The following is a 72089-nucleotide window of genomic DNA, read 5'->3' on the forward strand; positions in this document are numbered from 1 at the left end:
GATGCCTATGTTATGTATTTTTACAGAGTATCAAGTTGTTTATTTGATGTATATTTATGATTTGAGCATATATACCCTAAATATATATAGTGTATTTTTTATAACCTAGTATCTAGGATCTGGTATTTTTACCTTATATAATACTCCTATGTGTTTTAAATGATATTTATTTCAATTTAAATATGTACAAATGTATACACATGGTATAATCAAGACTTATAAAATTATATACTCAAAGCAATTTCCACTGTAAAACATACAAAAAAGTAACAAAATTATTCCAGTATTATTACATGTATCATACTTGCAAATTATGTGTAAGATATATATGTTAAATTCCAATAATTTTAAATTATGTTAACTAGTATACAATAATTAGTATATTCATGCTCTGTGTAAGATATAAAATATTTATACTAGAATATACCATAAATATTTTTTCTAATAAAAAACTTGTACACATATCCATTATATATATTTAATATATTTGTAAAATATCTACAGTATAAAAATTAGTATATACTATCAATAAAGATTTAAATATTCAAACATGAAAAAAAAAACATAAACCAAAAAAATATAAACTACGGAATCAGTTGGGTTGGGATTAAAGAACACATGTTTAGAAGATAAATAAGGAACAAATCCTTAAGTTAATAAGCTGCATGATTTTAGGCATATGATTAGGGTTTAGGTTTTGATTGGATCTGCTATCTAAGGAAATATTTTATGGCTAATATTGATATACTAAGTTTGCTGCTAGAAATATGTATTATGTTTTTAAAAATTAGACAGATATGTAAAGCTCTACATTGACAAAATATTAAAGAATTTTCATCTATTGTTGCATCTTTGTTCCTAGGGTCTCTTTGTCGCTCTTAATTCTAAGGAGTTGACATATAGTTATTTTCATGTTCCCAAGGGAGTGTTTATTATCTACATTCGTTGGACTTAGACCATCAAGAGAATTATTGCGGCAGACTAATGCATAAGGTAACACAGGCGGATCTAGGATTTTAATTCTAAGGGTTTAATATTTAAAGTTATGGGTTCATACTCATATCATATTATTTAATACAATTTTAGTAATTTTTTATACATAAATTTATGTTTCGTGTCGAAAGTACTGGGTTCAGTTGAACCCGATAGTTTTATGCTGCATCCGCCCCTGGGTATCGAGACATTAAAGAGCAACTACATAAATTTATGTTCCGCGTCGAAAGTACTGATTTCAATTAAATCCTATAGTTCTATGCTGCATATGCCCCAGGGTATCGAGGCATTAAAGAGCAACCATGAAAAAGAGCGATAGTAATAAACTTGAGGGACAAAAGGAAGCGCTGGAAGAATAAGGAGTGCTATCACCTAAGCAACTAATACCGTGAAAGAGTTTATATTCCTTAATAATATGCGAACACTTACATGAGGCATATGCAAGATATACTTGTATACAAAGAGTAAGCTACCTTCACATTAAAGATATACAAAATAAATTTCAACATTTTCAATTCCAAGCAATAAGACACTCCATTGTAGGTAACAATTCTTGTACCTCACCTTTCTTGATTCTTTGAAGCTCTTTAGCAACATTAATCATATTTGGCCTATCTTCACCAACTTTTTGAGCACATTTCAAAGCCAAATTCAAAAATGCCTTCAGTTTCTTTTATTCGACTTGCAAAATCTTGGAATCAATAAGATTATCGTCTAACTTATTGTTCTCGACACATTTTGATGCATAATTCTCCAAAGAAACCAAACCATAATCTTCAGTATAATATTTTCCCTCATGATTAACCCTAATTTCTTTCCCACTTAACAACATAAGCAAAAATAACCCAAAACTAAATACATCTGATTTTAATGTAACATTACTAGACCATACATATTCAGGATCTAAATACCCAATTATCCCTATTAAATCATCTTGTACTTTTACTTTACCAATTGGAAGTGGTATACAACATTCAAAATTATACAATTTTACAACACCATTTTGGTCCAAAATTACATTGCTAGAAGTTAAATTCCTATGAATAACTGGTGTTGGAAATTCAGTATGAAGATAAAGAATTACAGTTGCAACATCTATAGCAATTTTCACTCTTTTTTCCCATGTCAAAAAATTTTCACAAGAAGGTGAGAAAAGTTTAAAAAAATAATTAAATTGTGAATATTCATAAACTAAATCTACCCTTTCAAATTCTAAACAATAGCCTATTATTTTTGTGATGACGCCATCACTTGTGTTAGAAACAAATTCTGTATTTCGAGGCCTTAAAACCTCTTTTTTACCTCACCTCGATTTGCGTGCGTGGTCCGGACGTATATCCGAAAAAGCTTTTATGTGAAAATATGAGAAATAGAAATTTCTAAAGTTAAAATTTTATTATGGTTGACTTTGGTCAACATTTTGAGCAAACGGACCCGGATCTGTGTTCCGACGATCCCGGGAGGTCTGCAGTAAAATATGAGACTTGGGCGTATGCCCGAAAATGAATTCCGTGGTCCCAAGCCTTAGAAATTAATTTTTAAAAGAAATTATTTTGCTGAATTATTTATGAAATAAAGAAAAGAATTAATGTTTGAAACCGTTGGTATCGGGCCCGTATTTTGGTTCCGGAGCCGGTACAAACTTGTTAAAGTATTTAAATGATAACTGTGAAATTTGGTGAAACATGGAGTTTATTTGACATGATTTGGACCTCCTGTTGAAGAGTTATGAACTTTAAGTGTTCTTGATGAAAATGATATGTTTTGAGGTTTAATTCATAGTTTTACATATTTTTTCATGATTTGATTGCACGAGCAAGTCCGTATAATTTTTTTAGGTTGGTGTGCATGTTTGGTTTGGAGCCCCGAGGGCTCGAGTGAGTTTTGGATAGGCCACAGAGTGGAATTGAACTTAGGAAGCTGCAGGTTTTCAGCTGGTATGTTGCAGGTCTGTAGGCTTCGCAAATGCGAAGCCTAGCTCGCAAATGCGAGAAATCATCGCAAATGCGATATCTGACCTGGGCTGCCTTGGTCGCAAATGCGACTTCTTTATCGCAAATGAGGCATTGCATTTGCGAATGGTCCCTCGCAAATGCGAAGGTGATCGGAAATAAGTTGGGTCGCAAATGCGATAAAAGCTTCGCATTTGCAAAGTTAGCAGTCTGAGGTATTGTGACGAGTATCTATACGTAGCTATGTGTTATTTGTTGAGTACGACATATAGGTATGGTGACGAGTATCTATACGTTGGTGTCAAGCGTGCCCGCGAGTCTTGTACCATGATTAATGTGTCTCCGTTTGTATAGTTCATGCCTCATGTGATGATTTCTATTGTTGAGTAAAGCTTGTGGAAGTAATAGTGGTATTTGAATATTGAAAAGCGTTGGCTCAAGTTGTATAATGAATTGTGGAAGTATAATTGGCAATTGAACCCTATAGACCATTGACTCAAGTTGTGAGGTGAGTTGTGAAGTAAATGTGAACAAGAGAAGAGGATTAATGTATTGTCTCCCTTGCCGGGAAGTTGTTGTTTTTAATGTTATCTCCCTTGTCGGGATGTTGATGCTTTTGATATTGTTTTCTTGCCGGTATTTGATTGTTGAACCATTGTTCCCTTGCCGGGATTTTATTATAATTTTATTTACTTCCTTACCCTTATTGTTTGTGATTATTTTTTGGGTGAGGAAGAGCGTTAAAGCACGAAGGTTGATGTCATGTATTATTTTGGTGAGAGAGTGTTAAAGCACGAAGGGTGGTAACGTGTATGAGTTTGTGAGGAAGAGTGTAAAGCACGAAGGGTGATTTCGTGCCGCACGATGTACAATTCCGTGCTGATTATATTGATTTTTAAGGTGAGGACGAGAGTAAAAACACGAAGGGTAATGCCGTGTAGATTATATTGATTCTTATAGAAAGGACGAGAGTAAAAGCACGAAGGGTGATGTCGTGCATTTATTTGATTTCTAATTCTTCTTGATAATTGAGTTATGGTGTTCCTTATATTTACCTGTTGTCCTCCTGTTATCATTTGATGTTTCCCCGCATCATGTTTTCTCCTCCCATTCTTAACTATACACTCCTGCTTTATTTTTTGTTGTATATGATTTAACTGCACATGTTTATTTTGTAGTCTGGTCCGAGCCTCGTCACTACTTCGCCAAGGTTAGGCTAGGCACTTACCAGCACATGCGGTCGGTTGTGCTGATACTACACTCTGCACTGTGTTCAAACGGGTGACTTGCCTAGCTTTCACTAGTAGGCGCCATCACGACTCCTGAGGGTGGGAAATTCGAGTCGTGACAAGTTGTTATCAGAGCTCTAGGTTACATAGGTCTCACAATTCACGGACAAGCTTAGTAGAGTCTGAAGGATCGGTACGGAGACGTTTGTATTTAACCCCTAGAGGCTACAGAGTTAGGAAAAACTTCACATCTATTCTTTCCTATCGTGCGGCTTGGTTTCTCAATGCTAATTGAATTTCTATTCTGTTCTTTAGCAGATGGCGAGAACACGTACTTCCTCATCCACTGATCAGCAGCTCGAGCCTCCAGCAGCAGCTCTCTCGAGGGGAAAAGGCCGAGGCCGTGCTAGAGGCCGAGGGAGAGGCAGAGCTCAGCACAGAGCAGCAGCACCAGCGGCGGAGCCTCAGGTTGAGTTTGATGATGAGGTTTTGGCCCAGGCAGCTCAGGGGCCCAGCTCAGGTCCCATAGGGGTTCATTGCTACCCCAGTACTCTAGGATGCTCTGGTCTATCTAGTGGGCGTTATGGAGAGTGTCACCCGGGCAGGCTTGCTTCCTGTAGCACCAACCGTCTCTCAGGCTGGAGGAGGAAACCAGACTCCTGCTACTCGCACTCTGACGCAGATGGCTCCCCAGTTTCAGATTCCAGCAGCTCAGCCAGTTGGAGCAGTTCAGCCGGTTGTGGTAGCTCAAACCGGTGATGGAGCAACTATGTATGCTGATGCCTTGTGTAGATTGTACAGGTTTACCAAGCTCTTCACTACCACTTTCAACGGTGCGTCTTCTGAGGATCCCCAGGATTATTTGGACAGCTGTCATGAGGTTCTCAGGAACATGGGGATACTGGAGACCAATGGGGTCGACTTTGCTACTTTTTGCTTGTTTGGATCCGCCAAGACTTGGTGGAGAGATTATTGTTTGGCTAGACCAGCCGGGTCACCAGCTTTGACTTGGGAGCAGTTTTCTTAGCTATTTATGAAGAAATTTCTCCCTATCACTCAGAGAGAGATCTATTGGAGGCAGTTTAAGCGTCTCCGACAGGGTTCCATGACTATTACTCAGTACGAGACTAGGTTTATTGATTTGGCATGTCATGTTCTTATTATACTTCCCACAGAGATAGAGAGAGAGAGAGAGAGAGAGAGGAGGAGGTTCATTAAGAGACTCATCCAGCCTATTCGACTTCATATGGCTAAGGAGACGGGGAGTGAGATTTCTTTTTAGGAGGCGGCCAATGTGGCCAGGAGAGTTGAGATGGTTCTATCACAGAGAGGTGGTCAGGGGTCTAACAAGAGGCCTCGTCATTCAGGTAGATTCAGTGGCACCTCGTCTGGAGGCAGGGATTCGTATGGTAAAGGCCATCCTCTTAGGCCTTTTCAGTTAGCACTTCAGGTTCATATGTAGTATTCTAATTAGCAGTCCAACAGTGCACCACCAGCTCCTATCATTGCACCGCCGCTCAAGAGATTTTGGGGTGGTCATTCACGTCGGCAGGGTTAGTAGTCTCCGCAGCCGAAGGCTTGTTATACTTGTGGTGATATGTGCCACATTGCTAGATTTAGCCCTCGAGCATCGAGCAGCTCTCAGCATTAGGGTTAACATTCCATGGTTCAGGCACCGAGTGTTCCACAGCCCGCTCAGCCAGCTAGAGGTGGAGGTAGAGGTGCTAGAGGTGGAGGTAGAGGTATTAGAGGTGGAGGTCAGGACGCTGGAGATGGAGGCCAGCCAGCAGCAGGCCATCCCAGAGATGTAGTTCAGAGTGGTAGGGCCTAGCCCCGATGTTATGCTCTTCTAGCTAGGCCTGAGGCTAAGGCTTCTGATGCAGTTATTACATGTATTGTTCTGGTTTATAGTAGAGATACTTCAGTTCTATTTGATCCGGGATCTACATACTCCTATGTGTCATCTTATTTTGCACAGTATCTGGTCATGCCTAATGATTCTTTGAGTGCTCCTGTATATGTGTCTACGCCGGTGGGTGATTCTATTGTGGTAGATCGTGTCCATCGTTCATGTATAGTTGTGATCGGGGGTCTTGAGACTCGTGTAGATTTGTTACTTTTGGACATGGTTGATTTTGATGTCATATTGGGGATGGAGTGGTTATCACCTTACCACGCTATCTTGGATTGTCATGCCAAGACTGTGACCTTAGCCTTACCGGGCTTACCTCGTTTAGAGTGGAGAGGGACTCCTGGTCATTCTACCCATAGTGTTATCTCATATATGAAGGCTTGGCGTATGGTCGAGAAGGGGTGTTTGGCTTATTTGGCATATGTTCGTGATTCTAGTGCCGAGGTTCCTTCTATTGATTCTAGTGCATGTTGTTCGTGAGTTTCCTGAGGTATTTCCTTCAGACCTGCCGGGTATGCCACCCGACAAGAATATTGACTTCTGCATTGATTTGGCTCGGGGCTGCACCCAATCCATTTCTATCTTGTCGTATCATATGGCCCCGCCTGAGTTGAAAGAGTTGAAGGAGCAGTTGCAAGACTTGCTTGAAAAAAGGCTTTATTAGACCTAGTGTCTCACCTTGGGGTGCGCCGGTGTTGTTTGTCAAGAAGAAGGACGGATTGATGAGAATGTGTATAGATTACCGGCAGTTGAACAAGGTTACAATCAAGAATAAGTATACATTGCCGAGGATTGATGATTTGTTTGATCAGCTTTAGGGTGCCAAGGTATTTTTAAAGATTGACTTGAGATCTGGCTACCATCAGTTGAGAATTAGGGCATCCAATGTCCCTAAGACAGCTTTCCGCACTCGGTACGGGCATTATGAGTTCTTGGTGATGTCATTCGGGTTAACAAATGCCCCAACAACTTTTATGGATTTGATGAACCGAGTGTTCAGGCCTTACTTGGCTTCGTTCGTGATAGTCTTCATTGATGATATTTTGATCTATTCCTGCAGCTGGGAGGAGCATGAGCAGCATCTGAGAGTGGTCCTCTAGACTTTGAGAGATAGTTAGTTGTATGCAAAGTTTTCGAAGTGTGAATTCTGGTTGAGTTCAGTTGCATTTTTGGGTCATGTTGTATCAGTAGAGGGTATTCAGGCAGATCCGAAGAAGATAGAGGCAGTCAAAAACTGGCCTAGACCAGCATCAGCTACAGAGATCTGGAGTTTCTTGGGTTTGGCAGGTTATTATCATCGGTTTGTGGAGGGGTTTTCATCTATTGCAGCCCCGATGACCAGGTTGACCCAGAAGGGTGCCCAGTTCAGGTGGTCGGACGAGTATGAGGCAAGCTTTCAGAAGCTCAAGACAGCTTTGACTACGGCGTCAGTGTTGGTTTTGCCCACAGGTTCAAGGCCATATACAGTTTATTGTGATGCATCTCATATTGGACTTGGTGCGATGTTGATGCAGGATGGCAAGGTCATTGCCTACGCTTCGCGGCAATTGAAGATTCATGAGAAGAACTATTCAGTCCATGATTTGGAGTTAGCAGCCATTGTTCACGTGTTGAAGATTTGGAGGCATTATCTATATAGTATGTCATGTGAGGTGTTCACGGATCACAAGAGTCTACAATACTTGTTCAAGCAGAAGGAGCTAAATTTAAGGTAGAGAAGGTGGTTGGAGCTGTTGAAAGACTATGATATCACCATCTCATATCATCCGTGAAAGGCCAATGTGGTGGACGATGCTTTGAGTAAGAAGTCAGCAAGTATGGGCAGTCTTGCGTATATTTCGGTCGGTGAGAGACCGCTTGCTTTGGATGTTCAGGCTTTGGCCAATTAGTTCGTGAGGTTAGATGTTTCTGAGCCCAGTTATGTATTAGCTTGCCTTCTTTATTGGAGTGTGTCCGAGATCGGTAGTATGATGATCCTCATTTGTATGTCCTTAGAGACACGGTACAACACGGAGTTTTAAAGCAGGTTACATTAGGAGATGATGGAGTTTTGAGGCTACAGGGTCGAATTTGTGTGCCTAATGTGGATAGGTTCTGGGAGTTGATTTTAGAGGAGGCCCATAGTTCCCAGTACTCTATTCACCCAGGCACCACTAAGATGTATCAGGATTTGCGGCGTCATTATTTGTGGAAGAGAATGAAGAAGGACATTGTTGCATATATGGCTAGGTGTTTGAATTGTCAGCAGGTTAAGTACGAGCATCAGAGGCCTGGTGGTTTGTTCCTGAAGATTGAGATTCCTGAGTGGAAGTGGGAGCGCATCACTATGGACTTTGTTGTTGGACTCCCACGGACTCAGAGGAAGTTCGATACAGTATGAGTTATTGTTGATAGGCTGACCAAGTCAGCACATTTCATTCCTGTGGCAGTCTCCTATTCTTCCAAGAGATTAGCTGAGATCTATATCCGGGAGATTGTTCGTCTTTATGGTGTGCTCGTGTCTATTATTTCGGACCGAGGTACACAGTTTACCTCACATTTGTGGAGAGCAGTTCAGCGGGAGTTGGGCACATGGCTTGAGTTGAGCACATCATTTCATCCTCAGGCGGACGGGCAATCCGAGCGCACTATTCAGATTTTGGAGGATATGCTCTGAGCTTATGTCATTGACTTTGGAGGCTCGTGGGATCAGTTTTTGCCTCTAGCAGAGTTTGCCTACAACAATAACTACCAGTCGAGTATCCAGATGGCTCCTTATGAGGCTTGATATGGTAGGCAGTGTCGGCAACCGGTTGGATGGTTCGAGTCAGAAGAGGCTCGGTTGTTGGTTACGGATCTAGTACAGGATGCATTGGACAAGGTCAGGATTATTCAGGATAGGCTTCGTACAGTTCAGTCCAGGCAAAAGGGTTATGCTGACCATAAGGTTCGTGATTTGGAATTCATGGTAGGTGAGCAGGTGTTGCTTCGGGTGTCGCCTATGAACGACATGATGAGATTTAGGAAGAGGGGAAAGCTTAGCCCTAGGTTTATTAGCCCGTTTGAGATTCTTGATCGAGTGTGAGAGGTGGCTTACAGACTTGCGTTGCCACTGAGCTTATCAGCCGTGAATCCAGTGTTTCACGTATCCATGCTTTGGATGTATCACAACGATCCATCCCACGTGTTAGATTTCAACACTGTCCAGTTGGACAAGGACTTGTCCTATGAGGAGGAGCCTGTAGCTATTCTAGACCGGCAGGTTCGTCAGTTGAGATCGAAGCGTTTCCCTTCTGATCATGTTTAGTGGAGAGATCAGCTTGCTGAGGCATCGACCTGGGAGTGCGAGTCCGATATGGGGAGCCGTTATCCCCATCTTTTCCCCGACTCAGGTACTTCCTTCTTATGTCTGTTCGAGGACGAACGATTGTTTTAGAGATGGAGGATGTGATGGCCTTTTGTCATCACTTGTGTTAGAAACAAATTCTGTGTTCCAAGGCTTTCAAACCTCCTTTTTACCTCACCTCGATTTGTGTGCATGGTCCGGACGTATATCTGGAAAAGCTTTTATGTGAAAATATGAGAAATAAAAATTTCTAAAGTTAAAATTTAATTATGGTTGACTTTGGTCAACATTTTGAGCAAACGGACCCGAATCTGTGTTCCGACGATCTAGGGAGGTCCGCCGTAAAATATGAGACTTGGGCGTATGCCCGGAAATAAATTCCAAGGTCCCAAGCCTTAGAAATCAATTTTTGAAAGAAATTATTTTGCTGAATTATTTATGAAATAAAGAAAAGAATTAATGTTTGAAACCATTGGTATCGGGCCCGTATTTTGGTTCCGCAGCCGGTACAAACTTGTTAAAGTATTTAAATGATAATTGTGAAATTTGGTGAAAATGGAGTTTATTTGACATGATTTGGACCTCCGGTTAAAGAGTTATGTACTTTAAGTATTCTTGATGAAAATGATATGTTTTGAGGTTTAATTCATAGTTTTACATATTATTTTCATGATTTTATTGCACGAGCAAGTCCATATGATGTTTTTAGGTTGGTGTGCATGTTTGGTTTAGAGCCTCGAGGGCTCGAGTGAGTTTTAGATAGGCCACGGAGTGGAATTGAACTTAGGAAGTTGCAGGTTTTCAGCTAGTATGTTGCAGGTCTGCTGGTTTCGCAAATGCGAAGCCTGGCTCGCAAATACGAGAAATTATCACAAATGCAATATCTCACCTGGGCTGCCTTGGTCGCAAATGCGACTTCTTTATCGTAAATGCGGTATCGCATTTGCGAATGGTCCCTCGCATATGCGAAGTGACCAGAAATAAGCTGGGTCGCAAATGCGACAAAAGCTTCGCATATGCAAAGTTAGCAGTCTGAGGGGTTCGCAATTGCGAACCCTGGTCGCAATTGCGACACATGTAACCTGCAAAATCATAACTTAGACGCATTTCAACCATTTTTCAAACCCTTTCAATAACAAAACACTCTTAGGCGATTTTTCAAAGACAAGTACTCTTCCAAATCGATTGTAAGTCATTTCTAACTTGTTTTTATTAATCTTTAACATCTTTTCTCATAATTTCAACTCAAATCAAAGGTTTTCATGGGGAAAATTTGGTGTTTTGGGTAGAACCTAGGGTTTTTAAATTTTGGGGATTTGGACCTCGATTTGAGGTCCGATTTCAAAATAAATTATATATTTGGGTTCGTGGGGGAATGGGTAATCGGGTTTTGGTTCAAACCTCGGGTTTTGACCATGTGGGTCCGGGGGCGATTTTTGACTTTTTGAGAAAAACTTTAGAAAACCTATTTTCATACATTGGAATTGATTCATTTAGCATTTATTGATATAGTTAAGTAACTTATGGCTAGATACGAGCGAATTGGTGGTGAAATTAAAAGGTAAAGCGATAGTTGAGACTTGAATTATGTTCGTGACATCGAGGTAAGTGTTTGGTCTAACCTTAGCTTGAGGGATTAGGAGTCGTGTCCTATTTTCTATGTGTTAATTGTGGAGTACGACGTATAGTCATGGTGAGGAGTATCTATACGTTGGTGTCAAGCATGTATGTGAGTCTTATACCAAGATTAATGTGTCTCCGTTTGTATAGTTCATGCCTCATGTGATGATTTCTATTGTTGAGTAAATCTTGTGAAAGTAATAGTGGTATTTGAATATTGAAGAGTGTTGGCTCAAGTTGTATACTGAATTGTGGAGGTATAATTGGCAATTGAACCCTATAGAACATTGACTCAAGTTGTAAAGTGAGTTGTGAAGTAAATGTAAACAAGAGAAGAGGATTAATGTATTGTCTCCCTTGCCCGGATGTTATTGCTTTTAATGCTATCTCCCTTGCCGGGATATTGATGCTTTTGATATTGTTCCCTTGCCGGGATTTGATTGTTGAACTATTGTTCCCTTGCCAGGATTTTATTATAATTTTATTTACTTCCTTACCCTTATTGCTTGTGATTGTTGTTTGGGTGAGGAAGAGCGTTAAAGCACAAATGGTGATGACGTGTATTATTTTGGTGAGAGAGTATTAAAATACGAAGGGTGATGCCGTGTATGATTTTGTGAGGAAGAGTGTAAAGCGCGAAGGGTGATGCCGTGCTGCACGATGTACAATTTTGTGCCGCTTATATAGATTTTTAGGGTGACGAGATTAAAAGCACGAAGGGTGATGCCGTGCAGATTATACTGATTCTTATGGCGAGGACGAGAGTAAAAGCACGAATGGTGATGTCGTGCACTTGTTTGATTTCTGATTCTTGTTGATAATTGAGTTATGGTGTTTCTTATATTTAGCTGTTGTCCTCCTATTATCATTTGATGTTTCCCCACAACATGTTTCCCCCCTCCTATTCTTACCTGTCCACTCCTGCTTTTATTTTCCCCTATATATGATTTAACTGCACAAGTTTATTTGGTACTTTGGTCCTAGCCTCGTCACTACTTCGCCAAGGTTAGGCTAGGCACTTACCAGCACATGGGGTCGGTTGTGCTGATACTACACTCTACAATGTGTGCATATCCTGGTGCAACAGCTTTTGGACCTTACCTTGGGGTTGCTGCCTTCAGTCCATTCGGAGATCCAAGGTAGTCCTGTAGGCGTCCGCATGCCCTGACATCTCCCTCTATCCTTCATCCTGTTTCATTTACGTATTTCAGAAACAGTGTTGTACTTATTTTTCGGACCTTGTTTGTAGTATTCCTAGACCGTCTGTGAAGTTGTGACACCAGTTCTGAGTAGTATTTGTTTAAGAAATTGTATTGGAAATATTTAAATGGTTTTAGTTGTTTCTTCCGCTTGTTTAAATTCCGATGTTATAAATTGTTGGTTCCTAATTGATTAAGGATTAAAAATGGAAAAAAGTAAATTGTTCAAACAGTTGGCTTGTCTAGCTTTCACTAGTAGGCGCCATCATGACTTCCGAGGGTGGGAAATCCAGGTCGTGAAAATTTTAAGGAAATTTTTGTGGTAACTCATTTCAGAGGAAATTACTATGTCACGTATTACATGGTCGTGACGATCCATTTTCTTTTTTCTCTCGTATTTTTTTACTAATAATTTTTTCTCATTAAAATTACCTTTGTATAAATAGGGGCCTAACACTTTCTTGAAATCCATTTGTTGAAGTAATGATTTCTTCTGCAGTGAAGCTTCTAAGAGGGATTTTTTGTTGGCCATAATTGCAAAAAGAAAGCTGCTCTTTTAGTAATGCACTTTCATTTATGAAGTAATGTAGAGATTTTTCATTGTTTTCTTTTTTGTTTTCCTTTTTTGAAAGTAAAAAGGGAAGTTTTTTGCCTAGATTGTTCATGGAAATTGAGAGATTGAAGAAGTTTTGTGCGATGACCCAAAAGGTCATCACCTTTTTTAGAAATAAATTCTGTATTCCGAGGCCTTAAAAACCTGTCTCTGCATCACCTCGATTTGTGTGCACAGTCCAGGCACGTAACCAGAAAGCAATTATGTGAAGATCTGTGAAAAATGATAAAATTTGCCTTTAAAATAAGTTTAAGTTGACTTCGGTCAATATTTTGGATAAACAGACCCAGACCCGTAATTTGACGGTCCCGGAGGGTCCGTAGAAAAATATGGAACTTAGGCGTATGCCCGAATTCCGAGGTCCCAAGCCCAAGAAATAAATTTTTAAAGAAAATTATTTTCTAGAATATTTATGAGTTTTTGGAAATGAAATGTGTTTGAAATTTGATGGTATCGGGCCCGTATTCTGGTTCCGGAGCTCGGTACAGGTCTTATATGTGTTTTAAGTTGAGTATGTGAAATTTGGTAAGAAACGGATTTGAAATGACGTGAATCGGTCCTTATTTGGGAAAAATTGAAAAATTTGATGTTCTTAAGTGATTTTATGATTTTGATGCTAAATCCATAGTTGTTGATGTTATTTTGGTGATTTGAATGCATGACCAAATTCGTATGCTATTTTTAGGTTGGTGTGCATGTTTGGTTTGGAACCTCGAGGGATCGGGTGAGTTTTGGATAGGCCACGGAGTGAAATTTGCACTTAGGAATTTGCTGGTATATTGCAGGCCTGTAGGCTTCGCGAAGCCTGGCTCGCAAATGCGAGAGTTACATCGCAAATGCGAAAAACCCAGGGCCAGCACTACCTCGCAAATGCGAGGTACACATCGCAAATGCGATGCCTTCAGTAGTAGCTAGTGGTTGCAAATGCGAGTTCGCAATTGCGAACATATGATCGCAAATGCGAGTTCGCAATTGCGAACATATGATCGCAAATGCGAAGGCAGCAGGTTCCTTAAGGATTCGCAATTGCGAACCCTGGTTGCAATTGCGATATCTGCGACCTACAATTTTATAACTTAGCCGAAAATCTTTATTTTTCACACTCTTTCAAAACCAAAACACTCTTGTGCGATTTTTTTCAAAGACGACTTCTCTCCAAATCGATTGCAAGTCATTTTTAAGTTGTTTTCTTTTATCTTTAATATCTTTCCACATGATTTCAACTCAAAATCAATGATTTACATGAGGGAAATTAAGTGTTTTGGGTAGAACCTAGGTTTTTCAAATTTTGGGGATTTTGACCTCGATTTGAGGTCTGATTTCAAAACAAATTATATATTTGGGTTCGTGGGGGAATGGGTAATCGGGTTTTGGTTCGAACCTCGGGTTTTGACCATATGGGCCCGAGGGCGATTTTTCGCTTTTTGGGAAAACTTTAGAAAACCTATTTTCATGCATTGGAATTGATTCATTTAGCATTTATTGATATAGTTAAGTAACTTGTGGCTAGATACGAGCGAATTGGTGGTGGAATCAAGAGGTAAAGCGATAGTTGAGGCTTGAATTGTGTTCGTGGCATCGAGGTAAGTGTTTGGTCTAACCTTAGCTTGAGGGATTAGGAGTCGAGTCCTATTTGCTATGTGCTACTTGTTGAGTATGATGTATAGGCATGGTGACGAGTATCTATATGTCGTTGTCAAGCATGCCATGAGTCCTAAATTGAAATCGTTGTATTCTTAATAAGTACTACAAATGCCTAAGTTGTTGATTCTCTGTGTTGGGAAAGAATTGTGATTATTCTTGTAGAAATTGCTTATGGTTGAGTATTGGTGCTAGTTGAGGTTTCTTTCGTGAAGTTAAATATTGGAAAAAGTTTGGTTATAGTTGATCCCCTTGCCGCGACGTATTTACTTATACTGTTGATTCCCTTGCAGGATATTGTTGTTCCCTTATTGTTCCCTTGATGGGGCTCTTTTGTGATTGGTGTTGAATTATATATTGGGATCGAGTTGCACACCGCAACAATATTATATTTGGATCGGGTTGCACGCCGCAATAGTGATATATGATATGGATCGGATTGCACGCCGCAATAGTAATTTTTATGATTCGGATCGGGTTGCGCGCCGCAACAATAAAGGATAAAAGTGATTATTGATTGTCACGGTTCCCTTATTCTTTCTGCTGGGAATTTTAAATTGTTCTTTATGCTTTTCTCCTGAGTTACTGTTGGTAAATGATATTCCCCCGCAGCATATTTCCCCCTCCTATCCTTAACTGTACATTTCTGCTTTATTTTCTGTTGTATATGATATATCTGCACAGGTTTATTTGGTAGTCTGGTCCTAGCCTCGTCACTACTTCGCCGGGGTTAGGATAGATACTTACCAGCACATGGGGTCGGTTGTGCTGATACTACACTCTGCACTGTGTGTAGATCCCAGAGCAACAGCTTACCTTAGCTTGGGTGGCTGGCTTCAGTCCATACGGAGATCCAAGGTAGTCCAGCAGGCGTCCGCAGGCCCTAGCGCCTCCCTCTATCCGTTCATCCTGTTTCATTTTCGTATTTCAGAAACAGTGTATTATTTATTTTTCAGACCTTGTTTATAGTAATTCTAGACCGTCTGTGAAGCGCGACACCAGTTCTAGGTAGTCCTTGTATTAGAAGTTGTATTGGACATATTTAAATAGTTTTATTGTTTCTTCCGCTTTTTTAAATTCCGCTGATTATAAATTGTTGATTCAAAATTGTTAAAGGATTAAAAATGGGAAATAGGTAAATTGTTCAAACGGTAAACTTGCCTAACTTTCATTAGTAGGCGCTATCACGACTCTCGCGGGTGGGAAATTCGGATCGTGACATTTTTTGTTATAAAAAAGTTGTGAGAACACTGAGAAGTAGTTGAGGGACATTGAAAGTATAGTTCATTTGGTCAAAGATGAAAACGTGTGAAAGTTTAAGCTGAAATATTGGGGGGAAAAAGAAGAAGAAGAAGAGCTGAAATATTGGGGAAAAAAAGAAGAAGAAGAACATAAGCAACTGGTTGTGTACTTTTGCAAAATGACGCGTTTTTATTGGCGTTTAGAGTGCTACACACCAAAAGGTCAAAAAGCAAAGGAATCATTACACAAATAGTCGCTAAATTTGACAAGTGAGGCTTGCTAAGTTGGTAAAAGTACTTCTACCCATGACCGTTAGGTCCAAGGTTCAAGTCACGCTAAAGGGGAAGTGTGAAAACACTATAGATCCTCCTAATTTAGGAGGGGTTTGAAAAAAGCATAGCCGCTAGATTTAGTGAGTGTTTGGACATAAGAATCGTAAAATTCCGAAAAAAATGAAAAAATTTTTAAGTGAAAATAATATTTGAAAATTAGAATTATGGTTGGACACGAATATAAATTGGGCTCTTTTTTGAATATTTGTGACCGATCTGAAGTGAAAATTTTGAAAAACAACTTTTTGGAGTTTTTTTAAAACTTTAAAAAATTCCGAAATTCATCTGCAAGTGAAAATTGAAAATTTTATGCCTAAACATTAATTTTGAAAAAAAATATATAAAAATATCGGGAAAAGGTGAAAAAACAATTATGGCCAAACAAGCCCTTTCTATTTTTTTAGTCGATATCCATAGATTATATACGATTATATAGGAATTGCATATAAATTATACTTCCGACGGCTATTTTCAGTTTAATTCTTTAAAAGAGGGAAAATAGAAAAGGTAAGAAAATTGAAAAAGACTGACTCTCACCAAAGCCATCAAGTTCGGTGAAACTAGCTCTTAATTTTACGCATGATCACTAAAATTTATCTGTTATAACTTATAACTATAAAAATAATAATATTATTTTGTGCAATTATAAAAAAAGTACACTACTAGCTTGTGAATAACTTGGGGAATACAAATGAGGTCAAAGTTTCAGCATCAGACTTATGATACATTATTTTAGATTAAATATTATGTGGTTCAAAGAAACTAAGAGAACCAACCAACGAAAAGACAAGAATCGGGAACTACAGATTGTTATCTTAATTTTGGCAAATCAATTGAATCAAAATCAGATTACCATAATCAATAATTATGTCTAAAGTTACGTAATCTTTTATTCTGTTCTTTCCAGTAAACAGAGAAGGAAAATGATTTATTCTCGCATAAACACTGAACATGCATTAGCCGAACCAAAAATTTTGTTAAGGAGAATCAAAATATTAAAATATAAACAACAAAAAAGTCAAGTGGATTCGAAAACTCCGGTTGATCCTTTATATCATCCATTTAAAGTTGGTCATGCTTATTGAGAAAAATATTTAATAGCAATAATCATAAGAAGTAGCTCTATTTTTTCGATATAGGGATAAGGTCTGCGTACACATTACCTTTCCCCGACCTCACTAGTGAAATTTATTGGGTCGTTGTTATTGTTGTTGTTGTTATAATCATAAGACTAATGAGTATTTTGATTATATTATCCTTATCTTTTCCTTAACTAAGTAATTTATGATTAATGCCTTCTTGGATCAGTAAAGGTGGAATTAGAAAAGAAATTAATATTTATTTCTTGATTTTCTAAAGTGACAAATATGTTTGACCGTTTTCTATTCGCTAAACGGAAAATAAAAGGGGAGTATAATAAATAATCTCTAAAATTTGAATAAAAAATAATCTCTGTAATTTGAAAAGGGTAAATGGTAAAATATTTTTGTCATAATATTATACTGTTTTTGGTTTTCCGCGTGGTGTTCGGTATCTGCATTAGATCTCAATTAGATCTGAATTTGCTTTAGGAAGCCCCATATTAGGAGTCAAAACGCTTCATAACAAAGGCGATTCTTTACTCATGACTCGAACCTGAGACCTTTGGTTAAGAATGAAAATATATTAACCGTTGCATCACAACCCTTGTTGATATTGATATATTAATTATTTGATTAATGGAATTGATCTCTATAATCGGATTTTGTTTTATCATAATCTCAAAAAGCGTATATTCATTTACTGCTTCTATAATTTCATTTGTATGCATATAAATAGATCCAAGTTCTTTTCCTACACATAATAAAAATGTTTTCCCCAAAAATAAGCTATCCTTTGATCAATGCTATCTTCATTCTATTCGTCTTATCTTTTTTCAATCCCATAGAAGCAGGACTTCGTAGCAAAACATATTTGGTTTCAATTATTAATAACCTTAAAAATAGCCCTGTCCCATTAAAAATTCATTGTCAATCTAAAAACGACGATCTTGGATATCACAACCTTACATATGACCAACATTTCGACTTTGAATTTGAAGAGAATTTCTTTCATACTACTCTTTTCTTTTGTCATTTTTGGTGGCCTCCAAAAGAAAACTCTTTAAATGTGTTTAATGATGCAAATAGATGTATAAAACATGGTCCATTTCATACTCATACATGCATTTGGTTGGTGAACTTAGATGGATTTTATTTAAATGGGGTTAAAATACATGACTGGTTGTCATAATATTACCTATATTAATTATCTTCTTGTAATTTAGAATAGGAATATGATATTCTACTGAATTAATATAACTATGTTATTATGATCTCTTTCTGTGCTGGTTTCACTCATTGCTATTCAATTTTTACTTTGTTGCAACTAAATTGACTAGATTATTTAACGAAAAAATTTATTCTTCATAAATATGTCTGCACGCGCGTGTATTCTGAGAAATAGAGATACTATCTTCGTTAATTTAAAATTTTAGCTTTGGTAAGCCAAACTTCAACCGTGTATATCTGAGCATGCCAAACTTCAAGAAAAATTTATATCTCCTGTCACAAAATTTACAACTTCAATTATGTATGTTTAAAGTTGAGTCAGAAGTGGCTAGTCTTACAAAAATTTATGAACTTAGGCCATGACTTAAATAGGGGCCCCAAAATGGGCTATTTGTGCACGTGCCCCTTTGTTTACATCCCGGCCCAAGAAGCCCTGCCCATTTTTTTTTTTTTTTTTTTACTTTAGTAAAAAATTAACTAATCTCGCAAAGTTTAGGAATAAAGCTAGAATTCTTTCCCATTTTTAATAAACTAGTCTTAGCGTACGCGCTTTGCGTGTGTACCTATATTAATGAGTATATAATATTAAAAAAATATACTTGTTATAAAATAATAAAAGAAGAAGAAGAGTATTGTAGAGCAAAGTAGGGAGAAAATTCTTATTGATATTGTGATGATTTACATCGGAATATAACCCTCTATTTATAGGGAGAGAGTGACTTAGCCACCAAGTAATAAACCCTAGAATCTCTCTAAATATAGACATTCATCATAAATAGAATTCTATTTATAACACTCCCCCTTGAATGTCTATTCAACAGATAATGTGCCTCGTTAAAACTTTAACTAAAATAAAACCCAGTGGGAAAAAATTCTAGTAAAGTAAAAAGAGTACACATATCTAATAATACGCCTTTTGGTTGCCTCGTTAAAAACCTTGCAAGGAAAACCTAGTGGGACAAAACTTTGTAAGGAAAAAAGAGTGCAACGCGCATTAACTCCCCCTGATGAGAGCATCAATTCACATATTTAAGCCTTCACATTCCAATCTTGTGCACTAGCTTCTTGAAGGTTGACGTCAACAGAGATTTAATGAATAAAATAGCCATATTAAGTCCAATGAATATGTTGCACCTTGAAAATCGTCGCTATCACATTATCATGTTTATAGCATATGTGCGTAAATAGTACTTAGGATATGATACTTCAGGACCAAGAATTGTATATACTTTAAGCAATTTAAATCCTTCAAGAATTGTCATATAAGTATAGTCATATAAGTCATATAATAGACTTTAATTAGATTCATATCAAGTTTTCATGTCATGCTAGACATATAAGATATCGAAAACTGATTGCACATACCATTGACTTTATACTTTCAAGTATTTGAACAACATAGACAAAATTATGTCTTTCATATGAAACCAATTCTATTCGAATTGTGTCTCTTCCATTTGGTCCATATTTTTGTGTCTGTAGGCGACAGACTTAAGATCCTCATCTATATTTAGTGTTATCATAGATGTCGTCGACGAACATTTTATATCGATTCCAACATTTTTTCATAAAGACATAACATAGAGATCTCTTCATTCATATATTCAGGTACCTGAATCTCTCATGAGATTTTTTGAAGTGTTATGTCATGTGATCTTTTAGATCACTTGCCTCCTTATTATGATCACTTTGATCATTTGCTCATCTTCTTTATCAAGAAGTATTATTTGAAATCAATTAATATATACGCTTTAAGCGTACCATAGACTTTGTCCTTCTAGGACTTAATAGGAGCATTTGCAATGAGAATATAGTTACTTTCTTTGGACCAACAAATGCGTCTGGCATGCTTTACAGTATATTGTAAATGAATTATCCTTTTATGAACTTCAAGTTCATATTATTTTATTCGAGGATCTAGATATACACATGGTAATTCATTCCACGTAACTTTTTCTCAACTGTTTATCATGTCTCCCCCCAATGTTAGAAAAACTAACTTGTTTCCTCAACTTTGAGAATCCATCTTTGTGCGTTATGGTGTTAATCAATATACACTGCACATCAATAATAATAAGATGGAATTATTTGGTTCCTGACCCTGAACCATTTGTGAGGGAAGAATATAATATATTTTCGTATATAACATATATCAAACTGATATAGATAACTTCGTTCTCATAAGCAATATTTTAGCTATTAAGTGGAGGCACTCAATAAATCATTTTGCTAAACCAACTGTGATGTAACCCAACTTATCAACATAAACTATCTTGGATAGAAAATCTGGAAATTATGCTCTAAATTAAATTATTGAGCAAATTAACTCGCAAACACCAAGTTGCAGGTTAATAATAATCTCACATGTAACCATCTCATAGATGCATCTTGTGGTATACATGGCAGCTGAATGGGCCCATATTCACTTTTGATATTTCCAGCATTCATGGGATTCAATACCAATTTTAGTTGGTCAATTAATTAACGAGAACAAGCAATATAAGAGAATTCGTAAAGAATTTTCTAGTTCTTTAATATTTACCCATGTGAATTCTCTATTATTTTTGCACATTATGCTTAAATTGATATGGCCAAATCAATTATGCCACTGAATAAATTATCAATATTGATAAAGTTCAGGTTTACAGCATGACGTGTGCAATTATCGATAAACACCAAGTTTATTATGATATGGGTTTTTATATCAATAAACATCCACTTTAGTGTGGTGTTCTTTTATTTGTGTAGTACAAACTGGAGAATAAAGCGAGTAGCTTTTCACATACATATTATCCCGCTACAAGTTGTAGTAATAAAAGATTTCCTTTATTTATGGTCTCAATATAATCAATGCTTTCGCGTGTACTTTGGAAACTGAATAAGTTTCTTTGAGATTTACTACAACACAATACCTTATTGGTAATCAATTGTGTTTCTCCAAAATAGTAATAATTGGCTCTTCCAGAGGTCTCAATTAATTTGGTACTACTATATATTCATCAACATCCATATGGTGAATATCTCTTTTAAAGAGAAAGTTATACCATTATGGTTATGGTCAAAATTATATGCAAGAATTGTTTCTTGCATTACCGTTGTCTTTTAATAATTACATTGCCAAAATATTTTGGCGTACAATAAATACGTGATTAACGACCATTTATGCCATAATAATGACATTATTTTCTTATTTCCTCTCAAACCTCCGTCTAGAGGTGAGTGTGGTATATTCACTACCACTAGCACGTTCATATTCTTCCAAGAATGAATATATATTCATAAATTAGATGTTGTCACATTCACATCATGAATGGACAATAATCATCTATATGTGCTTTATAAAATCTCATGTCAAATATTACTTTCACAGAGTGAAGGATTATTTTGAGAATCCTTATTGTTCTCATTACCATAATGATGACAATTATAATTTCGTCTATTGCCACGTCCACATCCATTGACACATTCATAGTAATAATTTTGTCTTCTTTCAGACTTATCACATATTGCTATCACATTCTCTTAAGGGAATGAGAATGGAGCAAATTCAATGGGACGAGTTTTCAATTCTTTGTCCACAATCATACATGAATTTGATCATGGCAAGACATAGAAATTTTACCACTTTGGGTGTTTATAATTTCTTTCAAACTCCATTAGAGTTGCAATCAAAATTTATCGTCTTTGCTTGTATTTAAAATCAAATTATAGAATGTCAAGAATTTGAAAGAGAAAAGTAAAATACTTACCTTAAATTCAGAATTTAATCACGAAGGAAGTTCATAGAACAATTGACAATCATTATGCTCAATCCCAAAGCTTCTACTCAATTGGTTAGAGTCTCGTGCTGATAACGTGTTATAAAATAATAAAAGAAGAAGAAGTTGCAGAGCAAAGTAGAGAGAGAATTCTTATTGATATTGGATGATTTACATCAGAACAAAACCCTCTATTTATAGGGAGAGAGTGACTTAGTCACCAAGTAATAAACCCTAGAATCTCTCTAACTATAGACATTCACCATAAATAGAATTCTATTTATAACAATACTAATATTTTGCATAATATTTTGAATTATAAAATAAAAATATAACTTCCTGAAATTGATAAATGTTGGTCTAAAGAGGACTTTCTACTTAGTAAGTAACCATTTCTAATTATTTTTAATAGATTTTAAAGTCCTACGACCTTCTACATCAAGGAAAGAACACTTTTTCATATTTTTTTAGAATACACGCTTTGTTCATCTATCCCAAAGTATATATTTGGCATGAAATTGCTATTTGTCATTTAGAAAGTATTTATTGAATTTGATATTGAGTTAAAAAGTATCATTATTGTGAAAATTAGGTTATTTATATCGAATTATAGTATTTATTAGAATATACATATTTTGGTGCATTAATTTTATAGAAGGCGTGTATGATTAAAGGATAATGTATATTTTATTGTATCTCCAAAGATCAATCATAATTTTTCACGTAAAGTATTTTCTTTATTTCTTATTTTTGCAAAGATAACTAAATTACATAAATTTATGGGTTTAATTTCTATGATCGATTATAAATCTAGAATTAAGAATAAGAAAAATTGGAGAACTACTGATCGACTTTAGGTATAATTTTTATTTTATCTTTCTCTAAATTTTGTATTTTAATTTTATTAAAATAGAATTAATTGGTTATAATTCTGTGCCAAAGAGTAATTGAAACATATATATAGAAGTAATAACTATTTTTTACTTATTCTATGTGGAATGTTTTGTTTTTGATATTATTTTTCTTTTTTAAATTATTATGTTACATAATTCAAAAAAGAAAAAGATTTGCATTAATATTTAAGAATGAATATAATGCATAAAATTTAGTTGATATAAAACTTCTTAATATTAGGAGAAAACTTAAATTCTAGAAAAAAGTCTTGCCTACTGATAAAAGACATCCAATGTCAAACAAATTAATAGTTTTGTTACCTTGTTTGAGTTAGAAATTAATAAGGTTAACAATCAAGTCTTTGTCTTAATTTAATAATAAAGTCTGAATATAAAAATAGAAATTGGAAGTGCATTTCTTTGATCGAGCCTATTCAATTTCAAATCACAAATATTGATTACCGTATTTGCAAGTAGAGATATGGTGACTTTGAATTTCTAAATACAAAAACTTTTACCTGTCTCAAATAAGGAAAAAATATTAACCAAATTTAAGTTAAAATTAAAGTCTTAAGTATTTAGGAGATAATTAAATGACTATTTCTAAATACCAGGGAATTTAATGATGATTCCTAAATATTAAAAAAATAATATAAATTACCGTTTTGTCTAGTGTGAACTCTATTTTTAAAGGGCAAAAAAGGTTAACGACATTTCGCTAAGGACATTCGTGCTTTTAATGTAGTATAGATAATCCATATTAATAATTCAAAAGGGTATAAAAGACTAAACAACATTCTTGTATATTGATTAGTGGTCAACCATTGAAATCCAATATTGAATTATCATAATCACTCAAGCTATAGTATATTGGTGATTGGTTTACATAATTTCTAAAATTATACTGCAATAATATCATGTATGCATATAAATATTGATCCAATTACTTCTTTCCTACACATAGTAAAAATGTTTTCCCAAAAATTTACCAATACTATTTTCATTCTCTTCCTCTTATCTTTTCATCTCATTGAAGCACAACAATATTTGGTTTCAATTACAAATAATATACAAAATAGCTCTGTCCCATTAAGAATTCATTGCCAATCCAAAAACGACGATCTTGGATATCATAACCTTACTTATAACCAAACGTTTGATTTTCAATTTGATGAGGATTTTTGGGGTACTACTCTTTTCTTTTGTCATTTTTGGTGGACTCCAAAAGAGAATATTTTTGATGTGTTTAATAATTGGTGGAGATGTATAAAGCATGGACCAAAGCATACTTTCACATGCAATTGGGTGGTAAACTCGGATGGATTTTATTTGAACGGGGCTAAAATACATGACTGGTCCCCGCCCAGTCAATCGAGCGGGGCACTCCAAAAAACAGGGGCACACTGACGAAAAATTGGCCTCGCTCAGCTTTCTCAAAATCAAGGATCACCAAGAGAGGTCAAACTATAAGCTTATATATATATATATATATATATAATCTTCATTGAATTTAGATTCTGAATATGATATTTTATTGAATAAATATTAAAACACTATGTTGTGTTATTGTGATCTATTTTCCTCTTACTCCTTTCTCATCCGTTTTATATAATAATGTGCTTGGTATATACTTTCAATATATAAAAGATACAATTTCATATAAATACACACACACCCATATATATATATATATATATATATATATATATATATATATATATATATATATATATATATATATATATATATATTCGGTTATGCTAACTTATGAAATGGGATAGACAGCTATGTAAATTCTTCTTTATTATTTTAATGTGATTGGTCTACACTTTCGAATTTGAGACACAATGAAAGAAGAACTAATCATAGTTCCTCCAAATCAATTTACTTAATAAAAATATATATTTTGAAAGTTTTACTTGAGAACTAAGCCCTATCAAGGTTAATAATATGACCTTGATCCCTTCTAGGGAATAAATTTTAGGTTCCTAAATTTAATAGAGTTTCGAGCATTTATATTTAATATGACCTAAATCAAGGCTTTTATTTTTAGTAATTTGTTTAACTCGTCCAAGTTTAAATGAATTCGATTATGGCTCATTTTATTGACTTTAACACTAAGTTGAATTTGAATGACCATTAAACTGTTGGTCAAAATGGATCAAATAGTGTGACTCAACGGGTTAAAATGCAACTCAAACTCAATATACAAAATCTAATTTGGAGATTGGTATTATGTAAATTTAGGAGCACTTAAGCAAATACTTTAAGAAAAATACATCGACTTTTATTTTATTTTTTCAAAAAGAAAAATAAAAGAGAGGGGAGGTTGAGTTATCGGGGCAAAGTTATGACCACTGTTTGACCCACAATGATCCACCGAATTTCGAGCCTAATAAACTTTTGTAAGTAAATAATAACCAGTTTATTGATTTAATCTTTGATATGTTCAAGTTTGACTCTACTCGCTCATTTGCCAACCTCTGTGAGATGTGTTTGACCACAATAGAAATCTTAAGAGAGGCACTCCATATATACAAAATCGTAATTTTTATGATGATTATAACACCACGGTTACAGTATCGTACAATACTCATTAATGTTATACATGTGCTTTTAATAATTTTAGTTGCTCTTCGATTCTCAGAGTAAAGTTTTGTCTGCAAAAATGTGAAAGAAGTTAATATATAGGTTTTAATGAATATCTATGCCATTAAAGTAATTACGAAGGTTTGAAGATTTTGGGCAATGTTAAGTTATTAATTTTAACATGATCAAAATTATTAATTAACAGTTCCAATAATAAGTAATATTCAAAATAGCATGGTCTAGTCAGTTTTTGGACTGGTAATTGAAATATGGCCAGCATTTACAAAGTCATTAAAAATAGACACTATTTTATGCGGAGATAAAATCTGGATAAAAATATCCTAGCTGAAATATGAAAATTTTCAGCATAATATGCTAGATTATGGAGCTCCACCATAGTTCTAGAAGAAGAAGAATGGATCATTGCGCTTATGCATAGACTACCAGGCACTTAATAAAGTACCTACCTTGATTAGTTTGTGAGTAGTCTATCTAGACGACATAGTCATCTGCAACAACACCTTGGATGAGCATATGGAGCAATTAATAAAAGTTTTTCAAGTGTTGCAGGAGAATAATCTATACATCAAGAGGGAGAAGTGTGAGTTTGCACAATCAAAGGTGCATTTCTTTGCCATTTAAGATCATCGCCTAGGTGGGTAAGATCTCATACAAGCTTGACATGCCATCTTATCTTAAGATCTATCCTGTATTCCATGCCAGCATGCTTAAGCTATATCATTAAGACACAGATGTGTCACGCCCCAAGCCTAGGGGTGAGACCGGCACTTAGTGCCTCAACTATCCTTGCGTATCACTTGCGACTAAGAGACTCTGAACATGTAATGTCATATCTTGGACATGGGCCACATTGCAATATAATATGCGATGCAAAATATAAAACTGAATAGAGACTAACGCTGACTAAACATCAACATAAAGCTGGGCCGGCAAGACCGTCATAATTACTACAACAGACAAGACAACAAAATATACGTACAGAGCCTACAAGCCATACATACTATATTAACTGACAGGATATATCTACAAGCCTCTACTAATAGATGTACTATGATCGGAACAGGGCTCCGACCTACCCTTAACCTATCTACATATATGCACAAGATGTACTCCAAACTGCTAGACCTGGCAACTCCAAAAGACGGGGAGCTTACCGATAAGGCTGAACTCGGGCATACACCTACTGAGAAGGTCTACTCGTCTGTATGTCCGAACCTGCATGCATGAAATGCAGCGCCCCCAGAAAGGGATGTCAATACGAAATAATATACCGAGTATGTAAGTCAATATACTGAAGCTAAAACTGAACAGATAATATAAATAACTGAAAATAACTGGGAGTCAAAGAAAATCTGAAGATATGCTCATCTGCTGATACTGACTCAATTCTCTCAATATAGTGAGTAAAATAGTTGTCCGGCCCTATAAGGCTCGGTATACATATATATCTGCTCTGCCATAGTAGGCTCGCTCATAAGCGCTCGGCCATACTAGGCTTTGTATCTCGACCATTTGGGCTCGCTCATAGGCGTTCGGCCACAGTAGGATCGATATATAACTTACCATCCATAACAGGCTCGGTATATACTTACCATCTGATTAGAGGTTGCCCCAATAGAGGCATGCCCATCGATAGCTCGATGGTAATGAAAATACTTTTAATGTTGTATATATGTAAACTCTCTTCTTTTTTGGCCGGAAGAAGGAAATACTCAACTGAATATGTAGTCCCGATAAGAAAAATATGGTAACTTACAAAACTAGAAAAATATATGTAATTTGCGAGACTAGCAAAATATACGTAAATTCCGGGATACGAATTTTTCTCTATGCCTCGTTATCAAACTTGTATAGTTACAATCTTATGCTAAAATGAAGGAAAAACTTAGCCTTAACATACCTGGATTAGGAACAACTCTGTATAATTATCCCGTTGGAAACCTTCGTGGATTCAATTTAGAACCCAAAAATCGAATTTAAGTATCTGCGCTTTGGATTTGAACGAATGGATTCTGTTCTGTTTCTTCAACGTTTTTCTTAAGACCAAGTGTCTTTGAAACTTTTTCAAAAATCAGACTTTTTACATCAAGGTGATTACTAATCTCTTGTTAAAAAGAATGGAATCCAACACACTTAAAAGTCTTTACTTAATACTTACTTCTCACATTTTCTTGGTTTGAAATTGAAAAGGGAAATGTTTCTGATTCTTCATGTCTTGGAAAGGACTTACTTGATTCACTTGAATCCTTAGCAAATAAGGTTCTTGTTTTTTTTTTAAAATCAAAGGCATAATGTTGGGATAATGCCTACAAACAGTCTTTCTTGATAAGACTTATAATTTAGCCCTTTTTAAGACACATGTAAAGGTGAATCTGTGACGACCCGGCTGGTCGTCTTAAGAATTAACACCCCGATCCCCTATTAACTGCTTTTCCTAAGTTTATTTCTGCTATTTTGATTTGCCGGGATATTCGGTTTTGAGTTTCAGAGAGTTTTGGGACACTAAGTCCCTAAATGAGAGTTTAAGTGTTGGAAAATTGACCGTAATCAAAAAAGTGTGAAGACGACCTTAGAATGGAAATCTGATGGTTCCGTTAGCTCCGTTAGGTAATTTAGGGCTTAGGGGTGTGTTCGGATTGTGCTTTGGAAGTCCGTAGCTAATTTAGGCTTGAAATGTCGAAAGTTGAATTTTAAAGTTTCTGGTTCGATAGTGAGATTATGATCCTAGGGTCGAAATGGAATTCCGGAAGTTGGAGTAGCTTCGTAATGTTGAATGTGACGTGTGCGCAAAATTTTAGGTCATTCGGACGAGGTTTGATAGACTTTTTGATCGAAAGCGTATTCTTAGAGGTTTTGGAATTCTTAGGCTTGAATCCGATGAAAAATAGGTGTTTTGATGTTGTTTTGAGTGTTCCGAAGGTTGGAACAAATTTGAATGATATTTTAGGATTGGTTGGCAAGTTTGGTTGAGGTCCCGAGTGTATTTTTGATACTCAACGGGTCATTTTGGAACTTGTTGGAACTGCAGAACTACTGGTATCTGGTTTCCTTAATCGCGTTCGTGCCCTTTCCTCCGCGTTCGCGTAGTGTAATTTCGGAGGATGATTTAATTGTCCTTCACGATCATATGTTTTGGCTCACGATCGCGGATGTCTGCCCCCTCCTCTTTCGCGTTCGCATCCCTCCAATCGCGTTCACGTAGTAGAACTAGGAGTCGAGGGTACTGTGACCATTTCCCCTTCGCGTTCGCATTGCCCCGTCTGCGAATGAGTAAGACTGCCTTTTTCCTCTTCCGCGTTCGTGTGCTTCATCACGCATTCGCCTAGCCTAGTTCAGGAGCCATTAGCTTTTCCTCTTCACGATCGCACATCATTTTACGCGATCGCGATGTACAAACATCTAGACAGAATATAAAAATTTCAAAATCGAGGGTTTAGCCATTTTTATCAAAACTTAAGCTTGGGAGCTCGGATTTGAGCGCGATTTTGAGGGATTTTTAGAGATATCAATTGGGTAACGATTCTTAACTCCTTTTTGCTTGTAACCCATTAATCCAAACATGAATTCATCCTTTAATTTCGGAATTTGTATGAAAATTGGGGGAAAGTTCTTAGACCAAGAATTTGAGTTTTGATTGGGGATTTGACATTGGATTGAGATAATTTTTGTATGCATGAACTCAAGAGAGTGTGAGGATTCTGAAAATATAAATTTTACTCGATTCTGAGACGTGGGCTCGAGGGGCATTTTTGTCATTTTACCTAATTTCGCGTATTGGCTTAGAATTGCTTTGTAGAATCAGTTACTTGAAGTGTTATTTACGTTATGCAATTGAATTGAATAGATTTGAGCCATTTGGAGTCGAGTACTCGTGGCAAGAGCGTGATTTCGAGTTGATTATTGAGCCGGTTCGAGGTAAGTGGCTTGTCTAACCTTGTGTGGGGGACCTTCCCCTTAGGATTGGTTTATTTGGTAATTAAAATGCCTTGTATGTGAGGTGACGAGTGCATACTTGTGCTAATTGTTGGAAATTCGGTTTTTCTTTAAGTAGTTACTAGTAATGTTTCCTTTCCTGTTTTTATTACTTGCACTATTAAGCCTGTTGTTAGCTTAGGAAAGCATGTCTAAGTGATTTAATTACTTTATTTGCTCAAACTGCCTTACCTGAATTCTGTGCAGCATGCTAGGCTAGAATTACTTGTTGCCTTAATATGAAATTTTCCATTTCTGAGTATTTTTCCTGTTGTTGCTGTGTATTTACATTAGGACTATGGATGTGGGATTCCGATAGATCCCCCTTGTCTATTTATTTGGGACTACGAATGTGGGATTCCAATAGATCCCCCTTGTCTGTTTATATGGGACTACGGATGTGGGATTCCGGTATATCCCCCTGCACAGTTATATGGAACTACGGAACTGCACCCGGTAGATTACCCCAGTACTGGGTATTTATATTTGAGACTATGGATCAGGATTTCGATAGATCCCCGCACACTGATAGTTGGACTATGGGACGGGATCCCGGGAGATCCTTCGGATATATATATATGATGGACTATGGGACGGTATCCTGGGAGATCCACTGGATATATGTAATTGGGAGTACAGGTCGGTATCTTGGATGGTTCCCCGGTTGTTATCTCTGTGTTGAGTTGTATTTCCTTTCTGTGATTATTTTGCCTCTGTTCTAGTTGTTGTTGCTCTTTCTATTCTATGTTATTTCTTACTATTGCACTTAATTATACTGCCTTGTTCTACACTGTTATACTTTGTATTTTATTTAACTTCAGTATGGCCCTGACCTTTCTCGTCACTACCCGACCGAGGTTAGGCTTGGCACTTACTGAGTATCACTGTGGTGTACTCATGCCCCTTCTGCGCATGTTTTTCATGTGCAGATCCAGGTACTCTCATTCAGTCTTATCATCTTTGAGATGAGGCGCGGACTTCGAGGTATATATGCCACGTCTGTAGACCGAGGAGTCCCTTTCTATCTTTTTGTAATAGTATAGCCCTTCAGTATTTCCCTTTTTGTTAGACAAATTCTAGAGTTAGAGCTTCTTATGTATCTCTTAGCTTGTGATTCATGGGTTTCTAGGTTTTGGGAGTGATATATATATTAGATTTGAGAGTTATATTTTGTATGTCGAGCGACACTTTCAGACGTTGTTTTATTATATTATTTCTGTTTTAAATTGTTTTATTTCCGCAAATTTGGTTTTCTTCTGCAATTTAGGCTTACCTAGTCGTAGAGACTAGGTGCCGTCACGATGGTTCACAGAGGGCGAATCAGGGTCGCGACAAGTTGGTATCAGAGCTCTAGGTTCATAGGAGTCATGGATCACAAGCCGGTTTATTAGAGTCTCGCTGATCGGTACGGAGACGTCTGTAGTTATCTACGAGAGGCTATGTAACCGTTAGGAAAATTCCACTTCATTAGATTTCCCTGTCGTGCGAGATTTTTGACATCACGATTTCTGAACTTCTATCTTCTATTCTCTCACCGATGGTGAGGACACGTGCTACCAGAGATGATCAGGCACCCGCGTCCATATGAGAGTCACCAGAAGTCGAGGCCGGGGTAGAGGCCGAGGACGCGCATGTGGTTTAGCCAGAGCACCTACGCGAGCTGCCACCGAAGTGCCACCAACAGTTCCGACGGAGTCCAGGCACCAGATGTGCCTACTGCTACTACTGCTCTAGCACTTCACGAGACATTAGCATAGTGCTTGAGCATGTTTGGTACATTGGTTCAGGTGGGGTTGATTCAGGTTGTACAACTTACTACCTCACTGATCGGGGAAGGGACCCAGACTTTCGCTACCCCCACTCCAGAGCAGCGAGTTCTCATTGGTCGGGTTCCAGGTGTCATAGCGACACAGCCTGTGGTCCCATTTCAGCGGGTGATACGCCGAGTAGAGGACGGGTGGGTCCAGGAGAGAGAGGACAAACGAGTTCAAGAGAGAGAGTATAGGGAAGTAAGGAGACCTCGTAGACTGGAGAGACCCACTGGTCCTTATTTTGGAGGAAGAGTACGACATGGTAGAGGTTTTGTGGGCCAACCAGCTCAGTTTGCATCTCAGATTTCACATAGTGTTTCAAGTGTTCAGTGGTTTTGGAGTACCCGTACCGCATAGTTCCACTGCCATGTCCTCCCAGAGCTTGTTCTGAGTATGGTGACACACGCCATGTGGTGAGGGATTGCCCTATACTTGGGAGGAGTGCACCTCCACAAACTTCTCAGCCACAACGCGCTCCATAGAGTTCTCAGGCTATGATCACCGCACCAGTTGCTAACCCACCTGCTTATCCAGCCAGAGGTGAAGGTCGGGGAGGTAGAGGTCGCCCTAGAGGGGGGGCATGCCAGATACTATGCCCTTCCTGCCGTACCGAGGTTGTTTCCTCCGATTCTGTCATCATAGGTATTATACTGGTTTGTCACAAAGATACATCGGTTCTATTCGATCCAGGCTCTACTTATTCTTATGTGTCTTCAAATTTTGCTCCACATTTGGGTGTATCTCGGGATTCTTTGAGTTCCCCTGTTTATGTTTCTACTCCTGTGGGAGATTCTCTTGTTGTGGACCGCATCTATCGGTCATGTTTGGTCGCTCTTAGTGGTTTTGAGACCAGAGCTGATTTATTGTTACTCAGCATGGTTGACTTTGATATTAACTTAGGCATGGACTAGTTGTCGCCCCATTACACTATTCTTGATTGTCACGCCAAAAACGTGACACTGGCTATGCCAGGTGTACCGCGTGTTGAGTGGAGGGGTACTTTAGATTAGACTCCCAGTAGAGTTAATTCTTTTCTTAAAGCTCAACATATAGTTGAGAAGGGGTATGACACATATTTAGCTTATGTGAGAGATGTCAGTATTGATACCCCTTCGGTTGATTTAGTCCCAGTAGTACGGGATTTTCCTGATGTGTTTCTAGCTGATCTTCCAGGCATGCCGCTTGATAGAGATATTGATTTTGGCATTGATCTGTTACCGGGAACTCAATCTATTTCTATTCCTCCGTATCGTATGGCTTCTCCTGAGTTGAAAGAGTTGAAGGATCAGTTGTAGGAATTGCTTGATAAGGTTTTATTCGGCCCAATGTATTACCTTGGGGTGCTCTTGTCTTGTTTGTGAAGAAAAGGGATGGTTCTATGCGTATGTGTATTGACTATCGCCAGTTGAACAAAGTGACAGTTAAGAACCGTTATCCATTACCTCGTATTGATGATCTGTTTGACCAGCTTCAGGGCACACGGGTGTTTTCTAAGATTGATTTACGCTCAGGTTACCATCAGTTGAAGATTCAGGAGCTAGATATCTCGAAGACTACTTTCAGGACTCGGTATGGTCATTATGAGTTCCTTGTTATGTCATTTGGGCTGACCAATGCCCCAACAGCCTTTATACATTTGATGAACATTGTGTTTCGGCCGTATCTTGACTCGTTGTCACACCTCCTTTTTCCGCACCCGATAGGGTACAAGGGAGTTTTTCCAATTAAAGGACAATCGAAAGGGGATTTATTTATTTATTTCAGAGTCGCCACTTGGGAGATTTAGGGTGTCCCAAGTCACCAATTTTAATCCCGAATCGAGGAAAAGAATGACTCCATGTTACAGTCTGCGTACCAGAAATCCGGATAAGGAATTCTGTTAACCCGGGAGAAAGTGTTAGGCATTCCCGAGTTCCGTGGTTCTAGCACGGTCGCTCAACTGTCATATTCGACTTATTTATCTAATTTTAAATACAATTACGAACCAATGTGCCAATTTTAACTTTTTACCGCTTTATTATTATTGTTTTTACAAGAATGTGAACATCGCTTAAAACACATCTTTGGACTGCATCACATGAAATGCACCCACAATCCGGAACGCATTTTATTTGATGTTTTGAGATTTGGATTTGGGTCGCATGAAATGCACACCCAAGCTTAAGAAAGTAAATTATTAAATAGGCGCCTAAAGAGACTATCGCGTTATTATTTTCGGGAGGTCGTGAAATTCGCTAAACGACCCTCCTGAATTCTAAGTAATTTTAAACAAGTATTTACTGAGGGCCCCGCAATTTGCATTTTTTGTTTGTCGAGGCTCGTCCCATTTATTATTTTAAAAATGAATTTGCAACGTCATGGAAATGCATCTCAGACCACGTCACAATCAATGTACCCGTGATTAGAAACACATTTCGACTCCGCTGAGATTGGGATTTGGGCCACCTAAATGTGCACCCGAGTTAAGGAGAATAAATTATTAAAGGCGCGCCTAAAGCAACTAGCGCATTGTTATTTTGGGGAAGGCCGTAAAATTTGCTAAACGGCATGTCCTGAATTCTAATTATTTTAATATATATATTTTTGTGAGGGCTCCGTAATCTGTACATTTTTATTTTTGGCGAAGCTTGTCTCGTTTTTTTATTATTATTATTTATTTTTATTTTTATATTTTTTTTAAAAGGATGTCATTTTTACGCCTTTAACAATACTAAACCTTACGGCTTCTTTACAACTAAAATCTCATAACTTATCAAAATTTAATAAAATAAGTCTAGTGAATGGGTGTTTCGGAAGTGGTAACAACAAGTACTAATGCTAATTTTGCCCGAACAAACTAAGCAAAAGACCACGAACAAATTAACACCAAACTTGTGTCATAGAACAACTAGCCCAACTTAATTAAATGACATCGAATAAACAAGAATAACACAACGCAAAATGAACAAAATGCATACGATGCAAACACGAGCAGAAAATTATCATACCAATTTCTATATTGCATCTTCGAACATTTAACGTAACATTTCCTTATCTAATGCTTGAAGTTTACTAACCTGAACAAACAGAGACGGATAGAGCCACGGACCAGCCCTCAACATCGACCTCTACGGATAACCTCGACCGGGAAACCATAGAAAAGGTTATCAAAGCTCGGACGGAATAGCTCGCTCCAGAAACTCGAACACGAACGGACTAAAAATGAGTCATGGCTACAACTGACTTTTCCAGGCGGTCATTTGGGCGTGAGGGAGCTGAACGGAACAGCAGCGATGGCCGGATTTAATGGAGGATCGTCGGACTAGTTTTTTTTTGGTTACGACGAAGGAGAAGAAATGGTCGTGGGCTGGTGGTTTGGATGTAGTGTCGACGGTCAGTGATGGGTGAGGCAGGAGGCAGAAGCAGCGACGGGTGGTGGCGAGCGTGCTGGGCGTCACTTGTGGTCGACGGGCAGTGGACGATGGGCCATGACGACGAAGGCTAAGACGCGCAGCGACAACTGCTCAGAAACGCAGCCACAGGTTGGTTTAGATGGAGCTGGAGCTCGTAGCGGGCGGCAATGGTGGTTGACGACGCAACAGTGATTGTTGCTGCTCAAAAGAACGAGGGGTCGTGGGGGGTGGTGTTTGGACTGGTGGTTTTCGGACGTGAGGCTAGTGAAGCTGATGGAGGTGGCGTTTGGGTGGTGATGGAGTGGTTGCGATTGGTTTCTGTTTGGTGGTGGTGGAGCTTTGACGTGGGGGAGTAGGGTTATGGTCGCCAGTGGTACCAGGGGTAGGGTTTTGCTAGTTTTTTTTTTTCTGTTTTTCAAAAGGAGGAGGAAGATGAACAATGCCCCTCCTCCAATTTTCAAAGTCTGTTTTTTTAAAAATTTTCCCAAAGTCCTCCCCTTCAAAATGTTTTGTCCGTGTGTTTTGTAATGGGTTTGCCCAGAAAAATGAGCCCCACGCGTGGTGGGGTTCGAGGCTTGTGTTCCCCACGCGTGGTGGGGTTCCCCGTGTATGGGATTCCGTCCGTGTTCCCCACGTGTGGCGGACTCTGATTATTATGGGCTAGGTCCGAAAATTAGGCCTAAAAGCGGGTAAGTTTGAACCCGAATATTTATTCTTTTTCTCGGACCCGATTAAGGACACGACGTTGCTTAACTAGTCCTATGCAAGCAAAATAACTACCAAAAATAAGACTAATATTTAAACAAAACTATATCTTTTTTAATATTTTTTCAAGATTTAAAATAGCTACAAAGCATTAATAAAACTATTTTTTTTGTAATTTTCGTTTTTAAATAAGGATAAAATATAAAGTAATATTTTTGTATTTTTCAAAAATTAAAATGACTACAAAACCTTAATAGAATTATTATTTTTTTGTAATTTTCGAAATTATATAAAGTACAAAAATAAAGTGCAATTTTTGTATTTTTTCAAGTTTATGAGAAATACATAAACTAAAATTTGTATATATATTTTTGTAATTTTTCTTTTTGCAACGAAATAAAGTAAAAATAGTTAAAATAGGCATATTAGACCTAAATTACATATTTATGCTAAAAATGTGAAAATTCTCGGGGAGGGTCAAAAATCCGGTGTCTACACTCGTTAATCATTGTCTTTATTGATGATATTCTGGTGTACTCTCGGAATCGGGAAGATCATAAGCAGCACCTGAGGACCGTGCTTCATCTCTGAGAGAGAAGAAGTTATATGCTAAGTTCTCGAAATGTGAGTTTTTGTTGGATTCAGTGGCATTTTTAGGCCACGTGGTATCGAGTGAAGGTATTCAAGTGGATTCGAAAAAGATAGAGGCCGTGCAGAGTTGGCCTAGACCATCCTCAGCTACTGAGATCCGCAGTTTTCTTGGCTTGGCGGGATACTACCGCCGTTTTGTGAAGGGGTTTTCATCTATTGCAGCCCTTATGAACAGGTTGACCCAGAAGGGTGCTCCGTTTCAGTGGACGAAGAAGTTTGAGGTGAGCTTTCAGAAGCTCAAGACAACTTTGACTACAACCCCAGTTTTGATATTGCGTACAGGTTTGGGGTCTTATACGGTCTATTGTGATGCCTCGAGGATTGGCCTTAGAGCGGTGTTGATGCAGGACGGTAGGGTAATTGCCTATGCATCCAAACGGTTTAAGATACATGAGAAGAACTACCCTGTTCACGACCTTGAGTTAGCTGCCATTGTTCACGCCCTGAAGATTTGGCACCATTACTTATACAGTGTGCCTTGTGAGATTTATACTGACCATCGGAGCTTGCAGCACTTATTCAAGCAAAAGGATCTAAATTTGCACCAGATGAGGTGGTTAGAGTTGCTGAAGGACTATGATATCACTATTTTGTATCACCCGGGCAAGGCCAATGTGGTGGCCGATACTTTGAGCTGCCAAGCAGAGAGTTTGGGGAGTTTGGCTTATTTACCAGCATCGGAGAGGCCTATGGCGATGGATGTTCAGGCCTTAGCCAGCCAGTTTGTGAGGTTGGATCTTTCGGAGCCCAGTTGGGTTCTAGCTTGCGCGGTTTCTCAGTCTTCCTTATTTGATCGTATTAGGGAGCGGCAGTATGATAACCCTAATTTGCTTGTCCTCAAGGAAAAGGTTTAGCATGGTGATGCGAGAGATGTGACTATTAGTGATGATGGGGTATTGGGGATGCAGGGTCGGATCTGTTTACCCAATGATGATGGACTTCGAGAATTGATTCTAGAGGAGGCCCATAGCTCGTGGTATTCCATTCATCCCGATGCCGCGAAGATGTATCAGGATTTGAGACAGCACTACTGGTGGACACGAATGAAGAAAGATATAGTTGGATTCGTAGCTCGGTGTCTCAACTGTTAGCAGGTGAAGTATGAGCACCAGAGACCTGGTGGGTTGCTTCAGCAAATAGAGATTCTGGAGTGGAAGTGGGAGCGGATCACCATGGACTTTGTAGTTGGGCTCCCACGGACTTTGAGAATGTTCGATGCTATTTGGGTAATTGTGGATCGGCTGACCAAGTCTGCTCATTTTATTCCTGTGTGTACTACTTATTCCTCAAAGCGGTTGGCGGAGATCTATATCCGGGAGATTGTTCGACTGCATGGTATTCCGATTTCCATCATTCCAGATAGAGGTACTCAGTTCACATCACGGTTCTGGAGAGTCGTTCAGTATGAGTTGGGTACTCGAGTGGAGTTGAGTACAGCACTTCACCTCGAACGGACGGATAGTCCGAACGCACTATTCAGATTCTTGAGGATATGCTCCGTGCGTGTGTGATTGAGTTTGGAGGGTCTTAGGATCAGTTTTTGCCATTGGCGGAGTTTGCTTAAAACAACAACTATCAGTCCAACATTCAGATGGCACCGTATGAGGCTTTATATGGTAGGCGGTATAGATCCCCGGTGGTTGGTTTGAGCCGGGTGAGGCTAGACTATTGGGCACAGACTTGGTTCAGGATATTTTAGTGAAGGTTAAGATAATTCAGGATAGACTTTTTACAGCCCAGTCCAGACAGAAGAGTTATGCAGACTGGAAGGTTCGTGATGTTTCCTATATGGTTGGAGAGCGGGTTCTGCTTCAGGTTTTGCCTATGAAGGGCGTTATGAGATTTGGGAAGAAAGGGAAGTTGAGTCCGAGGTTTATTGGCCCTTTTGAGATATTGAGGCGTGTTGGGGAGGTTGCTTATGAGCTTGCCTTACCTCCCAGCCTGGTGGGAGTTCATCCGGTATTTCATGTTTCGATGCTTCAGAGGTATCACGGTGATCCGTCGCACGTGTTGGATTTCAATTCAGTCCAGTTGGATAAGGATCTATCCTATGTTGAGGAGCCAGTGGCAATATTGAACAGGCAGGTTAGAAAGCTAAGGTAAAAAAACATTGCATCAGTCAAGGTTTAGTGGCGGGGCCAGCCGGTCGAGGAGGCGACCTGGGAGACCGAGCAGGATATGCACAGTCGTTACCCTTGTAAGCACGTGATTTTGCCCAATATGAGAATTACTCCCAAAAAAAATTCAAAAATAAAATAATTTTCCTTGGTGTGCAATTTTGTGATATTTTGAATAATTATTTGTATTTGTCGGTGCATGTTTATTTGTTAAATTAATAAATAATATACAAAAATATGTCTCATTTTGCATGTAGGATTTAATTCTACAATTGTTAGTAATTAAGTTTGTTTTACAAAAAATAAAAATCACAAAAATAAGCATCGTTTGCATTTTTAGCATTCAATGTCCAAATATATAATTTTTTGCTTAATTATTACTTAATTGTGCGTTAATTGTTATTGGGAGTTAATTTGCGCTTTTATAACTTAATTTAGTTCTTAATAATAGTTTAAGTATTTTTATAATTTAGTTTTAGAGAAATAAAAGAAGAAAAGAGAGCGAAAATATAAAGAAAGTCGGAATTGGGCCTCTTCTTCGATTTCTAACCACAGGCCCAAAAAATGGCCCAATCTTCCCAAACGACCCAGTCCATTTCGAACTGGGTCAACCCAGTCCATAACCCAACATCCTATTATCTTACATTTTACAAAACAAAAAAAAGAAGAAGAAGAAAACCCTAAAACTAACTCACCCCCCCTTCTCTTTCTCTCTTCTCCTTCACCATCTTCAAGCTCCATCCATGGCTGCCCTACCCCAACGACCACCCCCTCCAGCCCTTCCCCCTCACCCCGTCACACTCATACACACACGCACCAACACCTCCATAGCTGCCCTCATCCATCGAGCTTCGTCATCGTCAAGTTTGAGCTCATCCATGGCTTCCCCTACTGCATCGTCTACTCTTTCTTGCTGCGATCAGTTGCTTCTCCTTCTTGCTGCGTACCAGCTGCTACATCTAGTCCTCGACGAACTGCTGCTGCTGCTCGCATTTCTGGGCGTCAATCTGCTGGCCATGGCAGCCTCATCATCCGTTTATTCCGCTTCATCTTCCTGCGCCGTTGCTACTGTTTCTGCTTCCTTCTCCGACCACCCATGGCTGCGTTTGCTGCTGCATTACAGCGTTGCCGAGCAGCTGTTGCTGCGTCTCTTCTCTTCGTGCTTCTGCTGCTCGAGACCGCTGCTGCTTCCTTGTCGCGGCAGCTGTTGCTGCTTTCTTCTCCAACTGCTTCCCGCGGCGTCTACTGTTGCTTCGTCTTCTTCGTTTTGTCAAAGGTCGAGTTTTTTTTATTGAATCGAAGCCCGGACATATTTGTTTACAATCGAGTTCGTCGTTGATTCATCTCCGGTTAGTTGTTTTTGAGTTTTATTTTTGTCTATATTTCATTTTTATATTTCTCGAAGTTAAAATCGTTAAATATTTGATTCTTGTTTTGTTCGTTGTTCATCATTGAAATAATTTTCTAGTTTGTTCATATGTTTTGTTGATTTAATTTTCAGATTCAAATGAAACTTTGATTAATTAATTTTTCAGTTTGTTTCATGTTTGTTTCATCGTTCTTATTTATTGTTTAGGTAAAAGTTGTTAGTTTAATGTTGGTGAGATACAAATTGAAGTTTAATTAATTGTTTCTTCAATTTGTTTCATGTGTTTTATGTATTTTTAGAAATTGTTAATATTGTTAAGTTCAAGTTTAAGTTCATAATTGTTTCTTCGTCGATCTTGTTATTTGTCTAAAAGAATTTAGTTATGTTAGGGAAATATGTTGGTTTAATCGTTTGAATCCATCATGTTTGTTGTTTAAAATAGATTTAATTCATGTTCATACTTTGTTTGATTGTTCTTGAATCCGAAATTTGTATAGCTTGATTTCTTGTTTACCATTTATGATTATTTCTTGAATTTGTCTCATAATCTTATTTAAAGTTTAATATAGGAATTGTTTGTTGTAATGTTATTAGAGTTGATTTTAAGTTCAATATTATTGAATTTAGAAATCTAAATATACTTGTTTGATTGTTGTTGTTGAATCTGAAAATATGTTTGTTTGTTGCTAAAAATATTGTTCAATCAAATTTTAGTTGTTCTTTGTTGTTCAATTTGTGTTCATATGATTTGTTGTTGAAATCATGTTCATGTGATTTGTTGTTGAAATGTTGAAGAAATCATGTTCATGAGATTTGTTGTTTGAATTTATGTAGAAATTGGTCATATTGGCTATATTTTGGTTGAGTGTGATTAATTGATTTGTTATAGCTGATGGGGTAGTTTGGTAATTTGTAGTACGTTCAGGGGTAGTTTGGTAATTTCAGTAAGGTCAGAAGGGTAGTTTAGGAATTGTACATTTTGTAATTTTTTATGTGAAGCATGGGGGACAAAGTGTAATGGGGTGGGTTGTGATATAGTTGTTTAATATAAAGGGGGGACAAGACAAAATTTAGTGGGGAGGAATCTTGTATTTGTTTATGTTAGGCATGGGGGACAAAATGTAATGGGGTGGGGTTGATATATTTATTTAATGTAATGGGGATGAGTGAGAAGATAATGGGTTTGGTAGGAGAAAGTGATTGATTTTAATTGATTTTGGGAATGTGTTATATATATAGAGGTCTTGGAATCAGATTTGAAAACAAACACAAAAAAAAACACGAGAATTAAGAGAAGAGACAGAAGAACAAGAGGGAAGGAACGAATCTGAAAGAAAGAGACACGAGAAATACAGAGAATAAGAAAAAAGAAAGATAGAGAGGATAAGAAAAAAAACGGACAGAGAAAAAGGGCTGAATATTTAAGAGAGAAAGAAAAATTCCGAAAAATATTTAAGCTTTCAAATAAAAAAAAACTAATTTTTTTTTTATGCTTTCTTTCTTTGTTTGAAATCAGTATTAATTGTTGTTGTTTTTGGGATTACTGCTCTACTGGTTTGCAAACTCTTTTCCTGGGTTGTTACTGTTGCTGGGCTGTTGTTGCTGTGTTGTACTGTTATTACTGCTGCTGATTCTCATCTTCATTTTCTTTTGCTTCCAATATCAGGTACATATCTGTAAACTCATGTCATGAAAAGCTTCAACATGGCAAGTAAATGAAGTTTGGAATTATAAGGATGTCTTCTACTCATTTAAATTTTATTAGTTTAAGTTTCAGTTTTGTTTTAGTTGGTTAATATAGTATTATATTTGACATGATAAACTGTTAACTAATTAACCTTCTGGAGTAGTAAATTCCACGATAATCTTATATGTTTTGAGGACTAGTGATGACATTTACTGTTTGAATTGTTGAGATAGGGAACATGACAGAAAGTTGGCCATTAATTACATTTTGTGATACTGTTGGTTAAGCGTAGGATAGTATGAAAATACCAAGAAACTACATTACTAGCATATCTCGTCCAATATTTGATTTTGTTCAAAGCTAGATGATTGTTAGTTGTATTTTGATCATCTATGGCGCAATAATGGTTATGTGTATAATCAATAGTTGAAAGGTGAATTGATATAATCCGTTACGATTACAATGTTGGAATATTGCGAACAGTTCATGATGTATGTTTGCGTTATATGTGATGTCGTCTTATTAAATCAATTGGTAGATTAGTTCTCTTTCTTAATAACAAATGGCCATAGTTATTTTGAGAGTGCGATCAACTCAATTCTAAAAAAAAACAAAGTATAAAAATAATGTCAATAATTTTTACAAAATATAGAGTTAGTGTTTGCAAATATTCGCATAGGCCGAGAATAAGAATTGGTTTGATTATATTTATCCTAAATTCAATCATCGTGAGCAAATTAACCAAATAATCATACATTTGGATTAAAAACAAGTGGTGTAGAAGAAGATTGGATTTATAAATTGCAACATTTTAAGAATGTATAAATAGCATTCGCTACAAATAGAATAATGCAAATTCTTCGAAAAAATATTAGTTTGTTTATCCGTTTAAATCTTTCCGAATTTTGCGTGTAATTCACTTTTTATACTAATACCGTATTAACTAATAAAATGGTAAGTGTAGCCACACGTTATTTATTCTTTATCATTAATTTCTTAAATTTGAATAATCTTTGAGAGACATAACCCATACGTGTAAAATATAACTCTCGGTCAACGCCTAATAAATTTTGAATTCTTTTTCATAAAATTTGGTGGCATCCCAATCGGTGATTCTCCATGACTCTCACATTTAAAAATAGATGGATGCAATAAACATTTGTAGAGAATTTATATTACCATCAAGAATATTTGCATAATTAGGGATGCGTTCGCGTGACTTGATTATACTTCTAAAGGCAATTCGGATTATGCGTTCGCGCAACTTCGAGCAAATTTTTAATAAAAGGGGTTCCTCGGAGGATGTTAAAATAATTTCATATAACCCGAGATGTGCAGTTCACTATTTAATAATACAAGGGTGATGATGTTCTTAATTTTATTTCGAACATATTTTTTTTATAACAAAAATATAAAAATATTATCAATCTTATTGTGTACACGTATGCGTGACACGATTCTCTACGTTTATAAAAAATATATAATACGAATATACGTGCGCGTGATTCGTTTCAAAGAATGGTCTATAATTATAAATAATCTAAGGTGGTAACGAAATCAGGCAACAAGAAAAAATATATTTAGTATATCGAGATAATTAAGCCAAGTATAAAAATGGTTAAGCGACCGTGCTAGAACCACGAAATTCGGGAATGCCTAACACCTTCTCCCGGGTTAACAGAATTTCTTATCCGGATTTTTGGTTCGCAGAATGACAAACATAGTCATATTCTCCTCGATTCGGGATTAAAACCGGTGACTTGGGACACCATAAAATTCCCAGGTGGCGACTCTGAAACAAATAAACAAATCCCATTTCGACTGTCCTTTAATTGGAGAAAACTCCCTTGCACCCTCGCGGGGGCGGAAAAAGGAGGTGTGACAACCCTCATCTTTTCACTACTTCAGGTATGTCTTTGTGCTCGTTCGAGGACGAATGAATGTTTAAGTACAGGAGGATGTGACGACCCGGCCGGTCGTCTTAAGAATTCATGCCCCGATCCCCTATTAACTGCTTTTTGCGAGTTTATTTCTGCTATTTTGATTTGTCGGGATGTTCGGTTTTGAGTTTCGGAGAGTTTTGGGACAGTTAGTCCCTAAATGAGAGCTTAAGTGTTGGAAAGTTGACCGTAGTCAGAACAGTGTGAAGACGACCTCAGAATGGAAAATCCGATGGTTCCATTAGCTCCATTTGGTGATTTCAGGCTTAGGGGCGTGTTCGGATTGTGTTTTGGAGGTCCGTAGCTAATTTAGGCTTGAAATGCCGAGAGTTGAATTTTTAAAGTTTCCAGTTCGATAGTGAGATTTTGATCCGAGGGTCAGAATGGAATTCCGGAAGTTGGAGTAGCTCCGTAGTGTTAAATGTGACGTGTGTGCAAAATTTCAGATTATTCAGACGAGGTTTGATAGACTTTTTGATCGAAAGCGTGTTTTTAGAGTTTTTGGAATTCTTAGGCTTGAATCCGATGAAAAATAGGTGTTTTGATGTTGTTTTGAGCGTTCCGAAGGTTGGAGCAAGTTTGAATGATGTTTTAGGATTGGTTGGCAGGTTTAGTTGAGGTTCCGGGGGCCTCGGGTGTGTTTCGGATGCTCAACGGGTCATTTTGGAACTTGTTGGAATTGCAGAACTGCTGGTATCTGGTTTCCTTAATCGCGTTCGCGCCCTTCCCTCTATATTCGCGTTGTGTAATTACGGAGGGTGATTTAATTGTTCTTTGCAATCGCATGTTTTGGCTCGCAATCGCAGAAGTCTGCCCCCTCCTCTTTCGCGTTCGCATCCCTCCATTCGCGTTCGCATAGTAGAACTAGGAGCCGGGGGTACTGTGACCATTTCCCCTTCGCGTTCGCATTGCCCCTCCGCGAACGCGTAAGCCTGCCCTTTTCCTCTTCCGCATTTGCTTGCTTCATCACGTTTTCACATAGCCCAGTTCAGGAGCCATAACATTTTCCTCTTTGCGATCCCACATCATTTTACGCGATCGCGATGTACAAACATCTGGACAAAATATAAAAATTTCAAAATCGAGGGTTTAGCCATTTTTATCAAAACTTAAGCTTGGGAGCTTGGATTTGAGCGAGATTTTGAGGGATTTTCAGAGATATCGATTGGGTAACGATTCCTAACTTCCTTTTGCTTGTAACCCATTAATCCAAACATGAATTCATCCTTTAATTTCGGAATTTGTATGAAAATTTGGGGAAAGTTCTTAGACCAAGAATTTGAGTTTTGATTGGGGATTTGACATTGGATTGGGATAATTTTGGTATGCATGAACTCGGGAGAGTGTGAAGATTTTGAAAATATAAATTTTACCCGATTCCGAGACGTGGGCGCGAGGAGCGTTTTGGTCATTTTACCTAATTTCGCGTATTAGCTTAGAATTTCTTTGTAGAATCAGTTACTTGATGTGCTATTTACGTTATGCAATTGAATTGAATAGATTTGGGCTATTTGGAGTCGAGTACTCGTGGCAAGAGCGTGGTTTCGGATTGATTATTGAGCCGATTCGAGGTAAGTGGCTTGTCTAACCTTGTGTGGGGGATCTTCCCCTTAGGATTGGTTTATTTGATAATTGAAATGCCTTGTACGTGAGGTGACGAGTGCGTACTTGTGCTAATTGTTGGAAATCCGATTTTTCTTTAAGTAGTTACTAGTAATGTTTCCTTTCCTATTTTTATTACTTGCACTATTAAGCCTGTTGTTAGCTTAGGAAAGCATGTTTAAATGATTTAATTGTTTTATTTGCTCAAATTGCCTTACCTGAATTATGTGCAGCATGCTAGGCTAGAATTACTTGTTGCCTTAATATGAAATTTGCCATTTCTGAGTATTTTTCCTGTTGCTGCTGTGTATTTACAATGGGACTACGGATGTGGGATTCCGTAAATCCCCCTGCACAGTTATATGGAACTACGGGACTGCACCTGATAGATTTCCCTAGTACTGGGTATTTATATTTGGGACTACGGATCAGGATTTCGGTAGATCCCCGCGCACTGATAGTTGGACTACGAGACGAGATCCCAAGAGATCCTTCGGATATATATATATATATGATGGACTACGGGACGGTATCCTTGGAGATCCACTGGATATATGTAATTCGGAGTATATGACGGTATCCTGGATGGTACCCCCGATTGTTATCTTTGTATTGAGTTGTATTTCCCTTCCGTGATTATTTTGCCTTTGTTCTAGTTGTTGTTGCTATTTCTATTCTACGTTATTTCTTACTGTTGCACTTAATTATACTGCCTTGTTATACACTATTATACTTTGTATTTTATTTAACTTCAGTAGGGCTCTGACCTTCCTCTTTACTACCCGACCGAGGTTAGGCTTGGTACTTACTGAGTACCGCTATGGTGTACTCATGCCCTTTCTGCGCATGTTTTTCATGTGCAGATCCAGGTATTCTTATTCAGTCTTATCATCCTTGAGACGAGGTGCTTCTGTAGAGATTTTGAGGTATATCTGCCACGTCCGCAGACCGAGGAGTCCCTTTCTATCTTTCTGCAATAGTATAGCCCTTCAGTATTTCCCTTTTTGTTAGACAAATTCTAGAGTTAGGGCTTCTTATGTATCTCTTAGCTTGTGATTCATGGGTTTTCAGATTTTGGGAGTGATATATATATATTAGATTTGAGAGTTATATTTTGTATGCCGAGCGACACTTTTAGACGCTGTTTTATTATATTATTTCTGTTTTAAATTGTTATACTTCCGCAAATTTTGGTTTTCTTCCGCAATTTAGGCTTACCTAGTCATAGAGACTAGGTGTCGTCACGATGGTTCACGGAGATCGAACTGGAGTCGTGACAGAATCAATAAGTCACCTTAAACAGGGGGGGGGGGCTGCCACATTCTCTTGGGGGTGATTTATAAATTTTTATCCACTTATTAGTTAACCGAGCAATGTTTCGTTACCCGGTAATTAATCTATTATCCGTATAATTTCAAAATTACCACAAATTACTTAAAATTCTATTTATTTTTAAAATACTTCATATATATATACTACCGTGGTCATATGGTAACTTGCATGGAACTAATTTATAATTATCGGATATTATTACTTGATCCATATTTTATCCCAAATTGGTCATTTTCAACGAAACTCGTTTTCTATAATTCGTGCATCTTCTATCCTTCATTACACTTATTTATTGCTTGTTATAAATGTCACACCTCCTTTTTCCTACTCCGAAGAGGTATAAGGGAGTTTTTTCCAATTTAAGTGACAATCAAAACGTGATTATTTATTTAAAATCAGAGTTGCCACTTGGGATAATTTATAGTGTCCCAAGTCACCGGTTCAAATTCTAAACCGAGGAAAGATTGACTCTGTTTTACAGTCCGCGAATACAAAAATTCGGGTAAGGAATTCTGTTAACCCGAGAGAAAGTGTTAGGCATTTTCGGGTTCCGTGGTTTTAGCACGGTCACTCAACTGTTATTATTGGCCTATTTATTTGATTTTAAAACATCTTTGAAACCTATGAGCATTTTATTCCTTTTAAACCGCTTTTAATAATCCAATTGTTATACAACTAATTATTTGATTACACATTGCGAATCGTGTCACGAGAGCCGTACCCACAATCTACATCATGTTCATTTTATTAACAAGATTAAATTATGGCCGGGTCACATAAATTTACCCTCGAATTTTTAGAAATTTAGTGTCGCGACCACGTTGCGGGAATCGTACCCGTAGCTAATTAATGCGCCAAAAGCAAATTACGAAAGTTCAAGGCACATTTTTTACACTAGTCAAGATAATTAATATGAGGGCCATAGATTATGGATTTTGTTTGCGTATGACGCACCTCAATTTATTTTAAAAGAAAAGATTCGTATTTTTCTAAGGAAAATAACAAATACTCCTACTTATATCTAATTTAAAAAATTAAGTATTACAATCACGCCACGGGAACCGTAACCGTAGTTGTAATAATTTAATTACGTACCTAAAACAAACTACGAGATTCATTTTTAATATCCAAGTTATAAAATATGAGGGCCATAGGTTATATTATTCAAATGTATGAATGACACACCTTAAAACTATTTAACTAAATGAACTACGGATATTCATATTTAAAACTAATTTGAAATTAAGCCTCACAACTACACCACGGGAACCATACCCATAGTTGTGATAATTTTATTACGTGCCTAAAGCAAGCTACAATGTTTCATGAATTATTTTAACCTATTTAATTAACTCTTTAAATAGTAAACATAACATGTAGTATTAAATGAGAGAAATATTAAAATGATGTAAAACCTCTGTGTTTAATTTTCCAACATTGTGACATAAACACTCTCATCATTGGAGTCACATGTCAAGATATAATTGAAATCAGAATCGGAGTGGAAAGGCCAATAAAGACCAAACTTAGGTGACAATCATCCTACGACATCAATGATAGAAGACCAAATTGGACTACTGCAAACATTATTGCTAAAATGTTGAAAGAACAAAACTTTTAACTGCCGAAATTTTAGAGCTGAACAATGAAAAGTATAAAATCTCGAACAGCAATGCGGACCGCAAATATAAACCGGAAAGCTCGAACACCTCAACCTCCGGCAAACTCCATTTTTAGCTTCTCTCCAAGTTTTGTCCGTGTTCTCTACTGTGTGTGTGTGTTCCGGTGAGCTGTTGTGAATGAGAAGAAGCAGAAGCAACGAATAGGTTTATTCTCGCCGGATTCCAGCAGTAAAGAAATGGCACCGGCTGCTGCTGTCTCCGGCAAGTTCTAGGTGGTGTGAGAGGTGTGTCGTTCGCGTGGTTGGCGTGCGGTTCAGGGGTGGACGTTGGTTCAGTTGCTGGCGGAGATGGGTCGTTTGGTATGAGTGATGGCTGGTGTTGTTTGTGCTGGTGTCCTTGGGATGCTATAGAGGAGTTCCTTTTTTAGATTGTGTGTTTTGAAGAAGAAGATGGCTGACTGTTGGTCTCTAGCGTTAGCCTCCTGTAGCTTTTTGGTCCCTAGGTCCCTTGTGTGTATTATGGTGAAGAAGCAGAAGTCCTCCACGTTCCCTTGTAAAAAACGGCGGATCTTTTCTTTTTGTCAAGGTTTTAAGTGTTACCCCTTAGGTCTTCAGTCCAAAACGGTTCATCAAAGGTCTAGGGGTCTAGGTTAGTTTTGTAGGGTTTTTTAGGTTAAGGGGTATGAGCCTAGGAATTATGGGCTTGGGAATTATGGACTAGGTCCGAAAATTAAACTTAAAATGGGTTGTTGAGTGCAAATTTTATTCTCTGTGAACAAGACTAAAATACTACCTTATTTACTAATTAATCTTACTTAAATAAAATAACTATTAAAATAAGACTAATCGTTAAAACAACCTTTTTTTGGTATTTTCAAATATCATATTAAAATAAAAATAAGGTACTATTTTTTGTATTTTTTAGTTTTACGAAAAGTAATAAACTAAAAGCAACTAAAAAGAAGAAATATTTTTGTAATTTTTCTTTTTTCGATAAAATAAAGTAAGAGTCAAAACTAATTAAAATATCGATATTAGACCTAAACTAAATATTTTACGCTAAAATGGGTGAAATTTTGGGGGGTAGGGGGGAGGGGTAAAAAATCACATGTCTACAATAAATAGCGTAAATACATTAACGTCAAGATGATCTCATCCCCGAGTCTACATCAATTAACTGGAGACGAAATTTTAACGTACAAAAAATGCTAGATGTAACATCCTCTCCCCCCCCCAGAAACATTTGTCCCCGAATGTTCAACTCCCCATGATCCATATAACTTTGGCAGGGTCGCCTTTATAACAACAGTACTACCAATTCTCCCTGTGGAAGCTTAATAATCCAACACCACACCGGACCATAATTATCAATAACGATAATGGCCTCACATGCCAATGACAATAATCAACACAAGAATTTATACACGTACCTTATAATTATGATGTCTCAGTCGGACCTTTCTCTGGAGAAGAAAATAAGTAGGTATATCTAGACTTCATGTTTTCCTGGGCCTCCCAAGTCATCTCTTCCACATTGTTGTTTTTCCAAAGTACTTTCACGGAGGCTACCTCCTTATTCCGCAGCTTGCGAATTTGTCGGTCTAGGATGGCAATCAAAACTTCCTCGTATGATAAGGTCTCTGTAATCTGTACATCACCCGTGGGTACTACTTGGGTAGGATTGTCAATGCACTTCCGTAACATAGATACGTGAAAAATCGGATGGACAGACTCCAATTCTGAGGGCAATTTTAACTCATAAGCTACTTGGCCCACTCTCTGAATGATCCTATAAGGCCCAATATACCGTGGGCCAAGCTTTCCTTTCTTGCCAAATCTCATCACACATTTCATAGGTGACACCTTTAAAAATACCCGGTCATCAACCCTGAACTCTAAATCTCGTCGCCGTAAGTCAGAATATGATTTCTGATGACTCTAAGCTATCAACAGTCGCTCCCGGATAAGCTTTACTTTTTCTATGGCCTGTTGAACCAGGTCTGGCCCATGCAACCCAGATTCTCCAACATCAAACCACCCTACAGGAGATCTGCACCTACGCCCATACAAAGCCTCATATGGAGCCATCTGGATACTAGAGTGGTATCTGTTATTACATGCAAACTCGATAAGAGATAGATGTTCGTCCCAACTTCTTTTAAAATCCAGCACACATGCTCGTAATATATCATCGAGTATCTAAATTGTGCGCTCGGCTTGTCCATCAGCTTGTGGATGAAAAGCTGTGCTGAGATTCACTTGAGTCCCTAGAACTTTCTGAAATGACCTCCAAAAATGTGCTATAAACGGGGCACCACGGTCAGGATATTATAGATATTGGCACTCCGTGTAGTCGTACTATCTCTTTAATATATAACTTTGCATAATCTTCTGCAGTATATGTAGATCTGACCGGTAGGAAATGAGCTAATTTCGTGAGTCTATCGACTATCACCCATATGGAATCGAATTTACGATGAGAACGAGGTAAACCCGTGATAAAGTCCATATTTATCACCTCTCATTTCCATGTCGGGATTTCTATAGTCTGTATTAGCCCTACGGGCTTCTGGTGCTCTATTTTCACCTGCTGGCAACTAGGGCATTGAGCGACATACTCAACAATGTTCTTTTTCATATCGTTCCACCAATACACATCCTTAATGTAATGATATATCTTTGTCGACCCAATGTGAATGGAATACCATGAAATATGTGCCTCTGACATAATCATGTCTCGTAGCCCTGCTATATCTGGAACACATAAACGCCCCCTGTATCTGAGAACCCCATCTCCTTTGAGTTCTAACAACGACTTCTTCTATTGTGGAACCCGCTCTCTCAACTTGACTAACTCTGGATCCTCGTACTGCCTCTCCTTTACTTCAGCTATGAGAGATGATTCTGTAGTATTTTGGAGTATAACTCCTCCATTGCCAAAGTCTACTAACCGAACCCCCAAACAAGCCAATTGATGAATCTCTCTTGTTAATTATCTTTTCTCGGCCTCTACATGTGCTAAGCTACCCATAGATCGGTGACTTAAGGCATCTGTACACCATTAGCTTTCCTTGGATGGTAGAGAATGTTAACATCGTAATCTTTCAATAACTCAAGCCATCGTCTTTGTCGCATATTCAAATCTTTTTGCTTGAAGATATATTGCATGATCTATGAACACATCAACATGAACACCATATAAATAATGTCGCCATATCTTAAGTGCATGGACAACCGCAGCTAATTCGAGGTCGTGGGTTGGATAATTCCGCTCATGCTTCTTTAACTGTCGTGAAGCATACACAATTACTTTCCCATGTTGCATCAGGACACATCCTAACCCGACACCCGAGGCATCACAATACATGGCATAACCATCTGGACCTTCTAGAAATGCTAGAACTGGCGCTGAGCTCAACCTATTTTTAAGCTCTTAGAAACTTTGCTCACATGCCTCTGTCCACTGAAACTTAGTCGCTTTCTGCGTCAACTTTGTTAATGGTGGTGAAAGAGAAGAAAAAGCCTCTACGAACCTCCGGTAATATCCTGCTAAGCCTAGAAAGCTACGAATCTCAGTCGGAGTGGTAGGTCTAGGCCAGGATTTCACAGCCTCAATATTTTGAGTGTCTACCTTTATACCTCCGTCGGATACAATGTGCCCAAGAATGCTATGGACTTCAACCAGAACTCACACATAGGAAACTTAACATACAATTTATTATTACGGAGGGTTTGGAGTACTACCCGCAGGTGATCCACATGCTCATCCTCTGAACAAGAATAAACTAGGATATCATCAATAAAGACTATCACGAACGGATCAAAATATGGCCGGAATAGGCTATTCATCAAGTCCATAAATATGACAGGTGCATTCGTCAAACCGAAGGACATAACAAGGAATTACCTACCCATTCAAGGGCTGGCTCACCCGGAAAATAAAATCTAGCTATCTTGCTCGACAATGAACTGTGGCATAACAAGCTGCCAACCAGTCCATGCCCATGATAGCATCGAAATCCAACATCTGTAGTTCAACTAGGTCGGCTAAGGTCTGATGACCACAAACTGATACCGTACAACCTCGCTAAATGCGTCTACCGATAATCGATTCTCCGACTAGTGTAGATACCGCAAAAGGATCACTTAGTATTTCAGGCACTATACCAAATTTCCGCGCGACAAATGTGGTAATACATGAAAAGTAGATCCCGAGTCTATCAAGCCATAAACATCGTGAAAACAAATGGTCAACATACCTATCAAAACGTCTGGTGAGGACTCTTGCTCCTGTCGACCTGCTAGTGCATAGATACGATTCTGGTTACCACCTGAACTGGACCCTCTACCTCTGCCTCAACCTCTACCAGCCGAAGACTGAGACTCGTGCCCTGAAGGATGCACAGACATATCTGATCCTGTTGTTGAATTTGCTGGTTGTTCCATATCCCTAGAATCTCTATTTAGGCAATCTCGCATCATATGCCCTAGACATCCACATGTATAACAAGCATCAGAACCGGCTCGGCATTGGCCCAAGTGTCCTTGATCGCAGATGGCACACTGCAGTGAAAACGACCCTGTCTATCTCAAACCTTGTTATCGCTGCAAACTTGACGCTTAGGAGCTCTTTCCTGGTCTTGACTGGGTATAATGGTCCTACCTATAACCCTGTAGTTGAGGTGGCGGAGGTCTAGGTAGCCGTTTGAAGTACTGGGTCCTGTAGCTACCCCGAGACTGCTCCTGAGACCTGGCAAATCTCATCCTCTTACGCTGCCCTAACTCAGTCCTCTCCGCACCCTGTTGCTGATGCCTGCCCCTTTCTATATTCTGGGCAAATGCCTGAATCCGAGAGATATCCATACTATCCTATAATGCAGCGGTGGCACACGCCTTAGTCAACTCTAGGGCCAACCCTACTATAAACCTGTGGATTCTATCCCGCATAGTAGCAACTATGGATGGTGCATATCTGGCCAATGAGTTAAAACAAAGACTGTATTCTCGAACACTCATATTGCCCTGCTTGAGGGCTAGAAACAGATCGAGTCGGGCCTGTCGGATTTCTCGTGGTAAGTACTGGTCAAGGAAGGCATCTGAAAAATTCTCCCAAATGGCAGGAGGTGCATCACATCCCCTGGACCTTTCCCATCCCTCTTACCAAAGGATGGCTATATCTCGGAGTTGAAAAGCTTCTAACTCAACCGCCTCTTTCTCCGTGGCATGCATAACCCAAAAGATCCTATGAAGATGATCTATGAAATCCTACAGGTCCTCCCTCTAATCTGTCCCCGTGAACTCTAGGGGATTCAAAGCAATAAAATCTTGGACCTTTGAACTCCCAGATCCCTCATAAGGTCCTGCACTAGAGGATTCCCTAGCATGTTGCTGGGTAGCTACCAACTGTGCCAACAAATGCACCGCACTCCTCATGTCCTGATATGATGGAAGCGGAGGGGGAACTGGATGTGCGGTCTCCCTAAGAATCTCCTCAGGTGGCAGAGGAGCCGGTAATCGCTGGGTAGGGGTCTCTCCCTAGGACTCCGATTAGGCCCCATCTGCTGGGGGTACCCTCTAGTCCCCTCACCTACTGCTGTTTTTCTCCTTTGGCTAGCCGTAGCCTTCCTAGTTACTGTCATCTATGCATACAAACGTCAACACGTAAGTTTAACTCAAATTTCCTATAACTCAGTGCTACAACATGATTTAAATTTGAAAGAAGGGTAACAAACTCCTAAATGCCTTGTAGTCCCCTGCTTATATAATGTGGTGCACCATACATCTATAAACAAGACCCTACTAGACACGGCTTGTAGACTCGCTAGGACAGAACTGCTCTGACACCTCTTTTGTCATGCCCCAAGCCTAGGGGTGAGACCGGCACTCAGTGCCTCAACTATCCTTGCGTATCATTTGCGACTAAGAGACTCTAAACATGTAATGTCATATTTTGGACATGGGCCACATTGCAAGATAATGTGCGATGCAAAATATAAAACTGAATAGAGACTAATGCTGACTAAACGTCAATATAAAGTTGGGCTGGCAAGGCCGTCATAATTACTACAACTGACAAGCCAACAAAATATATGTACAGGGCCTACAATCCCAACATACCGTACTAACTGAAAGGATATATCTACAAGCCTCTACTAATAGATGTACTATCATCGGAATAGGGCCCCGACCTACCCTTAACCTATCTACATAGATGCACAATATATACTCTAAACTGTTAGACCCGGCAACTCCGAAAGACGGGGAGCTTACCGATAAGGCTGAACTCGGGCATACACCTACTGAGAAGGTCTACTCGTCTATATGTCTGAACCTGCACGCATGAAATGCAGCGCCCCCAGAAAGGGATGTCGGTACGAAATAATGTACCGACTATGTAAGGCAATATACTGAAGCTGAAACTGAACTGATAATATAATAATTGAAAATAACTGGGAGTCAAAGAAAATCTAAAGATATGCTCATCTGCTGATACTGACTCAATTCTCTCAATATAGTGAGTAAAATAGCTGTCCGACCCTATAAGGCTCGGTATGCATATATATCTGCTCTGCCATAGTAAGCTTGCTCATAAGCGCTCGGCCATACAAGGCTCTGTGTCTTGACTAACTGGGCTTGCTCATAGGCTCTCGGCCACAGTAGGATCGGTATATAACTTACCATCTGATCAGAGGTTACCCAATAGAGGCCTACCCATCGATTATAGCTCGATGGTAATGAAAATACTTTTAATACTATATATATGTAAACTCTCTACTCTTTTGACCGGAAGAAGGAAATACTCAACTGAATATGCAGTCTCGATAAGAAGAATATGGTAACTTACAAAACTAGGAAAATATATGTAATTTGCGAGACTAGCAAAATATACGTAAATTCCGGGATATGAATGTTTCTCTATGGCTCGTTATCAAACTTGTGTAATGACGCGATCATGCTAAAATAATGGAAAAGCTTAGCCTTAACATACCTGGAGTAGGAACAACTCCGTATAATTATCCCGTTGGAAATCTTCGTGGATTCAATTTAGAACCCAAAAATCGGATTTAAGTATCTGCGCTTTGGATTTGAACGAATGGATTCTGTTATGTTTCTTCAACGTTTTTCTTAAGACCAAGTGTCTTTGAAACCTTTTCAAAAAATAAGACTTTTTACATCAAGGTGATTACTAATCTCTTGTTCAAAAGAATGGAATCCAACACACTTAAAACTCTTTACTTAATACTTACTTCTCATGTTTTCTTGGTTTGAAATTGAAAAGGGAAATGTTTCTGATTCTTCAAGTATTGGAAAAGACTTACTTGATTCATTTGAATCCTTAGCAAATAAGGTTCTTGTTTTTTTTTTTAAATCAAAGGCATAATGTTTGGATAATGCCTACAAAAAGTCTTTCTTGATAAAACTTATAATTTAGCCCTTTTTAAGACACATGTAAGGGTGAATCAATGAGTCACCTTAAATAAAAGGGGGGGGGGGGGGGGCCACGTTCTCTTGGGAGGCGATTTTCAAATTTTTATTCACTTATTAGTTGACCGGATAATATTTCGTTACCCGGTAATTAATCTATTACCCGTATAATTTACAAATTACTATAAATTACTTAAAATTCTATTTATTTTCAAAATACTTCATATATACTTTATATATATACTACTGTGGTCATATAGTACCTTGCATGGTGCTAGTTTATAATTATCGGGTATTATTACTTGATCCTTATTTTATCCCAAATTGGCCATTTTCAACGGAACTCGTTTTCTCTAATTCATGCATCCTCTATCCTTCATGACACTTACTTATCGCTTGTTATAAATAGCATAAATACATTAACATCAAGATGATTTCACCCTCGAGTCTACGTCAATTAACCGATGATGAAATTTTAATGTACGAAAAATGCGAGATGTAACAGGATGATTCAAGTAGGGGCCAATCAAGTCGAGCATCTATTACTACCGCCGCCTCGCATGATCGGGAGATTGAGGCTATCACTGATTACTAGGAAAGGCAAAAATAAGGACATAAAGCCATGCTATGTTCCTCGTCCATTGGAAGGGGCAATCACCGGAGGAAGCTACGTGGGAACAAAATGAAGACTTATGGCAATTCAAAGATAAGATCCGAGAGTTTATGTAGCAGCATTGCGTTGAGGTCATCGCAACATTAGGTGGGGAAGAGTGTGATGACTCGTGATATTATCATGTCATATAGGCACCATTTTGCATATATTAATTCCTTATGGAAGCTTACATAGGAGGAAGGCTAGCACTTGTGCGAAGATTCTAGAGAAATATGGATATTTCACTTAGAAGACCCAAGATCCTTATGAATTTGCTAAGAAAGCCTTTAGAATCTTCTAGTCTTGTAGAGAATTCTAGAGAAACCTCTTATCATGTAAATATTAAGGACTTGCGTGTGATGATCCAAAAAGTCATCATTCGTTTTAAAAAGTAAATTTTGTGTTTTGAGGTCTTAAAAACCTCTTTTTGTCTTATCTCGTATTGCGTGCATAGTCCGGGCGTGTTTCCGGAAAGCCTTTATGTGAAATATAAGAAAAATTAGGAAATTGCCCTTTAAAAAAATTGATTAAAGTTGACTTTGGTCAATACTTTTGGTAAACGGACCCGGACCCGTGATTCGACGGTCTCGTAGGGTCCGTAGTAAAATATGGGACTTGGGTGTGTACCCGAAATCGAATTCCGAGGTCCTAACCCGAGAAATGAATTTTTGAAAGAAATTGTTTAATTGAAATATTAAGAGTTTTTGAAAATGTAAAGATTCTTGAAATTGACGGTATCGAGCCCATATTTTGGTTTCGTAACTCGGTACAGGTCTTATATAATAAATAAGTTGAATCTATGAAGTTTGATAAGAATCAAAGTTCATTTGGTACAAATCGGACCTTTATTTGAGGAAATAGTAATTTCAATGTTCTTGAGTGATTTTTATGAAATTGAGGTTGAATTCGTAGTTGTTGATGTTATTTTGATGATTTGATTGCATGAGCAAGTCCGTATAATGTTTTTAGACTTGTGTGCACAATTAGTTTGGAGCCCCGAGGGCTGGGGTGAGTTTTGGATAGGCCACAAAGTGAATTTAGACTTAAAACATAACAGTTGCAGGTTCAGAGAAAGTTGCAGGTCTCTGAAACCAAGCTTCACGGTGCGCGATAGGGTCTTCGCGACCGTGGTAGGATCTTCGCGACCGCAGTGGAATTTATGCGGTCAGCGGTGAGCAAGGCAATGTCTTCACGGCCGCGCTCGATATTTCATGGTCCGCGGTGGAGCTCCACGGCTGCAGTCCTTTTTATGCGGTCCGCGGTGAAGGTCAGAGAGGAGTATATATAAACGAGACTTTTCAGCTATTTTTCAATTTTTAAAACCCTAAAACATAAGAGGCGATTTTCCAAACACTCTTTCTTCCCCAAAACACTAGTAAGTGATTTTTAACTCATTTCTTTCACTCCTTAACCTCTTTTTATGAGATTTTTCCTAGAATCTAGGGTTTTCATGGTGGAATTGGGAATTTTGGGTAGAACCTAAGAATATTGAAATTTGGGGATTTAGACCTCAAATTGAGGTTGGATTCCAAAATCAATTATATATTCGGGATCGGGGGTGAATGGGTAATCGGGTTTTGGTCCGAATTTCGGGTTTGGACCAAGCAGGCCCGGGGTCGATTTTTGACGTTTTGGGGAAATCATTGAAAACCTATATTCTTGCATTAGAATTGATTTATTTAGCAATTATTGATATCGTTAAGTAAATTGTTACTAGATACAAGCGAATTGGAGGTGGAATCAAGAGGTAAAGCAGTAGTTGAGGCTTAAATTATGTTCGTGGCATTGAGGTAAGTGTTTGGTCTAACCTTAGCTTGAGGGATTAGGAGTTGTGTCCTATTTGCTATGTGATAAATGTTGAGTATAACGTATAGGTGTGGTGACGAGTATCTATACGTTGGTGTCAAGTATGCCCGTGAGTCTTATACTATGATTGATGTGACTCCGTTTTGTATTGTTCATGCTTTATATGATGATTTCTATTGTTGAACAAGGCTTGTGAAACTATAATTAGTATTTAAACATTGTAGAGCATTGGCTCAAGTTGAGAATTGAGTTGTGAAGTAATTGTGGAAAGGAGAAGAGGTTTATGATATTGTCTCCCTTGCCGTGATTTTATTGCTTTTGATATTATCTCCCTTGCCGGGATGTTTTTACTCATGATATTGTTTTCCCTTGCCGGGATATTGTTGTTTCCTTATTGTCTCCTTGTCGGGATTCTTTTGTGATTGGTGTTGAATTATATATTGAGATCGGGTTGCACGCCGCAACATGGAGTAATAAGGGAGGACATGAGGGGTCGGGTTGCACGCTGCAATATTGATATATAATTGGATCGGGTTGCATGCCGCAACAGTGATATATGATTGGGTCGGGTTACATGCCGCAATAGTGTTATATGATTTGGATCGGGTTGCGCGCCGCAACGATAAATGATAAAAGTGGATATTGACGTGTTATTGTTTCCTTAGTCTTACTGATGCAAACCTTAAAGTGTTCTTTATGTTTTCTCCTGAGTTACTGTTGATACTTGATATTCCCCCGCAGCATGTTTCCCCTTCCCATCTTTAACTGCTAGTTTCTGTTATTATTACATACCGTATACACTTTAACTGCACAGGTTTAGTTGGTACTCTTGTCCTAGCCTCGTTACTACTTCGCCGAGGTTAGGCTCGACACTTACCAACACATGGGGTCGGTTGTGCTGATACTACACTCTGCACTGTATGCAGATCTCGGTACCGGAGCATACGGACCTTAGCTAAGGGTTGCTACCTTCAGTCCATCAGGAGACCTTAGGTAAACCTACAGGAGTCCGCAGGCCTTGGCGTCCCCCTCCCTATCTAGTTTATTTTTGTCCTTCTATATACCAAAGACAGACATGTACTTTCTTGTTCAGACTTTATCTGTAGTTTTCTTAGATATCCCGTGAGATTGTGACACCAGTTCTGGGTGGTTTATGTTATAGATTAGTATTGGTATTGGCTTAATTGCTAAGTTTCTTTCTTCCACTTATTTAATTTCCACTATTTATAAAATATTAATTTAAAACTGTTAAGGGAATAAAAATGAAAAGTGTAAAATAATTGAAATCATTGGCTTGCTTAGCTTTCACTAGTATGCGCCATCACGACTCCCGAGGGTGGAAAATCTGGGTCGTGACAAGTTGGTATCAGAGCTCTAGGTTGCTTAGGTCTCATAATTCACGGACAAGCTTAGTAAAGTCTGAGGGATCGGTACGGAGACGTATGTATTTATCCCCTAGAGGCTACAGAGTTAGGAAAAACTTCACATCTTTTCTTTCCTGTCATGCGACTTGATTTCTCAATGCTAATTGAACTTCCACTCTGTGCTTTCGCAGATGGTGAGGACATGTACCGCTTTATCAGCTGACCAGCAACCCGATCCCCCGATAGCAGCTCTTGCGAGGGGTAGAGGCCGAGGCTGTGCTAGGACCCGAGGCAGAGGTAGAGCTCAGCCTAGAGCTCGAGCAGCAGCATCGACGGCAGAGCCTCAGGTTGAGTTTGATGACGAGGTTCCAGCCCAGATAATTCTAGCAGGACCAACTCAGGGCCCAAAGGGGTTTATCGCTACCCCGGTACTTCAGGATGCTTTGGTCCGTTTGGTGGGCCTTATGGGGAGTGTCGCCCAAGAAGGCTTGCTTCTTGTAGAACCAGCCGTCTCTCAGGCTAGAGGAGGAGCCCAGACTCCTGCTACTCGCACTCCAGAGCAGATGGCTCCCCAGTTTCAGACTCCAGCAGCTCAGCCAGTTGGAGCAGTTCAGCCGGGTGTAGTAGCTCAGTGTTGATACCCAATTTTTTTTCTATGTATTTTTATATACACAATACTTTCAAAATAATATATATATATGCATACATAATCACACCCAAGTGTTATAATATTTTTTCCCAATCTTTTGAAGAGTTTTTAAATTAATTTACTATCTATTTTAGCAGTACAAAATCCGTAATTATTCCCAAAATTATCAATTTTGGCGATTAATTTATTTTATTTCTATATTTGTACCAAAATATAATTAAGATAATTTTTGCATATTTTTATAAATTTATTTATTATTTTTTAAAACTAAATTGCATATAATTGCAATTCTAGCCTACTTTAAGATTAATAGCATTTTATAATTGTAAAATTGGTTCAAGTATTTTTAAATTGATATTTATATATTATTAATTGGCTCAGTACTTTTAATTTGCTTTTAAAATCATTTTTACTATTTCTTATAAAATAAAAGGGAAAAACAAGCTATTTAACATTTAGCCCTATTTCATTTCAATTACAGCCTATTTTACATTTCAATTTTGACCCTTACTTGACCTAATCCTAACTCCAACTTAACTGGCCCAATTTCAATTTTGACCCAACCCATAACCCAATTCAAATGACCCTACCCAGTTTCCCACCTACCCTCTTAAATCTAGGCCGTTGATCATTCAGATCAACGACCATTATTTACCCTTCCATAATTAAACCTAATCGACTACCCTAATCTCCCTCATTCTCACCTGACTTGCCGCCTTGAAACCCTTCGTCTCTCAAAACACTCTCAAGCTCTCTGAAGCCCTAGCCATCTCCCACCTTATTCTACCATGTTTCCCCCGGAATCCATGGCTTCTCAGGCCATGGATGGCCTGTACTCACTCTCCTACACCACTCCACCTTGGATGTTCGATGTTTTAAGGCCCGACTCTGATGGCTCTCTTTAGATCCTTCTCAGATCTGTAGATCTATGGCTTCTCCGGCCATTATTCCGGCGTGTTCAAGCAATATGAGTCTTTTCGACTCAGGATCTGACTTTCCACAAGACCTTTCTCATTTCTAGGCTTTTCTCAAAAACCCTAAGTTGTCCGAGGTTCTTTACTTGCTAATTTTCTTAGATCTGGAATATGTCTGTGGTCTACTGAACTTTTTCCCCAAATTCTCTTTTCAAAATCGTTTAATTTCGATTTAGGGTTTCTAAAAGGTTTCTTCAAAATATCTTTATGATTCTTTCCGTTCTTTCTTTATGTGTGTTCGTCTGTGTTATACTCGTATGACTTCTTTTACTACGCATGTACTATCCTTCTACTTTCTTTTCTCCTGTACTCGCATGTTAATCTGTGTTATGTTTTCCTTAATCTTCTACTATATATGCTTACTATGAGTTCTTTGATGTTGTTTGCTTTACTGGACTATGTTTATATTCTTATTAAGCATGATTCATCCGTTTCTACCTAAGAACTTGTTTAAGTTCTAAGTTTTTTCTCAAACGTGTTCTCCATGCTCTTGACTTTGTATAACGTCTGTTTGTTTCCCATAAGTCTTTGGAAAAGACTCCTGAGACTCTATCGAGTGGCTTGACTTTGCATCTCTATCATCTGACTCAATTCGGAACCCTAAGATTTGGGGATTTCTTTGGCAAGTTTGATTTTGTGTTCGGGTTAGGATTCTACTTTGGGACCCTGGGCTCTCAGACTCATTATGAGTCTACAAACTGAACTTGTATCCCTTTGCTTATGATTCTGAACCTTTCTATATTAGACTCTTTTCTAAGTAATTTGACAGTTCCTTCTTGATTCACATATTCATGTGCTTTATATATGAGAAATCCTTCTTTCAAAAGGGTTCTGCCAACTATTGATTGATTCCGAATTCCTTTCAATAGGGTTTGATTGATTGTTACTGATTTTCTCTAATTGAACCTTCTTTTCATTTTCCTGACTTGGTTCATTCGAACAAAGCCTGCAATTCCAATTTTTTACTAGCTGTTTGATTGATTCCCTTTCCTTACTTTTTCACAAACCGTGTGCTATTGAACTTTTCCCTTAAATAACTTCTATGTATTTACCCTTTTTGTTCTACTTTGAAAAGTTTTTAATCCAATTCTTTCATTAATTGTCTTCTATCCGTTTGAAATCAGAATCCCTTAGCTAAAGAGAGATTTTGTGTGATTGATTGCAGATCTATTTTCTTACCTTTTCTTACTTGCCTTCTGCACGATAAAAGGTGACTACCCTTCTGCACTTAGACACGTTGAACCTCCAGTTCAACACTTCGAATTCAATACTTTACACACACACACACACCTTTCAATTACAATACTCTTTCAATACTCTCTTCTCTTCTGAGATCTTTTGTACTGTTTGCTTGCAATTTGGTTTACAAGACTTCAAATTTCACTTATTTGTTTCCCTGAAAGTGGTATGTCTTGATTTTGATTTCAGCACCATCCCTATGTGTTTACTTTACAGTTACTACACTCTTATTCATGTTAATATGCTACTCTCTCTTTGTATCTGCTGTATATATTTGTTGTGCATTCCCCATATCCCTACTCCCTTCTATGTGTTTAAGTTAAGGTTCAGGCCTGGCAATATCCAAATTGTTGCTCATGTCTGGACCTAATCCTTAATGGATCCTAACTCCCAATAAATGTGGCTAACAGGCTAGTCAGGAGTGTGCCAGCACTCCTAATTGCTGGGCATGACTACCAGCCTGCCATGGCTCTCCCTGATTCCCCCCTGTGCACTTACACTTACTCTAAGATTCTAACTTCTGCCTCTCTCTTATGAGCCTTGCTTTGGGACCGTGAGTTCCCTTTGAACTTGGACATCTGAGGGCTGGCATTTCCACACTGCACTATGCTCTAAACTCTGCAATGTGTTTGGGGTGTAAGCATTGTCCGAAGCCCTTTGAGACTTTTGGGAACTTTGATGCCTACCAAATATGAGAAAGGCTTTGGAAACCTGATCCTGGAAGTTGGTTCATCTCATATTGTTAGAACTTGAGTCTGAATTAGGCTTCTTGGTTGTAGTTTAATTTCTGATATAATTTTACTTTCTTAATTCATTCTGGTATGTAATATGTTGTAATAACTTATAGGCTTCTAGTGAAATGGGGAGGGTCATTTATGTATGCAAAGGGTATACACCATTCTCATAGGCGTTACTATTCACAAGCTCTACACTTACGCATATCATGTAGAAATCTTGCCTATAAGTTTTCTGCACTCATGCATGTCATATAGAAATCCTGCCCATTAGTTTTTGCATTTCTGCATATCATATAAAAATCCTGTCTGTAGGTTTTTCTGCACCTCTGCATATATAGAGATCATGTCTATAGGTTTTCTGCACTTTCTCATATCATATAGAAATCCTACCTATAGGTTTCTGCACTTCTGCATATAGAAATCATGACTATAGGTCTTCGGCACTTCTGCATTTTACATCTATCATTATGCAAACAATTATAGGTTAAGTATAATAAATTTCATTCTAGATACCATGTCTATAGGACTCCTGCACTTTTATAATCATTTTAAAACCAACAACGCCTAAAAATCATGCCTATAGGAGTAACTAGTTGAATCTGATTCGCTTATTTCATCTACGAGTTTAAAATTAGTTGCAATGTTGTCTAACATCTGCAAAACTTATGTGTTTTCTACAATAAGTAAGCCTTTTTTAAAATCGGATTAAGCATTGTTAGATATCATGCCTATAGGTTTCACCTAGGCAAACCATTAGGTAATTGATTAACTGCATCAGTCTTTAATAAATTACAACCAGGGAAGGCTAATTCGGACTCCTCATCTGAGAAATATGTGATGAATCAGCCTACCCTAACGCTTTAAATTTCAGACCATAACTAGTACTTGTAAGTCATGCTAGCCAATTTGTCTCTTTAAATGAGGAGGCATGTTTGAGCCCTTTAAACTATTATGTGTTCTCCCCATACCTGCCTTATATGTTTTGATTGTCGCCCTAGAATTTTATCCTTTTAAAAACTCTGAAAAGACAAATCTCCCTTCCTTTTAGGACTAGTAGTCCCAAATGCCTCCGGGCCTGATAGGATTGGGGCGGGTACTAGCATGCAATAAGTAGCAATACTATGCCGCGCTTAATACCTTAACGGGGTGGGAAAGGGTAGATATGGATATGATGACCGATGCACTAATACCACGTGTAACCCCTCTTTTGAGCAGTGATTACCGGGTATTGCATTGACGTGATCCATATTGTTTGTAAATCTAGGACCCCCTTTCTTTTTAACTTGTTTTATTGTCCGAACTATTTCCTTAAAATTTCTGCTTTCTTTATTCTCTTCAAACTTTCAATTTGCTTGCCATAATATGTGAACCCCTTCTTACTTGAGCCCTTAATTGTTTATTTGATTATGTGAAGTCACAACTGTAATATGGCCGGGAACCACACTAGTGGATCTTGAGGGGTGCCTAACACCTTTCCCTCGAGATAATTTCTAGCCCTTACCCAAACTCTGGTTCTTCAAACTCAAACCCTTCTTAGTGTCCTAATGAACTTAATCATTAGGTGGCGAATCTTCAAGTTCCAAAACCCAATTCCCAAAAAGGGAATGAGTCGTCCTCCCAAATGTCACAAGCCCGATTTCACGAGAAAAAAGGGGGCGCGACAGTGTGGCGACTCTGTTGGGGATATTTCTTTTAGGCTTTTACCATCTCATGTTATTTGTGACTTTACTGCTTCTTTATTGCCTTTATTTACTGTCTTTATTTCTCTTCTATTACGAAACTGACTTGGCTCATTGTTTCTTTTCTTTAATGATTTCTTTTACTGTTTTCCTTCAATACTATTGTAATTATGAGCAATTATTATAATCATTACTTTATGAACGTGCAAATACATGACAACTTGTAACTGCATATTCAACATCATATTCCACTCGTGCCAAACAAAATACCATAGCAATGCTTATAATGAGTGGTTGCGCCCTTCCGATATCATTACCCCCTAAATTTGGCAAAGACGTATTTGCAGTAAAACCAATCGATCAACGGTGTAGTCGACGGTTCTGCGCCTTTCCCTCTTGAGTTGTCCGCTCAAGGGTACCAGTCTAATACCCTATAGAAACCCTACTCTATTCAATTGTGCATGCATCACTATCAAAACCTAGCCGAGTCAGTTATGTTATCCACATAATGACTCTTTAAGATAGCCTTGTCCAAAGTCCACTGGGTTTCCTGGGAACCCAAAAGGACATTACCATATTCTGTGCATTTATTTGGAGAACTAAATGCTGCTTATGCTAATTATTGGTTTAAATAGTCGAGTCCGGCGAGGTAAGGGTCTAACACTTTGTTTTGCAGAAATGAGGCACGAAGTCCCCAGATTTGGCATGGTCACCAACATCCACCCAAGGTTGCTGAGCTGGTGGGAGGATCTTCACTCCAGTGATCAAACTCTTGTCTGGAAATACCTAGGAAATTTGCCTTCTCTCCTGGAGGTCCAACCCAACAACAAAATCATAGAAGCTGCTACTCTGTTCTGGGACTGTGATAGGTCTGTGTTTCGCTTCGGGGAGATCGAGATGACACCTCTGCTTAAGGAAATAGAAGGATTAGTTGGTATTCCATGGGAGACTTCGGGTTTACTTATGCCGGAAAATCGCAAGGGTAGGGGTTTTCTCAAAATGAAGGGACTAAAGGAAAACACAGACTTGACTTGTTTGAAGGATTCCTACATTCCTTTTGACTATCTGTACGAGAGGTACGGCCATAGTAAGTCCTACCGCACTTACCCAGATGAATTCGCCTCACCTCATTGGGGCATATCCACAGAAGGGTCTTTGTCTTTATGTTCTGCTTCTTGAGGATGATAATGTTTCCTATGAAGAAAGCAAGGATTCACACCAGGATAGCTATGGTCACTAAAACCTTAATGGAGGGAATTGGTGGAAAACCCTTTAGCATAGTGCCCATGATCGTTGCAGAAATGTACCCAGCCTTGGAAAAGTGTCAACAATGAGCCCCACACTTCAAGGGCTGCAACTTGCTACTCCAGCTCTGGCTCATGGAGCATCTCCAAAGAGGTGAATATCGGCAAGAGATTCAGCGTAGAGACTGGGACAATCATATATCCTTCCATCAACCAAGGCGAATGAACTACATGCCCGACATGTTTGCTCAGCCAGAAGATGCCAAAGGATGGGTAGAGCTGTTTGAAAATCTGACTGAGGATCGAATGGTTCCCTACTGACGAGTTCATCGCCCAATCCAGGGATGCACCGTTTCTGATACTGATCGGTTTAAGAGGAACTTACTCTTATGTCCTCCTCCGGGTCATGAGACAGGCTGGTAGAAAGCAGGTTATACCAAAGGTCGACAAGATGAGTCACTTCCGGGTTGACTTCCAAGCTGATGACAGTCCTTATAAGTGCCAAGCTCAGCATATGTGGCATTGCAAGATCATCATGGGAAGAGATACTATCGAGCCAGACATATACCATGCTGGCTGCACCCCATACTATTCAGGATGGCTGGAGGATAATCATAATGGTCTGGGCTAACCTGGGTTTGTTCGAGGTCACAGGATTATCGATGAAAAGGCTGAAGCACAGGTCAAGTACAACCGATTGTGCAAGAGGATACAGGAATGCGAAAGTGAGCACCGGGAGATTCAAGAAGCCCATCAAAAGTTGATCGAAGAATGGAAGGATATGGCTGTCAGCGCCAACAAGCGACTGGGGTATTTGAGTGGGGTTTAGTGGAATTGGAAAGGAAGTTCATCCAGAGGATTGAAAACTGCCAGAATGCTGAGGGAAACAAAGGAGGACACTTGGCTAGAGTCTATTTGCTGCTGGGACTGCGTGAGCTGGTGAGGTTGTTTGATGGAGCTAAAGATGCCGAGTCTAGGGAAGGTCCTTCTGGGACCAAGTAGTTAGGAGCCTTTAAAAATGTAATAAGGCCAATGACCATTAGTAACATTTTATTTCTGCTATTTTAGTGTCGTTTTGGGATTCGTCTTATTTTTATCAATAAAATGAGGCATTTAGCATTATAAGTTCTCCAAATCAACTTGTCGCTAGGCCTACCTCGGGCACAATGAGGCTCCCAAATTAGGACACGATTTATATTCTTGCACTATGTGTTTAAATATTGCAACGTTTTCTTCTCATAATCCGCACTAACTTGCTACCTTTTTGTTTTTACCTTTTGTTTATTCCCCTCCCCAAAGGTTAGTTCGTGCACTTTGGCATCGTCATCATACTCCACAAGATCTAAGGGCCCTCCATCTCCTCCTCCTCCGAGTCCTATCAGAAACAAGAACAAGGGAAAGATGGAAGATTTGAGCAACATCAGAAAGGAGAACTCAGTTGAAAGGGTGGAGGTTCCTCAGGGTCTTCAGATTTCCAAGGAAAGTGCCTCCCAGCTCGAACAGAAGTTATTGAAGTTTCAGGAAGAACTGGACCAAGTTCGGAACTTGGCGAATTTGTCATTTTCCTTCACTACCCCAAATGTCAACTTTGCCAACACTCAAAACCCCACACCTCCACAAAGCATCCCGAAACCACAAAAACAACTCCCTCCCTATCACCACTACAACACATGCCACACTTCAGACAACACCCCACTGCTCATCCCTGAACCACTAAATTTCACAAATGATCATCCCCACAACGCCCCCATCTATGTGGAAACGATGCCACACTATACTCAACTCATTTCAAGCACACCCGAGTCCGATGATAAGGACTCGATTATCAGGAATATGGCAGAAGAACTCAAGAAGCTGACTAGCAGAATTCAGGGCATCGAGGGAAGTAAGGGAATTGAAGGACTAAATTACGAAGACCTTTGCGTTCAACCCGATGTCGAACTTCCCGAGGGGTATAAACCTCCTAAGTTCAAAATGTTTGACGGTACCGAGGATCCGAGAGTTCACTGAGGACATACTGCAACAAGTTGGTCGGAGTAGGGAGGGATGAAAAGATTCGCATGAAACTCTTCATGAGGAGTCTGAAGGGAGATGCTTTGTCTTGGTACATCAACCAAGACCCTAAGAAGTGGTCAAATAGGGTAAGTATGGGGTCCGATTTCATGGACAGGTTCAGGTTCAACGCGAAAAATGCACCAGATATGTTTTACATCCAGAACTTAAAGAAGAAACCCACGGAGACATTCCGCGAGTATGCTACTCATTGGAGATCAGAAGCTGCTAAGGTCAGACTGGCTTTAGAAGAAGAACAAATAAGCTTTGCAGGCCACCAACAAGGCTCTACAGTTTGGTGGCATGTCCAAGAAAAGGGGCGTGAGCGCCGTGATGGTTTCATAAAGAACAAAATCCCCAATTGAATACCAAACCTACCCAATACCTCCACTCACATATCAACCTACCCCAAATTACCAAGCACCCTCGCCCTCTTACCAAACTCCACCACCTACTTACCAATCACTTCCACCTCCCACATATCAGCCTACTTCACCCAGATATTCCCAACCTGCACATGTCTACCAAACCTACAATACTCAACCCTCTCACTATCAATCACCTCCCACCCGCCAAAACTTTCCTAGACCCCGACCAAACTTCGACCACAGACCCCCCAAACAGTATACCGCCATTGCTAAACCTATCGACTAGCTGTATAAAAGGCTCAAAGCTGCTGGTTACATCACCCTTATCCCTGCCGTAAACCCTGAACACCCCTCCCAATGGGTCAACCCAAACAAAAGTTGTGCATACCATTCCGGCATAAAGGGGCATACCATTGATGAGTGCTTCTCTCTAAAGAATAAGATCCAAGATTTGATTGACAACAAGATCATCATAGCAAATGAGACAGCTTTGAATGTCCACAACAGCCCTCTACCTAACCACAAGGGTGGGGACGTTCACATGATTGAGAGAGAGGACGATTGGGACCCCAAATGGTCGATTGGATTGATCGCTGAAGGTGACGAGACAAAGGAACCAACGGTCACACTTAATCCGATTGTGGTCCAGATCCAGCCTTCTGAAAATGTTGAAGTAGACATGTCCATACCACTTGAGTTCGAAGCACCTTCTTCTGCAAAGACTCCAGGACCTATTGAGGTCGAGTTTAGGTCTCCAAAGACACCTGTACCATTTGAAGTGGTTGTGTTACCATCTAAGGCAAAAGTGCCCATTCCAGTGGTCATGACAGCCGTAACACCATTCCATACGAAGGCCATACCATGGGATTACACCGCCGAGGTGAGAAGGAAAGGGAAAACCAAATCTGGAGAAGCAATCGCAGCACAGGGTATGATAAGAACCGACAGGGTTACCCCAGAACATCTAGCCGAGTCTAGTAAGCAGTCCTCTGGATGATCAACCATCACTGAAACTGGGCCTGATGATCTCTGAAGGAAAATACAAGCCAAAGAGTATTCGTTCATTGGTCAATTAAACAAAACGCCGGCCCAGATCTCTATCTTGGCTCTGCTACAAAGTTTTGACGCATATAAGAATGCCTTATTGAAGGTGCTGAGCGAGGCATATGTACCCAACAACATAACTAGAGGAGAAATGGCAAACATGGCGGGGCAAGTATTGGAGAGTCACAAAATCACTTTCCATGAAGATGAGCTGCCACCTGAAGGGCTAAGCCACAACAAGGCCTTGCACATCACTGTGCAGTGCAAAAATCATTTCATCACTAGAATCCTGATTAACGGAGGGTCCAGCGTCAATATTTGTCCATTGGTGACTCTCAGAACATTGGGAAAGAGCCTGCATGAGATCAAGGATGGAGCCATCAATGTTAAAGCTTTCGATGGATCCCAAAGGTCCACTATTGGGGAAATCAGTTTGTGTCTGCAAATGGGACCGACTTGGTTTGACGTTGATTTTCAAGTGATAGACGTCCCAGCATCTTACAACTTGCTATTGGGACGCCCCTGGATCCATGCCGTTGGGGCCGTAGCATCAACCCTACATCAAGCAGTGAAATTCGAGTGGAATCACCAAGAGGTAATTTTTCACGGCGACGGTAGCAATCCCATATACAGTCGCCAGACCATCCCAACAATCGGAGGAAGAAGGAAGATAGGCGGAGAAACCTACCATCACATTGAGCGAGTCAACGCCGACAAGGACAAATGGTGGGATAATAAAATTGAAAGCATACTGAATTGTTGTGGATACAAACCTGGCAAAGGACTTGGCAAGAATCTCCAAGGAATCTCTAAGCCTATCAAGTTGAAGAAACACAGTACCACTTTCGGTTTGGGATATGAATACACTTGGGAGGAATTCAACCACTGGTCGCCACCATGGCGCAGTCCCTAATACCCACTGGAGCATCCGATACCTCGCTTGGAGCAGACTTTCCAGCCAGCCAATGTCATATATGGGTCGGGAGAAGAGGAAGCATTGGCGGCGATGAGGAATTTGTTTTTGGAAGATGATAATATGGACTGTTGTGTCATTTTCGAGGAGGAGGGGGAGGAAGGCCCTTCTATACAAGCTGTGAGCCGAGGAGCACGCCTCAACAATTGGTCCATCAGAACCACCAGGGCCCAGAAAGCTTCGGGGTAGCAAGGCTAAACAAAGCACCATGCATTATCTTTATTTTTTCGCTAATTGACTTTCTTTCCGCATTTTAATATTGAAATAAGAGCTCCAATGTTCAAAATAATTATGAAATTTATCAAAGCATTTCAGTTTCTTATAAATCTTGCTCTTATTACTTTTTATCGTTTACTTTATTTACACAGCATTACTATTACTTATCTTGATGAACCGCTGATTGTGACGTGCAATGAGGCAACGCAACAAACAGATATGGACTCAGAAAAAGATGATATACCAGAAGAGGTTGTTAAAGAGGTTGAGGATTTTGAGAACAGACCTAAGTCTAATCTGGATGAAACTGAGATTGTCAACTTGGGAGATACAAAAAATGTCAAAGAAACACGAATCAGTGTTCATCTGTCACCATCAGAAAGAAAGAGTACACGGAATTTCTAAGGGAATATGAGGACATATTCTCCTGGTCTTATGATGACATGACTGGTCTCAGTACATCTATTGTAGCTCACAAGCTGCCAACCGATCCGACATGTCCACCAGTAAAATAGAAGCTCAGGAAGTTCAAACCTGACATGAGTTTGAAAATCAAGGAAGAATTCACCAAGCAAGTCAAAGCCAAGGTTCTCAGGGTAGTAGAGTATCCAACATGGTTAGCCAATATTGTGCCAGTGCCGAAAAAGGACGGGAAGGTTAGAGTCTGTGTCGACTACCGGGATCTCAACCGGGCCAGTTCGAAAGACGACTTCCCCTTGCCGAACATACACATTCTAATTGACAAGCACGCCAAGCATGAACTGTAGTCGTTCGTTGATTGTTTTGCTGGGTTTCATCAGATATGGATGGATGAGGAAGACGCGGAGAAAACGACTTTCATTATGCCGTGGGGGATGTATTGTTATAAAATGATGCCATTCGGGTTTCTAGGGCCACCTACATGAGAGCCATGACATTATACACAAAGAGATCAAGGTATATGTAGACGACGACATCATCAAATCCAAGAGAGACAATGACTACATGGAAGATTTGAGGAAGTTCTTCAACAGACTAAGAAGGTACATGAATCTGAATCCCGCCAAATGTACATTCCGGGTTCTTGCCGGAAAACTACTTGGGTTCATTGTGAGTCGTCGAAGAATAGAACTGGATCCGTCAAAGGTCAAAGCCATCCAAGAATTGCCACCACCGAAGAACAAGAAAGAGGTTATGAGTTTCTTGGGAAGACTTAACTACATCAGCCAGTTCATAGCTCAATCCACTGTCATTTGTGAGCCAATCTTTAAGATGTTGAAGAAGGACGCCACTACCAAATGGATTGATGATTGTCAGAAAGCCTTTGACAGAATCAACGAATACCTGTCAACACCGCTAGTATTGGTCCCGCCCGAGCCGGGTAGACCTCTATTACTCTACCTCGCAGTATTGGATGGAGCTTTCAATTGTGTTCTGGGGAAGCATGATGAAACGGGAAGAAAGGAGCATGCCATCTATTATCTCAGCAAGATGTTCATCTCGTGCGAGGCCCGATATTCTCTATTGGAATGCACCCGTTGTGCTTTGACTTGGGTAGCTTAGAAGTTGAGACACTATTTCTGTGCCTATACCACTTACCTCATATCAAGAATGGATCCTTTGAAGTACATCTTTCAGAAGCCCATGCCCACTGGCAAGATAGCCAAGTGGCAGATCCTGCTGAGTGAATTTGACATTATTTACGTAACTCAGAAGGAAATCAAAGGACAAGCACTAGCCGATCATCTTGATAAAAATCCCGTGGATGGAGAATACGAGCCTTTAAAGACATATTTTCCTTATGAAGAGGTATCTTTCATAGGGGATGATATTGCAGAACCCTATGATGGTTGGAGAATGT

The 72089-nt window shown here is 38.8% G+C and overlaps 1 protein-coding gene across 1 annotated transcript; it reads right to left on the bottom strand.

Moving 5' to 3' along the window:
* Positions 1-1250: 1250 nt before the first annotated feature.
* On the bottom strand, positions 1251-39269 carry LOC142161978 (non-functional pseudokinase ZED1-like). The gene is made up of 5 exons (XM_075218272.1): positions 39181-39269; positions 1713-2195; positions 1558-1667; positions 1423-1466; positions 1251-1340 (listed from the first exon to the last, which is right to left on the bottom strand). Exons 1-5 carry the CDS (start codon positions 39267-39269, stop codon positions 1251-1253), a joined length of 816 nt encoding a protein of 271 aa, XP_075074373.1.
* Positions 39270-72089: the final 32820 nt, after the last annotated feature.

This window comes from Nicotiana tabacum, chromosome 7 (assembly GCF_000715075.1).
Source record: "Nicotiana tabacum cultivar K326 chromosome 7, ASM71507v2, whole genome shotgun sequence".
In the NCBI taxonomy this organism is placed as follows: domain Eukaryota; kingdom Viridiplantae; phylum Streptophyta; class Magnoliopsida; order Solanales; family Solanaceae; genus Nicotiana; species Nicotiana tabacum.

Coding starts and splice junctions, on each gene's coding strand:
- LOC142161978 (XM_075218272.1), bottom strand. CDS start 39,269: ATGCGAGCAGCAGCAGCAGTTCGTCGAGGACTAGATGTAGCAGCTGGT. Junction 2,196..39,180: donor ACTGATCGCAGCAAGAAAGA/GTAGACGATGCA, acceptor AGAATTTGAAAG/GGTAGATTTAGTTTATGAAT. Junction 1,668..1,712: donor AAATGTGTCGAGAACAATAA/GTTAGACGATAA, acceptor GCAAGTCGAATA/AAAGAAACTGAAGGCATTTT.